This window comes from Orbicella franksi, chromosome 10 (assembly GCF_964199315.1).
Source record: "Orbicella franksi chromosome 10, jaOrbFran1.1, whole genome shotgun sequence".
NCBI classification, from domain to species: Eukaryota; Metazoa; Cnidaria; class Anthozoa; order Scleractinia; family Merulinidae; genus Orbicella; species Orbicella franksi.
Window position 1 is genome coordinate 24,986,181 of NC_138154.1, and position 61,708 is coordinate 25,047,888.

The 61,708-nt window shown below is 38.3% G+C and overlaps 1 protein-coding gene and 2 long non-coding RNA genes across 4 annotated transcripts; 2 read left to right on the forward strand and 1 right to left on the reverse strand.

The window, feature by feature from the left end:
- Nucleotides 1–20,179: 20,179 nt before the first annotated feature.
- On the reverse strand, nucleotides 20,180–24,382 carry LOC145501767 (uncharacterized). Its single transcript, XM_081481162.1, has 4 exons — nucleotides 24,356–24,382; nucleotides 21,180–21,519; nucleotides 20,859–21,056; nucleotides 20,180–20,425 (listed from the first exon to the last, which is right to left on the reverse strand). Exons 1-4 carry the CDS (start codon nucleotides 24,380–24,382, stop codon nucleotides 20,193–20,195), a joined length of 798 nt encoding a protein of 265 aa, XP_081337288.1. The 3' UTR covers nucleotides 20,180–20,192.
- Nucleotides 24,383–30,361: 5,979 nt separating this feature from the next.
- On the forward strand, nucleotides 30,362–32,211 carry LOC145499436 (uncharacterized). Of its 2 annotated transcripts, XR_014050932.1 has the most exons (4): nucleotides 30,362–30,499; nucleotides 31,363–31,427; nucleotides 31,732–31,837; nucleotides 32,155–32,211. It is a non-coding gene; the product is annotated as an uncharacterized LOC145499436 (long non-coding RNA). The 2 variants fall into 2 exon arrangements; XR_014050931.1 differs by lacking the exon at nucleotides 32,155–32,211 and having other exon boundaries at nucleotides 31,732–31,928.
- Nucleotides 32,212–32,652: 441 nt separating this feature from the next.
- On the forward strand, nucleotides 32,653–40,492 carry LOC145499861 (uncharacterized). Its single transcript, XR_014050998.1, has 3 exons — nucleotides 32,653–33,471; nucleotides 33,792–33,879; nucleotides 40,005–40,492. It is a non-coding gene; the product is annotated as an uncharacterized LOC145499861 (long non-coding RNA).
- Nucleotides 40,493–61,708: the final 21,216 nt, after the last annotated feature.

The following is a 61,708-nucleotide window of genomic DNA, read 5'->3' on the forward strand; positions in this document are numbered from 1 at the left end:
TGCAACGGCGACCGACGCTAAAATGGGTGTGTCATTCTACACTTCTTTATATATACCCACATTAAAATTCATTACAGCCACGAGAAATATGCTTTGAACAAAAGAAATGCATCCCACGTTAAGATTGTGTGCTTTGAATTGTGGAAAATGAGCAACTTGGGGGAAAAACACGCACCTGAAAGGAATTGTGATCCGAATATGCTATGTTTGTAGTTAATAGGCCAATTTTGATATATTAAAATTCTAACTTGGCTCCGCGAGGCTTAACGGAATAATAAAAAAAGAAGTTAATTATTCATCCCTTAGACCCGAGGCGGTCTCTTTCGTTTTATTCCCCTAAGCCTCGGAGCTAAGTAAGACATTTAATAAATCGAAATTGGCTTCTAACTGTCGAAGATCTCACAGACAAGAACACCGCGGTGAAGCGTCGTAAAACGTACTTTTGGTCCAGCTAAGTAATTACGGTTGCGTCATAATTCAACTTTAATAATGATGAAATTTATGCGCACGCAAATTATGACGCATACTCAGTTTTCTTACCTCTTTTTCACGTCTTTGGAAAATATCTTTGGAAGAAAAACTTTTCTCTGACAATGAATAAGCTGACGCAATCGCACGAAGATCTAACCATCGACACAACCAACATTTTTAATTTGACCGTAAAAATTCCTGTGGACGAAGTTCGCTGGAAAGAACGTGCTGCACTACGGTATTTTAATTTAGCGCTTCTACATCTAGAATTCAGTTTCTTTGTAGAATTTAAATCTAGCCATTTGTTCGGTTTCTTTTTAACATTTTCTTTAGTTCTCATAATTTTTCGTACTTTTTTTTTACGGAAATAGCCAAATTTAAGCTTATTTAAAGGAGCTCAGTCACGGTTTGCGCATATTGAAAAGTTTAGCCTCAATTTTTCAAATTCGTCGTTTGCAATCCGTGTTAATCTTCTCCATCCTTCGCCATCCTTGTTCCTTGATGGTTTATCATTGTGTCTTTGGTGTTTTTCTTTCTTATTAAACTGTTATTTTTCAGGTTTCCTGTACCTTCCGTATCTGAAGGTTTATCCTGTCCATTTGACGCGATGAACCAGCTTTTTCACTGCAAAAGTACACAAAGGAAAGGTTAACAAAGATTGCCAGAGATAAAGTTCGATAGACTGTAAACAACAATTCTATTGTCTTTCAGTCAATCATAATCCAAAATCACGATGTGTAATTTGCACTGGTGTCACACTTTTGCACTGATGTTACACTTTTCGCACTAGTGTTACACTTGAACTGCACTGCTCTCAGCTAATCAGAATCATTTAATTTTTTCATGTATATTATTAACTTTGTAAGTACACTCAATCCTGGACATAAACTGTTATTTTTCAGGTTTCCTGACATGAACGAATCTGTTTCCGTCTCTTCCCTCCGCCTCTACGCGGATGATACAACCGAATATACGGCGGACGAAAGTCCTCTTGTGCTTCAACACGTCTTAAATCAAGACATGGAAAAACTATCTACCTGGCTTAACTACAACTATCTTCAAGCCAACGGGGACAAGACACAAGCAATGATTCTTGGGAATTCAACATACAATTACGATTTGGAGTTTGATGGCACCTTAATCGATATCAAAGAACATTTAAAGATCCTTGGAGTATGTCTGGACAATAAGTTATCTTTCAAAGAACACACAAATGTAATGCTGAAAAGAGTATACGCTAAGATTGCCGCACTTCGTCGCCTCAAGCGCTTAGTACCCATAGATACTTTATTACTTTTATACAGGAGCTTTATAATACCGCATTTTGAGTATTGTAATTCTTTACTGATTGGTATAGGTAAAACGCTCAACAAAAAAGTGGAAGACGCTAACTACTACGGTCTACGAACAGTAATGAACACGGGGAAAACTTCTAATTATGAGTCATTACTCAAACTGTTAGGCATGAGAACGCTAGAACATAGACGTTTTGAACAATCTCTGATAATATTTTTTAAGTGTTTTAAAGAAAATGGCCCACGTTATATCACCAACTTATTCAAGCCCCGGGTCACGCCATACAATCTTAGAAGCAGCGGGCTAAACGTAGAACAACGCTCTTACAATAGTAGATTCTTCCACGGCTCGTATTCTTATATCATCTCTAGAATTTGGAATCAGTTACCGCCGGCAGCAAAAAATGCAGCAAACGTTCCAGCTTTTATTAATCATCTTAATACAACAAACTTTGGTGGCTGCCAATGCAGTTCTTGTCTTAAATGATTCCTTTATAGACATGTTGTCTTTTTATTGTTTTTTAATATTGTATTTTTAACGCATATTTTTTAAGATATTAATAGTATGATAATGTTGTATTTTTTAATATATAGTTTTTAAATCTTTTTTTTAACATGTATGTCAAACACTTTTATCATGAGCCCCTGGCTCGGGAGACTTGGGCAACCACTCCCCGTGTTCTTGACGTAAAATAAATTACCTTAACTTACCTTATAAGTGCGTTTGTTCGCGATACAGCTGGCCTTCTTACAGGTGTGGGTGACTTAGCTCAATATGTAGTTCTCATAAAACATTCCCACTGCATGTAATTCTCTTGGGCTACAGTGTAAACGTTACAGAAGTTTGCAAATGTATTACAACATTCTTTGCATTAATGTACTTGAGAGTGAATGAGGGTGAATGAAGGTGAATGAGGGTGAATGATGGTGTATGAAGGTGAATGACGGTGAATGAGAGTGAATGATGGTGCATGAGGGTAAATGATAGTGAATGATAGTGAATGAAGGTGTATGAAGGTGTATGAAGGCGAATGGGGGTGAATGAAGATGAATGAGGGTGTATGAAGGTGCATGAGGGTGAATGATGGTGAATAAAGGTGTATGAAGGTGAATGATGGTAAATGAAAGTGAATGAGGGTGAACAATGGTGTATGAAGGTGCATGACGGTGAATGAGGTTGAATGATGGTGACCGAAGGTGTATGAAGGTGAATGAGGGTGAATAGTGGTGTAGGAAGGTGCATGAGGGTGAATGATTGTGAATGATGGTAAATGAAGGTGAATGAGGGTGAATGATGGTGAATGAAGGTGTATGAAGGTGAATGAGGGTGAACGAGGGTGAATGAAGGTGAATGGGGGGTAAATGAGGGTGATGGCGTATGAAGGTGAATGATGGTAAATTAAGGTGATTGAGGATGAATGAGGGTGAATGATGGTGTATGAAGGTAAATGAAGGTGAATGATGGTGTATAAAGGTGTATGAAGGTGGATGAAGGTGAATGGAGGTGAATGATGGTGAATGAAGGTGAATGAGGATGAATGATAGTGAATGAAGGTGTATCAAGGTGAATGAAGGTGAATGGGGGTAAATGAGGGTGATGGCGTATGAAGGTGAATGATGGTGAATTAAGGTGATTGAGGATGAATGAGGGTGAATGATGGTGTATGAAGGTAAATGAAGGTGAATGATGGTGTATAAAGGTGTATGAAGGTGGATGAAGGTGAATGGAGGTGAATGATGGTGAATGAAGGTGAATGAGGATGAATGATAGTGAATGAAGGTGTATCAAGGTGAATGAAGGTGAATAGTGGTGTATGAAGGTGAATGAGGGTGAATAAAGGTGAATGAGGATGAATGATGGTGAATGGAGGTGTATGAGAGTGAATGAGGGTGAATGATGGTGAAAGAGGGTGAATGAAGGTGAATGAGGGTGAATGATGGTGTATGAAGGTGAATGATGGTGTATGAAAGTGTATGAAGATGAATAGAGGTGTAGATAGGTGAATGGAGGTGTATGAAGGTGAATGAAGGTGTATGAAAGTGAACGAGAGTGAATGAGGCTCAATGAGGGTCAATGAGGGTGAATGGGGGTAAATGATGTTGTATGAAGATGAATGAGGATGAATGATGGTGTATGAAGGTTAATGAAGGTGAATGCGGGTGTATGAAGGTGAATGAAGGTGAATGAGGGTGAATGAAGGTGAATGAGGGTAAATGATGGTGTATGAGGGTGAATGAGGGTGAATGAGAATGAATGATGGTAAATGATGGTGAATGAGGGTGAATGAGTGTGAATGATGGTGAATGAAGGTTTATGAGGGCGAATGAGGGTGAATAAAAATGAATGAGGGTGTATGAAGGCAAATGAGGGTGAATGAAGATGAATGAGGGTGAATGAAGGTAAATAAGGGTAAATCAAAGTGAATGAGGGTGAATGAAGGTGTATGAACGTGTATGAAGGCGAATGAGGGTGAATGAAGATAAATGAGGGTATATGAAGGTGCATGAGGGTGAATGAGAGTGAATGATGGTGAATGAAGGGGAATGAGGGTAAATGAAAGTGAATGAGGGTGACTGAACGTGAATGAGGGTGTATGAAGGTGCATGAAGGTAAATAAATGTGAATAGGGGGGAATGCAAGTGACCGAACGTGAATGAGGGTGTATGAAGGTGTATGCGGGTGAATGAACGTGAATAAGGGTGAATGCAAGTGACGGAACGTGAATGAGGGTATATGAATGATCGTGGATGAGGCTAAATGAAGGTGAATAAGGGGAATGAATGGAAACAATGGGTGAACTAGGTATTAACAGCGGTATTGGGTATGGTCAGCGGTTTATTATCAATACTGGGAAGAAGTTCTCGGGCATGATGATAAAGAAGATTAGCGTCAAGGGAAAAGCATTAAGAGAGGAGGTTGTACTTGAAAGAGTTTCTGGTGCGTTGGCAGAAACATTCAAGGTTTAACTGGACTCTTGTGCCAGCGAGTTCGGATCGGTAAAACATTGTAGCAGTCTGTCCGTAGTATAAATAAACAACAACAAAAACCTTTATTAACGTGTCTGGGGTATTTAGAATTTGAGAGGGTTTTTGAGTTATTTAGTGAACAGGCGAAGTTCTTTCGCTACAAATACGCGGTACTTAGGTTAGGTGGTACGAATATGTAAGGGACGTATGAAAAAGTGAGGAAGTTAGGAAGATTTTTCAGGACAGTTGCAAAGATGGTGATATTGTACAGTCGATCGTTTTGTGTTATCTGGAATGTAACAAGCGCTACAGTTTGAAGTATGTCATGGAATTTCAGAGCAATGGCAAAGCAAAATGTCGGAGGTTAAGTATCATCCATATACGCCAGAGGATAAGGTTTTCTTTGTTAAAGTTCGGGTCTGCTGCGGCTCTTAGTCTTCGGAAACGGCTTCGTAAAGTTCTAGATCTCCATATGTAGTCGAACGTCCAGCCACCTGTTGGATTGCGAAGCAGATCGCAGCCATCGATGTTACGGAGGACAAGAAAAAAAAAAAAGGATGCCTGGTTATAAGTAGTAAAAATAAATGTGTTTGAAGGAGGAGAACTTGTTCGTGTTAAAGTAAGATTTAATTCCCTTTCTCGCCGAGTAATTCTCGAAGGTTTTTTCAGAGCTAGGTGGTAAACCAAGTGGGCTACAACTTGTTTGGTAACAAGCCATCATGTCGTCAAGGTCAGTTTAAAACCTTTCATTTATCACATTTACGTCATTTTCTGGCTTTATAGTCGTACGGTTTACTTGACGTACTTACTTGTTCAGAGTTGTTCCTTTATGTTTCAAGTTGGCAAATTATTGTATCCAGGGTAACAGCAGATCCTGCTTTTGGCAAAATGTCACAATTCTTTTTTTCACCTTAAAGGTTATGGCTATTCCGTTAAGTGTCTACTAGGGTGGCAAAGAGACGATCACGATTGTGTTAAGGAAAGATATAAGCCAATCAAACTGAATGAAAAGCTTTTTCGGTGTGTGTGCGCAATTTACATTGTGTGACTTGTGTAAATTAAATGCAAAACGTAGCAATTCAAGGTGCTGAGAATAATTGCCAATCTGAATAGCAACTTGAACTTTGTGTTGTGACTCCAAAAATAACACAAGTCTTGGAAATGACTGAGATTTTAATTCATTTGTAAGTATTTTTACAATTTATGCACCTTCCTGTGGGGCTGGAAATTACATCCTTCTTTTGCTCAAACAGTGGGAGTGGAGAACAAAAACATCAAAAAGGGGAACGCAGAGAAGTGGTAACCAGAAAGATTATGGCATTGGTTGCTAAATATAGCTCAACTTACACAAATAACTTCCTTTTGATAAAACAGAGGAAATGTCAGCTTTTGTGTCTTTTAACTTGAATACAGGTCTAGTTGAACCTCCTAGCGTGACCTACTCTCCTCGTCAAACAGTTCTCCAGATTACAAAAAGTTTCAAATTCAAAGCACTATATTTGGAACCTCTTGTAAGCAACCACCTCTTAAGTGGCCGCGACCACTTCACAAATAATAGAGCCTAAATTTCATAATCTGATGTTGTATCATTATTGCATTCCTGTGTAGTACAAGAGACTGAAATTTGTCATTGGAAAGTACCAGATTCTTTCTCAAAATTGACTTTTGACATGAATAAAACATTTAAAATATGGGGTAAGTCTCTGCAGTTACCATATGCTAATGAGGCAAAATTCTGACCCAATATGGTCTAAGCTCTCATAAGCAACCACCTCCCGTAAGCAACCACTTAGGCTTGACATTTTGGGTGGTTGCTTACGGGAGGTTCGACTGTATTTAATTTTGTTCCGTCGTACAGGTATTTCATGATAGCATCTATCTAGTGCAACATTTATGCCAGAATACCTAAATAGCATTCCTCGGGTTCTGAACAGGGTTTGTACAGGTCCTGGAAAACCTGGAAAGTCCTGGAATTTTATTGTGGCATAATTTTTCCAGGGCTGGAAAGTCCTGGAAAAAGGCTACTGGTCCTGGAAAGTTCTGGAAATCTGTTAAACTCAAGTAAAAAATATGAAATGTATGGCAGACAGTAAGAAGAATTAACATTGAGATCTCGGGAGTGAAAGGGATAATGTGAATTTTAGAGTCCTGGAAAAATCAATCTGAGTCCTGGAAAAGTCCTGGAAATTTTTTTCTGGAAAGGATATGAACCCTGTCTGAAGCTTTAAAATCCTCCCAACCCCCCCCCCCCCCTCCTGCTATGAAAGGTACCCTACAGTAGGAATTAAACTCCTTGTAAGAATTTGGTTGCTAAATATAGCTGAACCTCCTTGAGTAACTTAAAAAGAGGCAATGTCAGCTTTTTTCAGGCTTTGTTTATTTCTAATTGAATGTGGGTGTTGTGACGACAGCATCTATAAGTGCAAAAGGCCTGTTAGAATGCCTGAAATAAAATTCCTGAAGTCCTGAACATTCAATTTTTTATGTGGGAGTATGCCCTCAGATCCCCTTCTTTGAACCCTGTAAATACGCTCAAACCTTCACTAATGACCATACAACTCCTTTTCGTGAAACAGTCAAGGCAATTCAGCTATGATTTAGGGGCTCTGATCCTTGTATATTTTTATGACTTAACTGGTGCAGTGTCAAAACTGCTTATACTGGCTTAAAATCATCTATGTTTTTCAGACTGCAATGATTTTACTTTTTAATTTTCATGGGGGGTCATCACAGACATTTAGGGGTACACGGTGGGTAGGAAAAAATTTCTGATGAAGAGGTACTTTTTATCAAATCCCACCAGCTGTCCCCCTCCCCACCCCATAAAAAATGAACAGTCCCTAATGAGCGATGCTTCTTTCAAAATAACAAACATAAATTGCAGTGACTGGAATAAATCAATAAATCAATAAATAATGGCAAATTGATAATAATATTGTGGAAGTAGGGTATGGTTTGCTTCAACAATCACTAAGTTAAGGGCAACCAATGTAAGTGGCAAAAAATAACATTACAAATCCAAGATTAATGTGCTGCGTGTATTTATTTTGTAGACAAGTGTGATAAAGATGATTTTGGTCTTGCTAAACTTGCTTGAATGTGTTTAAAGTAAAAGGCCTACTAATGAGTTTGCCTCAGTCATTGTCATTGACAATATCAATGTTAAAACTGATGAGAGTTAGAGATTTCTCTTCACCTAGTGTTTAGTTGTTGTATGTAACTTTTATTTGCTCGGTGTGTCCATTCCTGGGTTCTCAGTACATGTGAGGGGCCCTCATGTGAGGCCATGTAAAGGGAAATTGGGCTCAATGGAAAGGCCTGGTTGAATTACATGAAAAGAATGTTTTGGACAAATAATAGACCTCATACTATTTACAGTGGTTGTAACTTAAATTGCAGATTGGGGATGAAAAAAAAAAAAAAAACACTGACTTGCATCTACTTGAAAATAATAATTTAATTACAAAGTATGTTTTTTAAACTCAACACCAGGTGGGTTGACAGTCATGTGTAAATTCACATAAAACACTTATTATTTATTGATTTAAGCTTATGTGTAGTCTCCCACTACCGCCAACATTCAAAGGAAAACAAGTGCACAGAAGTGGGAGATCAAACATGATTGAACAATAACATCCAAGAGTAGTAAATTTTTAATTGAGATAACAATTCAAGACAGGCAGTAACATGGTAATGAATATGTAGATGCAGGGTAAATGAGATGATGTCTCAGTTTAGTAGAGCAGTTAGTATCCAAAGCAGGATCCAAAACCCTTGAACATCGGCCAAACAAACGGATGGCATACGTACTACAACAAGAAAACAAGAAAACATTCTTTAAAAAACGTTTAAAACAGATCTAAAAAAGTAAAATTGTCTCTAAATTTTCGACCGCCTTCTGCGGTCTTCTTCAGAGAATGATGATTTCGCGCGATTCACAGAATTTTTAATAAGCTGCATGGGACGTTATTGCTCGTTGCCCCCTAGGGAGGCAACCAGTGACGCGTAAACCCTTGGGAAGGGTGCTCTTTCATTTACGGAGTTTTTGTCTAAGAAAGAGTGCAAGGATTTTCAGAAACAGTCTTTTGTTCTTGCCGCTCACACCTGTTTCAAGAATGTTGGCGTAACTAGGATGTATATCGTGGCCGGATTCCGCATGTTGTTTAATTGCGGAATTGACATTTCCATTTTGAGCCGCGAAAACATCAGGACAGCTTTCAAACCAATACAAACATTGGGAAATGTTTTTCAAAAAGCCCAAGGACCGGCCGACAAAAGAGCAATTAAAAGGCATTGTGTACAAAGTGACCTGTCGGACATGTTCTTTCACGTATGTCGGGGAAAGCAGAAGAAATTGGAAATCTCGGGGGACCGAACACAAGCCCGGAACCAATGGAAATGTCAATTCCGCAATCAAACAACATGCTGAATCCGCCCACGATATACATCATAGTTACGCCAACATTCTTGAAACAGGTGTGAGCGGTAAGAACAAAAGACTGTTTTTGGAATCCTTGCACTCTTTCTTAGACAAAAACTCCGTAAATGAAAGAGCACCCTTCCCAAGGGTTTATGCGCCACTGGTTGCCTCCCTAGGGGGCAACGAGCAATAACGTCCCAGCTTATTAAAAAATTCTGTGAGTCGCGCGAAATCATCATTCTCTGAAGAAGACCGCAGAAGGCAGTCGAAAATTTAGCGACAGTTTTACTTTTTTAGATCTGTTGTAAACGTTTTTTAAAGAACTATGAGCACAGATCGCTCCAACAGTTTTATTTATAAGAAAGCATTCGTTAAGATATAAAGGGAACAAGCCGAGCCACAAAATTTTTCACTTATCGTGATATAACAAGGGTATAAATCACACAATCATGGCGCGAATATCTGACAAATCAAGAGAAAAGCCACAATTTTAAGTCCGATTTTCTTAAAGTTCAACTATCACGCAAAAATAATCCACAATACTGTTCATTGTTATCCAGCAAACGAAAGCGCGCGTGCTAAACAAACGTTTTCAGCATAGCATGATTTCCATTGACTAGTTTTGATGCAAAAAAAGCTTACATGCAATTGAGACCTGGCAAATAACTGGCCTATGTATGACACTGGCAGCTCCTAGAAAAGGTTCGTTTGATTCTCATGATGAGAGCAGAAATCGGCCCAGAAACACCAACCTTCTCTCAACTCGCAACGACTGAATGTGTCCTTCATCGCTGTCCGCGTGTAGTCCGCGCGTTTATGACATATCCACGCGAGAGCCCTTTCTTCATATTAGGAAGTTAAATTTGATTGGTTCGGAATAATCGGCAGCATTGAACCAGAGTTAAACGCTTCTAGGTGATATGCTTCTGATGTAAACCAAAAAAAAAAAAAATTTGCATAGCGCGAAAAGGCCTAGGTACGAGTTTATCGCTACAGTGTGACGCAGGACTTGTAAGTACGTGTAGCGATTTTTTCCGTAAGGTCGCGTAAGAAATAACAACAGGAGACAAAGGTAAACTATTCGTTCTTTTCATTCCTTTATTTACTCTCTTTCTATTCAACAAGATTGTGTGCTCCCTGTGAGTCAACCAAAATTAAGTACCTTTCAGTTCGACCAAGTCAAACTTCGGTGAACAGTTCACAGTAGTCGCACATACTACTGAAAAAAACCTGTAATTATTTCTGCTTCGACCTGTTTTTCGATAAGGTTTGACCAAAGAAGATCAAGGTATAAAGTACCTTGATCGTCTCTTGGTTCGACTCATTGTCTACGGCGTTTGCAAAAACGCGAGAGGACTGGGATGAGTTTCGTATATTGATTACATTGAAAATCTAAACATTTCAAATGAAATGTTACTAAATGAAAAGCTACCCAGTCAAGTTTGAGAGTTTTCAGCGGAAAATTGTCCAAATGGGAGCCTTGCAATAGTGGCAAAATTCCATACAAACCCTTACAATGTTGTGGCCTGTCTACCCAGTCCATACAAACTCTCTATTTTAGGTGATATTTGAAGAGCTATCATTTTGCCATTTTCCTCCTCTAAATGCCTCTATTCTTCCTTAAGACTCTCAAATTTAGTTTATCTTTCATTTGAATATCATAGTTTTTCAAACAAACGGAAAACAACCATACTCTTTCCCAGTCCTCTCACGTTTTTTGCAATGGGCTATTGAGTGTCGGAAAACCAGAACCAAAACAATTACTTACCTACTAGGCTACTCAGCAAATCTCAAACCGTAGTTAAACCAACTGCAGGACCAAAGTACAGTGGAAGCTCTCTTAAGGTTACAGTATACCTTCGGGTCGGCAATTTTCTTCAAATTTGGATTTTTGGGTCAAAATAGTGGTCGAAGAATAATCTCTAATTTCTGAAAAAAAAAATTGGAAAAGGCTAAATATTGGCGGAGAAATGGCGGTTTTACGTTTTCACCGGAAGTAAAAGTTTACCTCTTGATTGACAGCCCTATAGCGCGTATGCGATCAACCGAGACGATTTTCGCGGGAATTACCTATATGGATGTCACGAGTTGACTACTCAGTTGATCAGCATTGTTGTTCTGACTACCCAGCATCTTTGGTATTAGGCGTGTCTCTATTAAGTTATAAGTAAACATAGACCACGTTTAAACCATGGACTAGTTCGAAAAAGCGAAAACAGCGAAGAACGAATGAAAATACATCAATGAGTGAAGAAGCGAAAGTTCGCCACGCGGATGAAGCTATAGTTATCGTATAAGGCGGGCAAATATTCGTGGTAAGAGAAAAGAAAGGTTCTGTAAAAATTTCGGAACTTGACAGCAATAACAGGGATGCTGACAGAGACTCTTCTGATGAGACCGATATCGACGAATCGTCGGACTCATTGAGACCATTTGAAATATTATCCATGCACAGCTGCCCACACACAGTTGCTCTCCGCGCTTTCTTTTGTTTGTTTCCTTAGCTCAGCCACTCTAGCGTTCGTATCCTGTTTAGTCTTCTCCATTTTGCCAGACCAGCTTCAAGAAAAACCGAGCTACAGAAAAATTATCTCTCTACCTTCGGTTCCTTGAGCGCATTGCGAAACACAAGAGTTTTTTAGAGATTCGCGCGTAAATTTCACCACGAGGTTAACGGTAGTAAACTTTCCCTGCACTGATTGGCTTAGTTATCTGAGGACCCAGTTGAAGGCGTTTGTGGGCGGAGTTTGTTTACGAAGCAGAAAATGTTTCTTAGCGCTGTTTTCTCGAATAAATTTTTTCACTTGAAGCAGACACTTGAAAGAGTTATAACTCAAAGGGAATTTGCACAATTGCTCTTAAATTTGGACAGTGGCTAGTTTAACATATAAACTACAAAAGCGTGTCTGGGAATTGTTAATTTCGAAATACTTTTTCTTCGAGAGCGATTTTTGTACGATCACTCCACATTTTTTTAAATCCTATTTCGAAAATGTTCTGTAACTTTTTACTGCAATTGAATATGCCAAAACGCAGACACGTTTTTTAAGCGCTTTGGGCCCTGAAACCGAGGAAAAAATTAAATTGGCGAAAAACGAAATTCGCTTTGACTTGTAGCTTTCGAAAGGTGATTCGGGCGCTCGCATTTAGTGGTCGTGAAAAATTCGACAATTCATTTTCTTTCAAAATTCTTGGTATAGTTTGATAGCCAGCCCCATAAGCTTTAATTTGATATAGGGGTTTAGGTATCTACAGCTTAAACTGCACGCGCTACATCGCTTGCGCGCGAGACACCCCTGAAGGTATACTGTAACCTTAACGGACACTTCACAAAACCCCGTTAGAACTCCCGAAAAAACTCTGTATTTACTCATTTACGTGAGCGGCCGCGGAGACTTTGAGGGCTTTGAGACTTTGAGAGGCGGTGCCCTACTGTGCCGCAAGGATACACCGCCCGTGCTTGATGGATTTGGTGTGGGAAGGGCAAGCAACACGATGTTGTTGTCGTAATTCCCCCTTTTTATGCCCGATTCATCAGGCTCCTCCTGGTGGCCCGGTTGGCCCTACTTCCCGACATGCAGGCCTCTATTGTGAACGAAGGTAAGTAGTATTTTTTGTTTCAAAATCCATACGTTAAGATAAACACAGTCCAACGACATTTTCATTTTCTTTTCTTTTTTTTCGTTTTGTTTTTGTTTTTGTTTGTTTTTTTTTTTGTTCGAATGAGCGTCTAGAGGCCATGGCCTGGGGTTACCGTGTTGAAATTCGTCACCTACAGGATTAGATGCCTTAGCCCTGCTTGTTGTTGGTGCTCCTTGAGGAGCGATTTCTTTCACGGTTCCTGGAATGGGTGTATCCGTTGAACTTATCGAACAGGATAACTGTTAAACATTAAAAGTGGGATTTAATTTTTTTAAAAAATTTCCACAACTAGGAATCTTGGCATGTCCCAAACAAGAAACCCATGATATTTGTTTAATTATTCAATGCAAGTCTTGTTAGGTTTATACCACTCTTATTCCCAGTAATACTTGTTTTAAATACTTTTTCGCTGACCATGTGACGAAAAGAAACAAAGGCGCTGAAGATGAGATATACATTTCTCCATCATGTTTTATTGTTGCACCTTTGGCGCTTTTTTTTTTTTTTACCTTAGTTTGTGAACTTTGTTCATCAAAAAAGATCACTAAAGTATACTGTGGCACAGGGACTTTAGGGTGGAAGGCTTGTAGAGCTGTAGCCCTACCACTTTTTTTGTTATATTTATTGGGGTTGTAACCATAATGGTGTGATAAATAGTGTAACAGTGACCTGTAACGCTTGGTTGTCTTGGCCAGATTTGATACCCCTACCACAGGGCTTCAAAGTGATGCCTGCGGTCCCTGTCAGGCAAGCTACTTCGACATAGTGAGCTATTACAATATATATTTTGATATTCTTTCTAGTTTATACTTTTATATACATGCATGTATATAATGAAGGTTTACTGAGATCACACTGTAAAGAACTGGTTGTAATACTATTCACTTCAAATTTAAACCTGCCATGTAAACCACTTGTTTACTTTTCCGAGCATATTCCTGTGTTTGAAAGGTCTTTTTATTGCTGAACGGTGTAGTGATTCAGAAACTGAGATTTGTTAGATAAAAGATTACCACCAAAAACCAGAAAAACAGAGGTTATCATTATACTATTTTAGAAAACAGCCCTAAGAAAATAGTCGCGCTGATTTGTTAAAAATCTTGTTTCTATTTAACTCGATAGAAACACGGTACATGTTTTCTATTTCTTAAATATTGCCAATTTAATGTGAGCGCTGTGTATACAGTCAGAAGCATGTTGGGGCTATATGCTTCTGATACAATGGAATCCCGATTTATCAAACCCACGATTTTTTAAACCTCCCAATAACTCGGACCAAAAGTCGTTTAAGTTGGTTTTGTTTTCCTGTAATTTTATCCCCAATATCTTGAATCTCGAACGCATGTCTAATTTACCAATATTCCCCTAGAGAGGGTCTTTCATACTCTGACTGTTTGGCGGTTCAAGCCAATTTTGAGTGCCGGTTTGCGGGTACATTCACATTTATCTTGCGGTTTACGGTTAAGAAATTATGACGCAGTAGCAAGAAATCATAAACTTTACTCGTGGTTTTCGTTGCTTGTTTTTGTGGCGACCATTGAAACATAGCGCCCAAAAAGACAACCCCAAAAACGTTTACATTTACGCTTCGTTATAAACATCTCGAGCTATCATTGTGTCTGTGAATAGTCCATTAGAAGTCAAAACTTTTTGTTCGCTGGTTCCCGAATGGAGTTAGAAACAATATTAATTCATTCTGTCATTACGATCTTGTGGTCTTTAAGTTGAATTGCGAGTAGAAATACGATTATTTAGCTAACATCTCGTAAAAAATTTGTTAACTGTTAAAAGATCGATCGTGCTGACACTAGCAATTTGCTTTTGCTTCTCAATGACTGGATTTGTACTTTCACAGATTGGGATTGTAACAGGTTTAACTATTATATCATGACTTTTATTTGTACATTTTAACAATCAAATGTCACTGTTAATTATATCTGATAATAGTTTTAATTTAATATCCAACAGGACGCATTTGCATTTAAACGAGCTTTTGGTCATAATATCCGATATGTGGAGAAATAAAGTTTTGTTAACCTACAGTGTTCTACTAGTAATCTATCTTTTAGTTAACTTTTAGGAAAGAGTCCATTAGGTGATGTTGTTTACCATTGTAATGTTAAACGATAAGTATTGTGCGTGATCCTTATATAAGATTGAAGCCTCGTTAAGCTCATCTTTACTTCCGTAGGGTAGATTTTGCAATGTTGGCATTGTACGGTTAGTTGTATAATCAGGTAAGTTATTTTAACGTTTATTTTTGAACTACGTCTGTGAAATTAAGTAAGGGTCGAGAGAATCCCTCTTCATTTATACTAATGATTTATTTGTAAAATTGTTGAGGCAGTTGTATTCTCGGTCAATTCTTGATATTAGGTATGAAAATCCTTGAGAATCAATTATCCCTGATGCTTTTTTAAGGTGGCTGACAACAGTTTCCACTCTTTACATCAGTTATATCTTGATGGATCAATTCTACCACTCTTTGTCAGATGCTGCTGCAACAGTGGTATCACACATATGCCCTATCATTGGTAAACAAGTTGTAGTCTTTTTTCAAATAAAGCATGTTAACACAGCAACAGTGTGAAATAAAAAAAATTCTTTATTTTCGCTTTAAGGATGTAATTAAAAAACGAGCTCCGTGTATTGTAGAAATGTTATTAGCATGACAAGATACAACGTTTTGCAAAATTCATAAAACATTTCGCCCTCCACACGATTTTTTTAAACTTTGTAAAAAGATTGTATCTTAAGGCATTTTTATCACATTGCAATAAGAAATAGTTGATGTCGCTAGTCTATAGTTTTAAGTTATAAGCACTTAAGGTAAAATTAAACGTGCTATAGGTTTATACTGTTGATTTAGTACCCTATTGTGACCCAAAGATGACCAAAAATTGTTCACAAGCGATTGGGCATTTGCTTCAAACAATATTGTAAAATCACTCGGGAAAAAGTGGTAGTATTGATCTGTCAAACGATAACTGCTTTTAAAAGGGACGAAAACTCTTGCCAGCCATCTTATGAAAGTCAAGTTGGGTTCGTTGCTGACTCTCTCGAAGGGTAACAACTTTTCGGGTTATGTTACTTCGAATCCGTCTATCATTTTTGTGTCGGGATCGCCATCTGAAATGGTTTCAATTAACATGTTAAATCCAGGTTATTCAAGACATATCCGTGAGGCCGAGACCTATTTAACGCTTCTACGACAAATTGGCAGATCTGGGCATTTCGTACCAGCTTATTGCTGAATTGGATACCAGCCTTAAACTGGAAGCGGATAGCGTTGACCAACATCTGCGCATCTAATTCCGACGGTTTCACATCCCCCGCTGGGATGATTAAGTATGGCTGTCGCCATGACCTGTCATATACACGGCTAGGTCGGTTTTGCTCTTTGAAGTAAATCCAAAGCAAATTCTTGCCATTGCCGTACGTGTAATATAAATCAATTATCGCATCTTCTTTGTTGAATGGCAAGTCCAGTTTGAGCTGCCTGTCTGAACCGTGCGAGACGATGATAGGGTACTCCCTCGACGAGGGAAAGAGTTTGTCGTCTAGGTATCGCCCACAATTCATAATGATCTGAGTTTGTTGTGACTTCTTGAAGATCAGCTTTTTACAGTAAAAAGTGGACCATCCTTCCATCAACTTGCGTTGTTGGGAATCTTTTAGACAAGTTCTGCCGCCATCACACAAGAAGAAGCGTACTTCGTTCCGTAGAGCACCAGTGATGATGACATCATGTGGCCCCAGGCGAATGTCGGCCACTCCACCTGATCCAACTCCAAGAACCACTGCATTGAGACTCTTCCAGTCACCTCCACCTATAATGGTGACTTTTCCTGTGCCTTGGGTGAACTTGTTAGCTACGATAATGCTTCCAGAAGATTTTCCGCCAAGTTTGTAAGTTTTTCCTCTTGTTTTCGCAAGGACAATATTCTGACCATTTCCAACATCAATTTCGGCGCCCACGTCAGAAGGGAGAGATGTCGAATCAAGGATTGTGTCGAACTCTTGTCCAAGAGCAGTCTCAAGATATTTCAAATGCTCGTACAGGATTCTTATTGTATCTTTTGTTGTCGTGCGGCTAAATTCTTGATCGTTTTTTCGAAAGAGCATTAACGGGAAACGTTGGGCAAAGTCTAAAATGAGGTCAAATAAATTTGATGATATTCCTCTCTTAAGCTTGTTGCCCCATTCGTGGTCAATAAGTACAGTTCGTGGAGGGCTTGATTTATCCTTGAATACCAGTTTATCGTCTTCAATGCTTGCTGTCAAATACTAGTTATGGACTCAAAACGTAACTGATTTCCATTGTCGTCTTCCTTAATTGTAGCCATGCTCCCTGTTGTTGTATATTTAATTCTAAGTACTTTAGCTTGATTTCTCTTCATGGAATTAAAATTGGAACCAGGTCTATAGATTAACTTTCTGTCAGCGGTATCCTTTGAAATGGTCCCCAATTTTTTTTCTTTGTCGCCTTCTGCTGGAACAATCTCAACAGTATTCAAAAGAACGTCTGCATGATCATCTTGTAGAACGTCGATGTGAAGTTCTTTTTCGGCCTCTTTCCAGTCTCCATAAATGGTTGTTTTGCATCGGACGGTTCTTCCGTCATCTCCCATAATGACGGAAATCGTCAAATAATCCACCACAACAGGACCATGGAGTACATAGGTGTCTGCACCCGGACCACCAATCAACCGGTGTCTTCCACGAGTACTGACGAGGGTGTCATCTCCACCTTTGGCTTCAATAGTTGTTTGTCCACCGACAGCCATAAGAAGGTTCTCTTTGTCACTTCCAACGATTTTTTTGCACGACGAGAAGCTGATCACATTCATCGCATTTACCAACCTCAAACTTCCTTTAGGTGGTTGGAAAGTTATAAACCCTTCATCGTGTTTATACTTTTGGTATATATTAATAGTGTCAATCTTGTATCCCTCGTCTTCATAATACTTAAAGGAAATGGTACTTTTAGTATCTTTGCCAAGACTGATAGAATAGCTGCGATGTCTGTTAACGAGTCTTCTCGGCAATACCGTTACACCTTTCTCAGTTGAAATCGGGCCACTGAAAAAATCCGAATGGCTGAGAATGTACCTACTTGCGCCATCATAGTATTTAGCATCTATGTTAATATCTTGATCGTAATTCCGACCGGGTTCAGGAGGTCGCACCTCAACAGTTTGAATGTTTTTCAAGTAAACAACATGAGTAGAAAAGCGGGAAAACGACCCAGTATTGACTATGTTATCAATATTTCTTAAATCCCATTGGCCGTAATAATTATTTTCAGTGTGTAATTCTGTAGGGAAAGTCATATATTGGATAACAAGAGTGTTGTCACCTCCACCACCAACAATGTATTTCGCCCAGTTGTAAAGGCCACCATGTCTAATTCCGGGTGGTGCGTTCTCTTCCGTCTTCTTTGTGTAATGATACCAGTTTATTGTCGATCCGATGGAAACAACATTGTTTCCTTCGCCAGTGTACACCACATCACCAAGGCCGTACGAAAGATCGATAACATTGTGGTCATCACTACCAATGACAGTTGTTGGAACGTAGTTAGACAAGAGTGCTAAATTGCCTGGTCGTTCAGCAGAGATTTTCTCAAATTCATCGAATAAGAAACTTCTACGAAAAGCACATACTAATAGTGCTTCCACTTTCCTCCTTCCGGAGTAACGTAGACGTCCATTACTGTAGGACACCAAACTTCTAGGAATACTACTAACGGCATTTCTGGCAACTCGCACCGATGATGTAGAGACTGCATAAAAAGATATCCCATCGCAAAAATACTTCACACCAGTTTTCTCTGCTAAAAACCACAACATTTTACTTTTTAATTCGTTAGCGTTGCCCAGCGATACAGTGTTTTTCCGGTTGAAAAGGTCTACAAATTTCTGTTTAAGATTGCCGTTCGAAGAAAGGAAAGCTGGCTTGTGAATGAGTTCATTGAAGCCGTCCGGCCACCCAGGAAAACAGGATCCCAGATTAATTCCTGGTCGTCCTTTTTGGGAGCCTGAGGTATATCCAATATCCAAATATATTCCTTTTACTGGTGATATCCTTGAAGGATTGCGGCTGTTATAAGCTTCCCATTCTGGCCCCAATGTGACATAATTTCCATTCCAAAGGTCTTCGTTATAGATCAAAGGTCTACCAGATAGTTCTAAAGTATCTTCTCCCTCTTGACCTTCGCAACGTGAGTCGACAGCAGGCTCACAGTCACTGATAATATCGTCACCTTTCCCGCCCAAAAGAGTGTCCCTTCCTGTTCCGCCATTAAGATAATCATTACCCGGTCCACCAAATATGGTGTCGCTTCCCCCTCGTCCAAACAATATGTCATCTCCCTCTTCACCATAAATTTGATCTGGACCAAAACCAGCTACAATCTCATCATCATTTGCTCGACCCCGCAAAGTTTTACCCAAAGATGTTGCATCAACTAAAGCTACTCGATTGTTCTTGTTGTTAAAATCTGCTCTCGCTCTGGCACTTAAACACCTTGTAACGGTTTTCATCTCAGCTTGGAGTGTTTCCTTGTCAGCTTCTATGCCTGCAACATCTGCATCTACATAGTAAGTGAAGATGTCAAATCCCCTTTGCTGATATTCGTCTGCCATGTTATTCAGATATGTTTGAAATGCATCCGATTTTACGTAGGTATCAAATTCATCGTGTACTCGTTGTGCAGTTGTTCTGAAGTCGACCAAATCAGCAAAGAAACCAAGAATTATATTAACAACTTACAAAATCGTACTAATCAAACCTACGACTGGCCCCAAGGGTGGAAATACAATATCTAAAGCTACACCTATTCCGTCCAGAATAGCCGTAATTCCATCAAAAGCAGCCATGACTCCATAGATTACCGCTTTACCCACCAGGCCTTGTTTAGCAGCATGACTTGCAGCAATAGCATTCTTTGCCATTGCCACAACACTCGTACCAACTGATATGGCACCTCCAATAAAAGACCCAAAGCGCTTAGTCTGTTCCAGTAACTTTACACTGGCTTGGGTTACTTTTTCCAAAATCTTGTTTTCAACCCTCTTCCCAACAAATGTCACAACATTTTTCATTCCACTGGCAAGACCAAAGCTCCCTTGAGCAACTCGAAGTCGACCGTTTCTCGTCATTTCATTATATTCACCCTCTGTAATTGAACCCTGTGCTCTTAAATCGCGAGCTCTCTTTATCATATCACTTCCAGCTGCAGTATCAATCCCTCCCTGAGCCAGACTAAAAGCAGTGGTAGACGTCTCAACACCGATGCCAACCTTACGTAAAATTCTACCAGCTACTTTTTTTGATGAAATCCTTTCATTTTGCTGAGCTAATTTCTTTTGGGTATTGAAGTTCTGTTGAGTCAATCACTGCTCGTCACCAACACCTGGAAGTTCTTTGATCTTGTCAAATGATTCTGACACAACCATTTCTTGGATGTTACTTACTCCGCTTCTCTTTGCACGAAGTTCTAATTCAGGCTCTATGTTATTTTTGACAATTTTTTGAAAGTTTTCATCTCTGAGTTCATCGACTGTAATTCCTTTCTGTAACTTGTATTCTAGAGCATCGTGTTTGTAATTTAAGCTTTTCATCGTTCCTAGAAGCAAAATATAAACGAGGAATTTATGATACTTTTAGTGCTAGAGTAAAGACAGCCAAAAGCTCTTCTTCAAACCAAACTATATGAAGTTTTTATGTTTCTAACTTGTCATAAATAATTACTCTTAGCTTATTCTATTCTCTTAGGGCCTCACACAATACCATTTTTTAGTGAAGTGCGCCCCCTGTATAAATACTGTTATTAATGTATTCCTATTTTGAATGGAATTCTTGATTGACCTGTATGATTCTAAACAAAGTGGCAGCCTAAAGTGAAGGAGGAAGGAGATGATGACGATGATGATGATGATGATTTTGGCGTACGTTTGGTTTCAGTCGTATTAAGTTAAGTGAATTTAAAAACTACTTACTTAAACATTTGCTCCTTGCCGATGTTATGCTATGACTAAATGCATTGATACGTTGATTACCTTTCGTTAACTCTTTGACATCTTGAGGGAGACCAGCCATAAAACCACCAAAGGTGGATCCTGCTCCTGACATGTAGTTACTGTATCTTATCAAGTCGTTCTCTGTTTCACTCCCTTCTCCAGTTAGCACCAGACCTTTGAGGCCCACGTCCTTTATTGGATCTGATTGTTCTTCTTGAAGTTCTGGCAGATCAGTACCTTAAACAAAATGAGTATTCCCACAAATCGTGACAAAATCACATGGGCCAATGGGCGCACACACCGAAATAAGCTTGAAACAAAGAACAGAAACGTAAGCAAGTAACAAACCAATCAGCTTACCTATGGTCATCATATTTCTCTTTCCATTTAGTGCATCATCAAACTGCGTCAATATTGTGTTGAAGTCAGGGTCAGTCTGCAACTCTTCCAAACTTTGAAAAAAGGAATCGTCTACTTGCTTTCCCTGAGTAGCACTTTCTTCTCTCAATAAAGCAGTCAGGCTTTGAACAACGACTTTTGGGTCAAAAGAACCCCTTCTGTTTTTCCAGGAAGTTGAGACTTCGTTGCACAGGGTGTTAGACAAGTTGTTGAACCATTTAACTTGCAATGATTTGGTGAACAAATCGTCATTTCCTTGTTCATCATGTTTAGCGGAACTATGTTTGGCAGCCTCAATAAACTGGAAGATGTTAAACAGAAATTGTCAAGTGCATCAATCTCTTATCAGTCTTAATCCCCAAGACCTTTTAACGCATCAACCCTCTTACAGATAAAATAATAAATTACAAACAGAATGCACCGGGGAATTGCAAACAGCATATGTGTCATTCAGTAGCTAAGCATGGGTCTGGTTATTTTGTTATAAATATGGGTTATTAGCCAAGCTTGTTCAGTGAGGTTGGCTGGATACTGCCGAATCCTTTTTGTATGTGTTTATGTAAGACGCAGTCGAAGCTCACAAACACGAGAGAAAAACGAGCCTTTTTCACCGAATAAGCTTGGTCTTATATGGTATGCCCTATGTACCACTGGGCATTCCGGGATTGAATGTGAGTGAGTGTTATATGGTATTAACGACACACTTTTCCTGCTGGAAACAGCTTGTAATCCCGAGTGGGAAAGATGGCACGATCTTACCCGCTAGGGTAGACATTTACAACACAGTATTTGGTTCATCTTGCCCGCTTCTGGAACTACCCATGCACTAACAACTGTTACTACAGTTGAGGCTTCAGTCTTATAATTTTATTTTAGTTTTAATGGGCATACAAGGAGAGAAAATATCAAAGTTTATCAACACAAAGCAAAATTGACCTTTTCGCTTCGTTTCTATGTCAAACTAATAATAACTGCTGTAACAGCTATTCCTAGAATGAAGGGAATTCATGCCTGTGCTTTCTTACAGAAAAATCATTTCTTAGGAAGAGCAAGTAGTTTCAGCAATGGGTATTAGTAACAGTTCGAGTCAAGTCCCTCCGACCAAAATCAAAGGGTTGATATATGTACTTTTTGTTCTTGTTTTTTAGACGGAGCATATTGAAATTAGTTCTTAATGATTGTTCCAAGACACAGCGACAGAATTTGAATAATGTGCTTCACATTTTCAATTTGAGTTCAAAGCCTTGTAATCGAACGATCTATTGTAACAGCTCAATTACTGCATGCTTCAGTTTATTGGCATAATAGGTTTTAATTCAACAAGGCTAGACCACTAAATTTTAGGTTTCCATCGATGCAAATTTTGGATTTGATTTGTGGAATAATAAATCGCAGGGCTTTATTGACGAAAAAGCTCAGAACTAAATGACTTGAACACTAAAGGCGTGAACACATCTGAGGAATTCTATCAGGTTTAAATTAGACACGGTTGTCCTTACGAATTTGCGTTCGCATTTTCTTTATAGCATAGTGATATCTATTTTTTGTATGGCCTGAGTTCAATTGCTTTACACAGCAAACAAGAAAGGTAAAGAAAAAGTCCTTTGAATTGGGTCTTACATTTAAATGCAACAGTCACTGAATAGAGGCAGGGAAACAAGGACCTCCCGACAGAATGGATATGTTACATGAGCTTGGCAAGAACATAACATGAGTGTCAAAAGAGTATGAAACTGGCCTTATAACAGCACAGTAATTTAGAAGTGAAACGCTGTAAAAGGAAAACAAAACAAGTAAACTAAACTGCAAAAATGTAAGAAACTTCATGTTTCAATAACACTGTGAGGAAATTAAGATGACAGCGTTAGAAAGAATGACATGAATTTATCGTGATAACCGTGAAAATAATAATGCAATTCACTGGGAGTATTATACAGAGAACAACGAACAAAATGTTTTCGAGCATTTGCAAAATGCGACACCTCCCTTACTTTGTTCCTTTGGAACGAAATTATGAATCTAAAATGAATCTACAAGAAGCAACCGACGTTTTGGTTCACCACAAAAGTATGCAAGACAGGTGTTAAACTGTCTCCTTATCGAGGTTTTAGCTTGGTACCTGGTTTCAAGTATCCTCCTCTAACAAATCAAACTCTCAATGCGGAGGTTCTTCAAAAACACGGCAGCTCTGTATCGATGCATAATTTTTTTCGCTTTCAAAATACTTTGATTCAAAGGCAGTCTTCACACTATGCCAGACTGAGAAATTTGAAAACGCAGCTTCATTTCTACGATTAGGCCTACCATCCACACTAATCTGTCACGAAAACGGAGCTTTTCGAAAACGTTCTTCAAACTAGGGGAATTTGAAAACGCGAGCTTTTCGTTTTCGTTTTCGTGTGGACAGAAAAAATTTTGAAAAAGGAACTTTTCGAAAACGATGGCGTCACGTTTATCATGTGATTTCTTTGACCGAGTTTTTCTGAACCACAACTCCAAAATGACCGGCGATATATTGTTGCGTTTTAAAATTCCTCCGGCGCAGTGTGGGCGGAAAACATGTGATTCGATTTTAGAGTGAAACCTCCGTTTTCACATTCCTAGGCATAGTTTGGACGAGTCCTTAAGATACGGAAAACGTTTGCATCAAGGTTAAATACACGTGGAAACACGAAGAATGAACTTTCAGGAGAACAAAATAACCGACTAATTGAATCTAGTCATCCTGCGGCGAAAGATTGAACTCTTACACTTTTTTCTTTTCCAAACTGCTATTTTCTTTCCTTCCACTGCTTACTGAAAAATATCTTACAGCACCTTCATTATTTTGTCTTTCTTGGATTTCTAACTCCCAGGAGTTGCTTGAAAAGGGAAAAACTGAAATTCAAGAAGCGTTAACAATTTCGTTATTATGATATTGGATATCCAAGGCAGCGTTAACTCCATAGATGATCAATTTTCAGAAAAATTTCATTAGATGTGTTTAGACGAGGCGATGAGGACATGCCTTTAACGTGCTTATGATGAAATTTTAGGATGCACTATGCAGTTCTTGAAATATATCATACCACCAAAGAGCTATCTTGAGTTTCTTTATCTCCAAATTCTGGCTTTTAAACGCGTGTTGGAAAATATACTTTCTTGTCCAGTCTTGTTTGATCCATAATCACTGACGGTTGAGAATCACTTTGATTTTTCAGTTTAAGACACGACACGCTACTTGAAAGATGATGACATTGTTTTGTGATAAGTTACTTATGATATTTTGTATAAACTGTTCCTGTACAAGGTAAAACCGAAGAAAACACTTTTCAATGTTACAGATTTTTTTGATCCTTTCCGGTAATGACGCTAACGCTCAAAGTGTTTTTAACAATTTTAACGCTATTTTCAAGGCTTGTCATGTATCACACTGTGGTCACAAAACAAAGAAGACATGCATTTTTAGAACAAGGACTATATTTGTAAATACCAAAACTCTAATACCACATGTCTAACGAATATAGAACACATATAACCAAAACAAACAGTGCAGTAATATAAATAAAGACTTGCTAACTTATCAATTACAAGGTAACAAAAAGCCGGTGACATTGTGTGAAAATACGCATCAAATTAGTTTTACCCTAAATGAAAACAATAGTAACAAGAGATCACTGAACTTACCGTAAGTGTAATAAAGAGGGCTATTAACCACCGAAATATTTTCAAAAGTGTCGCAAATTGCGACATCTTCCGCACTCTATTTTGCTCACTGGGAACAAATTTAAGAATGTATATACGTACCGTAAGATTCACCCTTAGATAATTCTTAGAATTACACGTAACTACGGCTCATCGCATTCGATGATGGTATTCCTGCAGGTGTCATATTGTTCGACGTTTGGTACCGGCTGTTTATAAGTGGTAGTCTCCCACTGTTAAATCTTTTAATGCAGCCTAACGCAAATAATATTTCTCTATAGCTAGCGTAACACGGTAAAATTTTCCAGGTGTAACTGAGTTCCTCTCCGCTCTAGGAATCACAGTTCACTATTCAAACGTTAGAAATCCCTCGCTTCAGGATCATTTGGCATACTCCAAGAAGTACAGAAATTCAATATGCGAGAAAAATGAAAAACAGGGGGGGAACCACTTTCAGTTTTCTTTGCAATGCCGGTAATTCAGGATTTTAGCAATTACCAGGAATTACAAAAAAAAGCCTGAAAATGCCTCAAGGGCCGCCTTCTAAATAGATAGTATGTATAAACACGTTGATTTATTTGAACAGTGGTGTGAGTTCTTAATAAAAGAAAAAAGCCTCTAAACGTTTAAATTAAGATTACTTCAGAACATGTTAAAGACTTGAAACTGCAAGCATGCTGCCATTTCATGATTCTTAAGTCATAATGAAAAGATTGTGGTCTTGGTTTGAAAATTTTAAACCGTGTGTTGAAAAATACCCTGCGTAACTATCGTAGTATTTTATTTCGATTATGATTACATCCTATTAGTTGCAATATCTTAATTGTCCAAGATTATCCTTTGTTGGGGTCCTGATTACCATCAATTGTTCACCAGCTTGGGGATAGTCTCTGACGGTTGTAAATAACACTGTGGTTTATCAGGTTAATGGAGCTCAGTCACGGTTTGCGCATATTGAAAAGTTTAGCCTCAATTTTTCAAATTCGTCGTTTGTCATCTGTGTTAATCTTCTCCATCCTTAGCCATCCTTGTTCCTTTTTGGTTTATCATTATCTCTTTGGTGTTTTTCTATCTTATTAAACTGTTATTTTCAGGTTTCCTACCATTTAAAGATAATTTTGTATGTGGCCAAAATAACTCAAAATACCGTGACTGCACAGCCCATACTTCATGAATCAGATTCACATTGTTTGATAAAAAAGCTTCGTTTGGTATGACGGTGTTTCTCTACACAGAAAACAGAGGAAACAAGTGCTCTAACTTTACAGATTTGGTTGATTCAGTCCGAACCTTGTATGAACACTGAAAGAGGTTTTTAATTGATTTCAGTTAATGCCATTTTCAAAGCATATCGTTTCTCAGAGTGAGAGAAAAGGCAGAGCTGAAAGTATGAGATAATTATAGATAAGATCTATCTAGAAACAAGCGAAAAAACAGTGGAATTCTGAAATAATCGCACTGGCTTTCGTTCAGTTTGATTGTTAACTTTAAACAAGCCTTGAAATCTGATTGGCTGTTTTGTTTTAGTGTTTCATTCTTATTGGCTTAAAAAAAGATACCATCTATAGAAAAAAAATACTGGGATTCGTGAATAAATTGCACTGTTGAGAACCAATCAGATTGCGAAATCACAAGTGATTTCAAAATGAATGTAGTAAAAGAAAAAATAATGCACTGCATATTGGTGTAATAAAATAAATGACAGACAAACTTTGAAAGTGGCATCAAATTACATGAACATGACAAGAAATAACTTCCCGTTTGCAAGGAAAGGAAAAGATGTAACCATCGATATAGTTTCCACTGGATAATTAAAATGCGAGATCCCAGAGCCGTATCCAGAAAAAAAAAAAATGACCGCATGAGGCAATGTCCATGAAGAAATTATGAGTGAGGCAATATCCATGGTTAAATTCTCTTTCCAGGTATTTGGAATGTTTATGATGACTATAAACAACAAAAACGAAAGAAAATGACTGAGGCCTAGATCTACCCAACTAGTTAAGGAACAGATACAAATTAAAGGATTTAATGCATGGAATCACATTAGTCATATAAGAAAGAGCAAAAGAGCTATTGGTCAGTATTTACCTTCTTTGACAACCCAGGTGTTTTACTGTTTTATATGTGGTACCTGGCTATGGTAATTTATGTTTGTCACTTTAAGGTTATAACGTAAAGAAGGGTTTTGTTTTTCTTTCCTAAAATATGGTTGCTCAAGAGCGGACAAGCCGCACTTGAAGTAAACTTTCGCCGGAACATTTCGCCCGCCCGAAAATATCGCATCGTCCCGGCTAGCAGCCCCTGGGTCTTCGAGGATGGTTTCTATCGAATTTAAGTACGAACGGCTTTTAGAGCGCTCCTTCTAATAGGGTGTTTAATAAACATAAACTCAATCTACCCCTAACCCTAACGAAACAGCTTGACTAAATCTTAGCCCTGTATGAAATTGGCTTCCAAAACCGTGATGAGGTCTATTCAGATGTAGCGGACAGTGCTGGTTAAAGGCATTCATGTCTGGTATTTACTTTCGGCAAGTGCTCCATGATAATGCTCTAAAGTTCCGAAAATAGCCACATTCGGAAAGTAGTAGATCCAACAAGCTGAAACAAATCTGATATTTGTGTTAGATGGCCCTTATTAGGTCTTATCACAAAGTTTATATTACTGAAGAGGGACAACTGATTTTCGACAAAATTTGTCCCTTCTTCTCTCTATCTATTTGAAAGCAAGTTATTTAAAAATGAATCGTCCGACAAGTGGTAGCTGTTAAGCTGCCCAAAAATGGCGACAAACGGAAGTTTAATTTCCAACCTCAGAAAGTACGCGATAAGAAGCAGTTGCTAAAATCGGAAAGTAGGTAAAAAGGTGAAGTCTGCATACGAGCCAAGTGGCCCATCTGGCCGGGACTTATCCCGTTTTTTGTAGCATGAAGCGACTAGGAGTATTTCTACTCCCCCTGGATGGGATGCTAGTCCATCGCAGAGTTACCCCTAGTATTAAGCTCGCCGGTACCCATTTATGCACCTGGGTGAAGAAAGGCACTGTGAGAGTAAAATGTTTTGCCCAAGAACACGAGGCAATATCCCCGGCCAGAGCTCGAACCATGACTGCTCGATCCGGAGACAAAGCGCACTAACCATGAGGCCACCGCACCTCCGACAAAATCGGAAAATAACGAGGGTTATTACTCAATTTTTGTCTGTGCTTAGTTTCATGCAAAATATGGACCATTTGGTTTTAAACGTTAAAAGGCGTCGCAAGAGGAAGAATGGGAGGTTGATTGTATTTTCAGAGGACTTGCCATTGTATCCTGGATGTCTCTCTTGTCTTCCTCCTCGGATCACACCAGAAGCCGTATGTTACCACAAGCACTAAGGAGGCTGTAACGGAAGTAAACATAGGACTAAACCAGGACAAGTTATCGTTGAACTCTTAACTTGATCTACCAAGTACCGTTGTGCAGACTTGGTAGAATTCAGCAAAACGCCTCCCGCACGGTTCGCGTGATCAAAGACTGAGGCAGCCTTGTAAACCGGATCAGAACCAATCAAGGTGGTCGATTGCTGGCCAATGTGGGGACAACAATATGTTAACGTTGAAAGTGAAACAATTTTACCATTCCAGTCTGGGAGCTGGTTGGCTGTTCACTTCTAAATCCTCATCGTCAAGAATCATGCCATCGGCGCAAATCTGAAATAAAAGCTCTTTCCGCAAGATTCGGTTAGTTGTTAACATAAATTGAATACATCCGCTGGCTAACTGAAGTTCTTGATCACATTTTCTGACAGTGCTCCAAATGGGTTTGCCATTCTTATTTTGTGACAACCCATGAAGTTATCACTAGAAAAATTGCACACCTTGGATTTTCATAGGAAAATCCGGGTTGTACATTTGAAATTATACAACTAAGATTTTTGTCGTAAAAAATCAGAGTTGTACAGTCATTTTGAAAACAAACAAGAATCCAAGTTGTTACTTTGAAATTATACAACTTGGAGTTCTGCAATATAGAAATCTGAGGGTAGGCTAGAAACCGTTACTATGTCTGTTGTTTATTTGGTTAGAGAAATTTTATTTTTATCAAGGGAAAGTGAGAGAAAAGCATTGTTCTGGACCTCTAGTTTTGACTCTAACTCAAATCCTTGCATTGTGGGTAACAAATCATGTTTGGAATTCAAGACAGAATTGATGTTAAATACATTTATCAAAATTATTTTTAATATGTTTATGTTTTTTGCTTTTACACAATTTTACAGTCCCAGTGTTGTCACCGAATAGTCCGAGCACGCCTTCCGTGCCTATCATGGTAAACACCTGACACGTTTAGTTTTCAGGGCTTGGCTCTATAAAATGCCAACACAACTGAGAATAAGACACGTGCATTTAAAACGCGGCGATGAATTTCAAGCTCCCGAAGACACATGTTCAGTCTTTCCTTGAGGTTTTAAGTGATATCACAAAGGACTTCAAGAGTCAACTTCTTGAAAACTATTCAACGAATTTCATTTGAAATACCTATACTTTTTTAGAAGAAAATAACTGGCGACTGAGTGCGTGCTTTATTCGATATTTTTTTATTGATATCATTGTATGCTCTATTGTTTGACGCACAGAAATCTCAATAAAATATTCTGATGCAGCAAACACTTTTCTAGTGGGTGGAATGAATTTTAATCGTGTATGTAAGGAAGTCTCGAAGGACATCCCGTTCATTTTAGTGTCAGAAAGCGTCGTGTGTTGTGAAGGTGAACCAGTATCTTCGTCGATGTGCTCCCCTTCGCAGATAAGTATACGCTTTCGTTTTTTCATTTCATGATCTTGTTCGCTTTTCGCCTCGTTTCGCTACGCTTGCCTTTTTCCGCAGTTTAGTGGTTTAGTATAACCAGTTCGTTGAGCAATTTTTTACGTCCACACAGTGAAGAAATTGTTGAATACTGGGAGGGTGTGAAACTTTCGGAATAAAGAATTACCAAGTTCGTTTAGACAAGCACATCGGAATAGCAGGTTTGAAAGTTTCTTACTGAATACCACATTTCAGAAATACTAGCTCTCTTGTTCGTCGTATTTGTAACTGTTTAATGTTGTCCTTGGCGGGTCTGAACTGCAGGTCACATTCCACAGGTCAGAGTACAGAGTCACTGCACTACAGATAAATAAACAGCACCAAGATTCAGTCTCCTAGCCCTAATTAGCCCTAGCACTCTGCGAAAATGTTGTTTTAGATCGAGGGGAAACTTTTGGCATAGTTATTCATCAGTAGAGTAAGGATTTCTACTCTTGACCTGTGGAATGTGACCTGTGTTTTATACCCGGCTTGTTATCCATTGCTCCGATGCTCTGAGTTACTCAGGGTATGAAGATCTGACTGACTTAATATCAACAGTTTTAAAGTTACGTCAATAGTATTCCCTGAGAATTTAAATTCTTTTCTCATGCAGGAACAATTTGTTTCCATACAATCGCTGAACTTACTGCTCGTGAATGTTTTAATTGGAGTTTAATTTAGTCGGTTTTACTTTGAGACCGACTTTGTTGAGATGTTATACAGCCATCCTTGTCCTTCGCCTCACGATTGATTTCTGATACATTTTCGGGTAAGTAATATCAAAATATTTGGTTAGAATTTCAGAAATGAAGGCAGATTTGAGTTATAATTACATTGTGGCTTTTGTTCATTTATCCTCATGTTTTCATAATTGTTCACATTTTCGTGAAATCAGAAATTACTTGACGAATGGAACCAATTTCGAGCAAACTTGCGTTGAATTCTGGCGAGAAAATAATTTTAAGAGAACATTAAGAAATTTGTTAATGCAGGCGATATTGTCCGATGTTATATGGCCGGTTTCTAACTACCAAACTGATTGACCGACTGATAAGACCTCAAACTCAAAGGTGATATATTTTTGACAGTTTCCTCTCTCCTTCTGGCATTAGACGAACAGAGGGAACCCAAAGGAAATATAACCATTATGAGCTAGACCACGAGTAGTCCCTCTTTCGCTTAGTCCGTCGTGCGTGACGCGAAAGAAAACCGCGAGAAAAGAAATGGCCGCGCGAAATCCTGGAGGCGAAGAGCCCCGAGGATTTCGCGCGGCCATTTTTTTCTCGCGAATTTCTTTCGCGTCACGCACGACGGACTAAGCGAAAGAGGGACTACTCGTAGTCTATTATGAGCAGCCGTGTTCAGCTTTGAAGCTCCGTTCTCTCCTTATCAGTCTCTTCATGTTGCGATCAACTCCAATATCCGGTAAATTCTAGGTTTTACTTTATCTTTATTTTACAAGTATGATCTGACCTTGTTGCAAAGTCTGATTTAAAAATTCTGACTAAGATAGCTATCACGATAAATTGATTGCCATGGTTCAGTTTGACCCTTGCTACAATTTTATGAATTTTTTGTTCTAGTGTATGGTAATTTCAATTAAAATGCAACAGAAACCTTTTTGGATTGCAGGTTGTAGTTCTTGGGCTCTAGCGCAACCTGGTAGTTGACTACAGGAAATGACTGATTTCAGATAAGTACTTGGTAGTTTTGTCATTTGTTCGTCGTTTTCCTGGTAAACGATTTAATTCAGAGCAAGATTGATCGAAATACAATATACCACCAGAATCCCAGACCTAGCACGTTTGTACTCAGTAAATTTTCTAAGCGAAAAGAAAGCCAGTCACCACTATAAAATGCATTTCTCTAGTCTCTTGATTTCAGGCTAGCGAATACAATGTAATATGCCTGAAAATAGCAACATTGAACAACTACAAGACTGTTCTATTGAATAAAAGGAGATTTACTTCATTTCTTGACATTTGCTCTCTTTTTTCCAAGGTTGAACACAGAGTGCACGTGCATTGAAAGAAAATGCAGCCATCTTGGATTGCAGTGTTTTACCCTTCGCTTCGATGCAAGCAGACGACATCTGAAAGATTTTATAGTCAGATAAGCTCGTTGTCATTTTCTTAACTCTTCTGTCTTATACCATTTGCAGTATCAGTCCAAGAAAGAAAATAATTGATTTTCTTTTATCATGTTGAGTACATCCTGAAGGAAATAACCAAATGAACTGTCTTCAGGCATGTAACAAAAAAAAAATGTATACTGCTCTGTGCGTTCAAACGCAGCCTGAATAGTATTTATGCTTTAAATGTCTCTGTGAAACGCTAGCTCTGCATTGTTTTGACCAAATTCCTAAGCCTAACGCAATTTTTAAAAGTCAGTGTATCAAAGCTTCCTCTTTTCTTTTTCATGGAGGTTTTAAAAAAGATATGCTGAGAGAAAACAAGTCCATTTTGTACGACAGTGCCTGGCTCTAATGTTCTTTGGTACAAAGTAAGTATTGCAAACATCTTGGTTCAGATAGACCAGATATTATCTTTGCAGCTTTCTATTCATTAACTGAGAAATGTTGTTTAAATGTACGACCAAAGCTCAGCAGTAACGTTCATAAATATTTATTGCCGGTGTTAGAAATTTATCTGCAACTTGCCTCACTTGGTTTCTGGAAAATTTATGACACGAAGGACTGAAAATTTGCCAATGTAAGAAAAGCAACTTCGTTAGCTCTTGGACTCAGTGGTTTCAATTAGTAGTTCACTGCTTGCTAATGGCTGGAAACGCTTTTTCCCTACAATAAGTCCAGCACCTCAAATTTTCCGTTTTTTTCGGTTTCAGTCCCAAGTTAATAAAATCTCCTTCCATGTCAATACATTTCAAAGTATCTTGCTGAGAAAATCTTTAACTATTTTAATGTCCTCGGCAGAACCAGGAAGTTTGTTTCAGATTTGCCAGCCAACAAAAATTTAGTGTTTTCTTAAATAATTTTACCATACAGTATTGATACCTGCTTTAAGAAGTCACTGCAGAATTGTCTGTTATTAAATTTATAAACACGTCTCGAATTTGCTGATGAAAAAAATAGTTTGTTTTATGTTTAATCTCCCTTTTTGCCAGGTGAACTCGGATATTGAAGAGAAAGTGTGGCCATTTTGGATTGCAGTGTGTAATTCTTGAACGCTGGTGCACTATAACATATTGGAAAAATCTTAATTCAGATAAGTTCACCCTTTCCTTATTTTACTTGAATTTGTCGTCGACCACTTTAATAACTGTGTCATTCCAAGTATCCTGTAGAGAAATCTAATCGAGAGTAGTGAAAGATGAAATTTTGATCCTGTGGTGAGCGTGGGACAAAGAATTGAACATCTCAATTCGTGACGGGATTCGAACCCATAAACTCTTAGATACCGGTTGGGCAACGAGGAATTGTTCTGATGCCCGAACGAATTCTTAAAAGTAACAAGATTGCGAGAGATTTGTTCATCAATTTCAATAAAGTAATGCTTTAGAAAAGCACTGTAAATGTGTATTTAGGGGCAAATATTCGAAATTAACACAACTGGAGATCCGATAATCGTTGAAAAGTAATTTAACTTGTTGTCTTTTGCTCTTCTTATCACCAGGTTGAATGCAAACATCGTTTCAGTGGAAAGTGTAGCCATGCTGGATCAAAGTGTGTAAGCTTTCGAAGCCTGGTTTAAGTTGACAGCCATTGAAAACACCTTTTTTCAGGTAAGTCGTTTTCTTCTCTGTTTACCATTGAACGGTTTCAGTCCAAAGGGTGACCATATAAATGCCTTCCTGACCCTTGTTATAAGTATCTCAGTTGGAGAGAAAATATTGCAATCAGGATATATTGTAACTAGTAAGAAGAATTTTACTTGAAGATTGGAGACTTGTGCAGTGACATAATGGAATCAAAGTTAACAGAATAAAACAACATGCTGGTGTTAATAATTATAACTTTCGTAAGAACATTGTGAAAACAGTGAGTGTTAAGTGATACAATCAATATTAACCAGCTATTTTGCTGATGTTTCCTTTCTTTCTAGGTTAAATGCAATTTCAAAGAAATATGTAGTCATTTTGGATTGCAGTGTACTGGCTCTTGGACCCTGGCCTGTAAATATCTTACTTCAGGTAAGTCGTTTTCTTGTTTCTCTAGTCGTTTACCATTAACGGATTCAGTCCACGAGTGATCAAAATATAACCTCATCGTACCTCGTTGCGTTGTCAAGTATGTTACAAAGGCAATGTTACCAAATTCATAAACTAAGAACAAAAGAAATGTATGACAATCAATTGGTAGAATTAATATTTTGAGTACGAGACTGAAGTGAAAGGTTGAACATCGCAATTTATTATTTTAAAGGACAACTTGAAACGGACCAATATTCTCCGCAATGCAAAATTGAAGTGCTTTTTCCTGACATTTTGAATTCAAATTTAACAGAATAAAAACGTGGTGGTGGTACTAGCAATTGTTACAAATTTATTTTGATATAAACATTGTGAAAAACAAAGATTCTAAAGTGGCATTTCAGCTTACTCTCGGCTTGGCTTTGCGAACGAAGACTGTTTAAGGAAGTGATCCTCTCATGTTGCAGACAGAGAACCATGTACGACAATTTACGAGAACAATTCCAGTTTAATAGTACAATGATAATTTGCAGTGCGAACAATGCTTTCCTTATACGAGGCCGCAAATGAACTTTAAAGGTGATTCATTTAGAGAGCGAATTGCTCAAAATCAATTTTTTTTTAGAATAGTATTGTCAGGCATTCAAGAACGAACAGCAACTTAATTTATAACGACTAATAGAGCTCATGACTTTATCGGCATGACAATTCTAATTGCGCTTTGGCAAACACGATCATTTTTTGGTCATCAATGTTTGAAGCTTGACCAAAATCTATATAAACATGCCCTACTTTTTCGTCTGTGTAACTGATATAAGTACAGTGTTAAACATGGAGGTGAATGAAAAAATATCATCGCCTAGGGCAAATTAGTGTCTTGCTACACCATTTAATATGGAAAATTAACGTTTAGAACAGAGAAAACAGAATTAATTTTTCAGGTGGCTGAAAATATTTACGAGCGTTGTTTGGTTTCGATACGTACTTGCATGTGTCCGGGCACAAGTGGGCTCAAGCCTTGAGAGAAATGTCATGTTTTCGATGTAGCGATGTTTCACCGACATAGATTTCAAAGTGTAGTTTGAGTATTTTCTTTTTCTCAAGAAAACAACAGTTTGTTGCATGTGAATAAAGTTTTTGTGTCAGTATTCAAGCAAACAATAAACAAATAACATTCCAGCTAGAATAAATATGTGACGCTAGTCTCGCAGGGTAGCTGAAATGATAAATTGAAGTAATGGTCGATACATTTTGAAACAAACAGCAAAAAGAAAAAAATGGACCCAGAGAAAAATAGATAAATAAAACAAGTACATAGGTCAAAAGGTGTCAAAACTACTGTTTACACATATGAGATGTAATAATGAAATGGAAAATAGATAAAATAGAATCGAAAACTGTAGAAAGCTTTGAATTTACATAGTATGTTAATTGCTACACGCGCAGTCTCCTGCTTCCTTGGAATGTCGTTTTCCGTAATAAATAACCAATCTTTAATCTAAGCGGGAGCCATAACCGGGGACAGAGACCGTAAGTCTCGGGATCTGCGCGCACCTAATGATATGGGGCACTTTTGCTATTTTTAGAACAAATTGCGCCACCCTGACGACATACATCCGCGCGGATCCACGCACATGCCGTGGGTTCTCGCGTGGATGTTGTCTAAAGAATAAAGTTCATGTAAGAAATCTCTCTACTCTGGTATCGAGGTAATTTGTGAATTTCTCAAACAGTGCTTAATCATAACCAAAACCTGTTTTTGATAGTTTCTTATTATTTCTGCTCGTTTGGCAAGTTTGCAAAAATTTTTGGAAGGAAAGTCTGACACGTACAAGTAGCTCCAGGGCGTGCACTTTAAAGTCCGAGTCGGTGTTGTAGCTAATGGGCAACAAATCTTGACAAAGATTTCTTTCGTTATCTTTTGTGCTGAGATTCTGCAACAATTTTCACCAACGCCAAAAGGCTACTATCGTGTGTGTTTCTTCAACGTAGTGAAATTTTACACAGCTGCGAAAATAAAATAGACAAGGAGTTTTGATAACTCAGCCAACAAAATCGAAATCGTTATTCGAGTTGATTAAAGAAAGCGTCATCGTAATTTTGCTGATTATTCCTGCTGTATTCACATATTTTCAGCTAAGCAGTTTAATGTGTTCTCAAACATTTATCAACCTTGAACATATTTAAAAGCTAGAGATATTATTGCGGAAGTCCAATTTGTCATGTTTACTGACTGTACAAAACACGCATCGGCGGGCGCTCTTATTCATCGACAACAGACAATTTATTGAATTTTACACAAACAAAGCCTCGCCGTATCTACAGACGTAAACTTATTGGGCCTTGATGAAATATCAAGTGTTGCTTACAATTCAGGCGAAATGCAAACTTGCAATTTTTTACTACTTTTCGGTGGCGATAGACTCTGGCGAAATCCCCGCAAGCGTGTGGCAAGAGGAGGGAAACTTTGAAGTCCTAAGACGCTGCAATAGCCAAATTTTTCCAACTAGTTTTTTTGCTGTGTTACGGAAAAGCTGTTAATCTTCAGCGTATCTGAAATTTACAGTGGAGTAAAGTGGAACTCTTGTAAAAGAAGCAGCGGTACGCAACTTGGTCTGAGTGATATAAAACGGGACATACCTAAATTCGACACTGTCTTACTTCAGTCGAATTGGAGCAGCTTACGACAATAATAATTAAGCAAAATTCCAACAGACATAAACGTATTGAGTTGTGGGCCAAAAGCATAAAACATATCGGGGATTTCGGATGCCATTTTCCCCGCGCTACAACCGCAAAAATCCTCGCAGCATGTACGCGCGCTTTCCTTACACGATGGCGCAATTTGTTCTAAAAATAGAAAAATTGTCCCATATCATAGGGACAGCCCCAATACTAGAAATGGCGCGTGCTTACGGTCTCCGTCGTCCCCGATTATGACTCCTGATCTAAACTCATTTTAGCAACTCAGTGTATAATTTTCACATCGATTCGACATAGGGAAGATTAGTACAAAGTTATTACATTGAAAAACGTTATTATCATAAGTTGGAAACTAGTCTCAGTGCAGGAACCGTGATTTTACAAGAAGTGTTTACAATCAGTATTGCTGAGGAAAGGTTTCAAGACATAATTATCATTAAGGTTGAATTTTTGCTTTGGAACTTTTGAACAAACCTTTTGAATATTAATCATATTCGTCTATCCTTTTCATCTTTTATATGGAGTTCTTAAAATGAAACAAATTTTAGAACATGCAAAGGGTGAAGGTTAACTGAGTGTCTCTTTCCATGTTCATCAAATTATAAATGCGGTATAGTAATAAAAGATATATGCAGTATGCGGTGATTAATCATCTAGGAATGTTAATTTTCGTGCAATAACTTGTCAGGTAAAAATGATATCGTGCTTTTGAAAAGGACCTCCATCTTGGATTTCAAAATTTTGCAAATATGTCAAAAAGTTTGAAAATACTAAAAAATATGGTGATTCAAATTTTTTTTTAAATAAGACTTTGTAAAAACCAAAAAAATCTCTAAAACATAGACTTGAGCTTAGAAAGGTACACCTAAATTCATAAACACCTTTGAGTGTGCTTGTTTACCACAGGAACGTCAAGAAAAGCAGTGAACTAATTGACACAACAAAACGTTCCCTGATTGTTTAAACAAGGAGTTACCAAGTTTAGTTATTTATATTGACCTGCGTCAGTTTCCATTGTTATCACTTTATCAAGATACTGGAAAGAGCATTGACCTAAATACTGTTTCGAGACGCATTGGCAATAATTAAAGTGAGATAAGAAAGTACTTAAACACAATACATTTGAACATGGTTAATAAAGGGAAATAGTTATGAATCATGGCAAATTTCTTTGTTGTATGTTTTTGTTGGCTGTTTGGGGCGGGGGAGGGGGGGGGGGAGGTTGACCCTGCGCAAAATCTGGAAAAATACAAAAAGTGGTTATGTTTGCTCATACAACTAACCAATAAAAACATTGCGATTACGTAATTCATGCACAGTCTAGGAGCATAAAACAAAAAGATGTACAGGGTCAAAGACCTTCCAACATAACTCTTAGCCTGTTTGTTTGCTTTTTTGATGTTTGGTGGGATTCTTAACCATTCCCTCTATTAACTATGATTTGAACAAATGCAACTGTCTTAAGGATATGCTTGAAATTGTATCGATGACCTATAAGAAACTGGAACCGAGAATCAAACACGTAACCGTGAGGAAATTTAGTCGTGGACATGTTAACAGGTCGTTAATAATTTGCAGCAGGAAATCATTTCACATCATTGCTGATAAAGGCTGTATTTTTACCCCGCATTTGTAAGTCTATTTCTTAGCTGGTCGGTAATAGCAGATCGAGTTTTGATGTTGTTTCCGAAGCAATATTTGTTTTTCAACTCCTTGGCCGGCGAGTGTACTATGGTTTCTGATAGTTGAATAAGCGACGCTTTGGTAAGCAGTGAAAACACAAGGTCAATTTGCAAGGACCGACGTAACCTAATAAAAAAAGAAGTACCGGATCCTGTCCCTGTAAAGGATGTAATTGGACTTGGTGATGTCGGACTACTGACAAAGACACTAGGCTGATAAAAAGGTTTGAGAACCACATAATCAATTCATATATTTCGAAAAGCTTAAAAAAAACGTCCAGTGCCTTGAAAAGATTGCAGAGGCTTTGTTTTTGATTTTTCGGTTTTACGTTCTTTGATCAATAATATCAATACTTTTGAAGCATGAATCAGTGGTACTCTATTAAAAGTTAAAGGGACACAGTCAGCTGGAGCACATGCGCATTAGATACCATTTGATTTCATAGTTAATTTGCATATCACAGAGACACGATCCATACAAATATGATACACTTTTTCAAAGTGACAAAACTAGTGTCCAGGTCAGCGCGGTCCCAAAGACGACTGTGTCCCTTTAAGGATACCAAAAACATAAAAAAGCCATCTTTGACAAGAGGTGCTGTTTTCTGTAAGCGATAATCCAACCAAGTATTAACACAGCGGAGAAGGGCTTAAGTTTTGTATCACTCGACTTCAGTTTGCAGAGAAATATTGGGCCACGGCCCATCCAAGGATGCGAATAAGACAAGTGGAAATGAGTATGTCAGTTTCTTTCTTAAGATTTGTTAAGTGCAGTTCAGAAAACCTGAAAAAAGACATTAAATGCAAGTCATTTCTTCCCTTCTGGTTCAGATCGAGGCAGAGCGTGTTGTTGATCATAAGTAAGGAAACAAGGTCGTGTCAACATGCCAGCAGAAGTAAATAGTTGCTGCAAAGTTAAAGTTTTAACTTTGAAAATGAAATTTACAATTTTAACATTAAAATTTCTAGGTCCAGAAATGTTTTCTAACAAAAGAATTCACAAAGTCAATCATTCTTCATAATGATTTCAGGAAAACGTTTTATTGCGATCACTCTTGATCATTAGGTAAGAATTAATAACCAACAGTTATTGTGCTTGACAACGGTACAGTAATCTGTTTATCATTAGTACAAGTCTACCGGATTATACTAATGCAATACTACATTCTGATTGGCTAAGGTATATCTCTTACGATCACCATTACTATTAAGTGGTTGAAGATTGTCTGCAAAACAGGGACATTTTTTCTCGTCTCACCGAAGTTTCGGAAGAGGATTTAGAAATATTGAATGGATAATCAAATTCTGCAGAAGGCCCAGTGAAACAAGGCCATTTGCTGTCACAGCACTCGAAATTTTAGAAAAAAAAGCTGATAATCGTTCGGACAAAGCTGAAAGATGGACTCAAAAGACAGTTCATTCTGCGCTCGATAACACTATGGTGACGTTTTAAAGTGTAGAGATTTAATTGGCAATCATTTAGTAAGAGTTCTATACTTAAACGACTAGTTTATTTTGCTTAGTACTTGTTTATTTTTTTCTGAAGCCAAAAGCTAGCGTTACCTTGTGAACATTTCATTATGTATGTAAGTACCGTAAGTTTTATTTGGAAAGAAAATATAGAACAAGTAGGAGAGTATCGCAGCAGCACCCTCACTCCGACAGTTCATCGCATAATAATACATGTTGATTCTGCGTGACACATTCTGATGAACTGTTAATATTTGATTCGATCAACAGGTAGCCTGAGGAATAGTAAAGAAAGTGAACAATGATACACCACAGCGAACAACTGGCTAAAAGACAAATGCAGAAACACTTTCAATAAATTCTCTTTGAGCTTGGAAATAAACTTTAAGAAAAGCACCTGTACTCCGTTTATCGTAAATCTGTTGATCCTCAGAGTAAGTTACGATGGAAGAGTTGATTAACAAATGAAGCGGACGTGAATATATATAATATTAAGTCTGTAAGAGGGAAGAATAAAAAGATAGAGATTTTCGCAAATAACGAAAGTAAACTTAGCTGATGTAAGGAAGGTGCAAAAAGCAAATTAAAGACTAGAATCCAATAAGCTCTTACACCTTCCTGTGATAAAATATTATTTAGAAAATAACTGTAGAAAAAAATATGCCGCAGAACCAGAAAGGTGAGTGCGGTTAAACATGTGTCGTTGTCCTTTACTTTGCGTTTAAATTCAGTTTAATCCAATGAACATTACTCATTCCCAAAGCAGAGGGCAATGCCAGAAAAAAATCGTCAGATAAAAAAAAATCGTGAGATACCCCTACACAAGCCATTGTGCACAGTAGTTTATCTTCGGCCAAAAATCCCCCACCATCTTACAGGGGAAGATTGTTCGAAGAGTCCTAATTCCTGTCCCCCAAAACCCCCACTCCCCTGATTGAAACAATCGCGAAGGAGGATTAAACCTCGTCCATAATCCTTTACTTTCCTAGAGAGAATATTTGGAGAGGAAGTTTAACTCTCATCCATAATCTTCCACTCGTCCTTTAAAGTTCAAAAAGGGGTTGTAATATGAGGTAGACTTCCTCCCAAAGTACTTTTCTCTGAGAGGGTTAGAGGTTAAGAAGTAGCGGTAAGACTAAACTACACTGTGTCGACACTATGGGCATAAATAAGCCGTCTAGTCTTTCAGCCATTTCCTAAACCTTGACCATCTTAAAGAAAATTACTTTGGGAGGAAGTTTTACTGAAACTGTAACCACTTTTGACTTTTAAAGAAAAGATTAAGAGATTATGGTTAAGACATACACTTCCAACCAAATCTCCTTCCTAGGAAAGTAGAGGATTATAGAAAAAATTTATTCCTCACGCGCGATTGTTTCATTCAGTGGAGTGGAGGTTTGAGGAACAGAAATTATGCTCTTCAAACAGTATTCCCCGGTAAGATAGTGCGGAATTTTGGCCAAAAGATAAACCAATGTGCCCAAAATATCGTGTAGGGGTATCTCTCACTGACGATTTTCTAAAGGCATTCCGCTCCGCTTTGGGAAGAGAAAGTGTATCTCGGATTCAACTAAACTTAAATGCAAAGTAATTCTCCTTCCAAGCAAGGTAACGGATAATCACTGTTATTAATAAAAGCATTTCCACCTCGTTTTTTACGATTTCTAGAGTCATCACCTAAATTGAATATATGAATAAATTAACGATGGGAAGAGTCATCTTGCTCCCTGCTACCTCCTCTGGGGAGGAGCCAGGAGGGAAAAAGAGTCATCTTGCTCCCTGCTACCTCCTCTGGGGAGGAGCCAGGAGGGAAAAAGAGTCATCTTGCTCCCTGCTACCTCCTCTGGGGAGGAGCCAGGAGGGAAAAAGAGTCATCTTGCTCCCTGCTACCTCCTCTGGGGAGGAGCCAGGAGGGAAAAAGAGTCATCTTGCTCCCTGCTACCTCCTCTGGGGAGGAGCCAGGAGGGAAAAAGAGTCATCTTGCTCCCTGCTACCTCCTCTGGGGAGGAGCCAGGAGGGAAAAAGAGTCATCTTGCTCCCTGCTACCTCCTCTGGGGAGGAGCCAGGAGGGAAAAAGAGTCATCTTGCTCCCTGCTACCTCCTCTGGGGAGGAGCCAGGAGGGAAAAAGAGTCATCTTGCTCCCTGCTACCTCCTCTGGGGAGGAGCCAGGAGGGAAAAAGAGTCATCTTGCTCCCTGCTACCTCCTCTGGGGAGGAGCCAGGAGGGAAAAAGAGTCATCTTGCTCCCTGCTACCTCCTCTGGGGAGGAGCCAGGAGGGAAAAAGAGTCATCTTGCTCCCTGCTACCTCCTCTGGGGAGGAGCCAGGAGGGAAAAAGAGTCATCTTGCTCCCTGCTACCTCCTCTGGGGAGGAGCCAGGAGGGAAAAAGAGTCATCTTGCTCCCTGCTACCTCCTCTGGGGAGGAGCCAGGAGGGAAAAAGAGTCATCTTGCTCCCTGCTACCTCCTCTGGGGAGGAGCCAGGAGGGAAAAAGAGTCATCTTGCTCCCTGCTACCTCCTCTGGGGAGGAGCCAGGAGGGAAAAAGAGTCATCTTGCTCCCTGCTACCTCCTCTGGGGAGGAGCCAGGAGGGAAAAAGAGTCATCTTGCTCCCTGCTACCTCCTCTGGGGAGGAGCCAGGAGGGAAAAAGAGTCATCTTGCTCCCTGCTACCTCCTCTGGGGAGGAGCCAGGAGGGAAAAAGAGTCATCTTGCTCCCTGCTACCTCCTCTGGGGAGGAGCCAGGAGGGAAAAAGAGTCATCTTGCTCCCTGCTACCTCCTCTGGGGAGGAGCCAGGAGGGAAAAAGAGTCATCTTGCTCCCTGCTACCTCCTCTGGGGAGGAGCCAGGAGGGAAAAAGAGTCATCTTGCTCCCTGCTACCTCCTCTGGGGAGGAGCCAGGAGGGAAAAAGAGTCATCTTGCTCCCTGCTACCTCCTCTGGGGAGGAGCCAGGAGGGAAAAAGAGTCATCTTGCTCCCTGCTACCTCCTCTGGGGAGGAGCCAGGAGGGAAAAAGAGTCATCTTGCTCCCTGCTACCTCCTCTGGGGAGGAGCCAGGAGGGAAAAAGAGTCATCTTGCTCCCTGCTACCTCCTCTGGGGAGGAGCCAGGAGGGAAAAAGAGTCATCTTGCTCCCTGCTACCTCCTCTGGGGAGGAGCCAGGAGGGAAAAAGAGTCATCTTGCTCCCTGCTACCTCCTCTGGGGAGGAGCCAGGAGGGAAAAAGAGTCATCTTGCTCCCTGCTACCTCCTCTGGGGAGGAGCCAGGAGGGAAAAAGAGTCATCTTGCTCCCTGCTACCTCCTCTGGGGAGGAGCCAGGAGGGAAAAAGAGTCATCTTGCTCCCTGCTACCTCCTCTGGGGAGGAGCCAGGAGGGAAAAAGAGTCATCTTGCTCCCTGCTACCTCCTCTGGGGAGGAGCCAGGAGGGAAAAAGAGTCATCTTGCTCCCTGCTACCTCCTCTGGGGAGGAGCCAGGAGGGAAAAAGAGTCATCTTGCTCCCTGCTACCTCCTCTGGGGAGGAGCCAGGAGGGAAAAAGAGTCATCTTGCTCCCTGCTACCTCCTCTGGGGAGGAGCCAGGAGGGAAAAAGAGTCATCTTGCTCCCTGCTACCTCCTCATGTTGTGTGCGTTTGGCCACCCTGTCGCGACGTGTTTGGTGTTTTTGTCAACTTTGAACCATCAGTTCGTAATATATCTGAAGAGGTCTCAAGAGGGTGGCCAAGCGCGCGCAACATGTTGCGCAGAACAATGTTGTGATTTGTTGGATTGACCTGTTGAGATCATTGAGGGGGGGGGGGTGGGGGTTGGGGGTTAAGATCTTTATTTATCAACACACTTTGTTGAAGTTTTTAAGTAATGGACAAGGACAAGATTTGGCCGCAAACTTAGTTTGCGGCTTGTTTATACATCCTTTTTTTCGTTATTGAATATCTAATGTTGTAGAAGGTTTCAAGAGCTCTTTTTTGTGAGTCCTTTAATTGGCCCTTACACCTTCTTAACATAAGGAAAGGCTTTGCGAAATTTCACTTAAGTACTGTACTTTGATTCACATTGTTTTAAAGAAGAAAATGCTGATGAAAGCTACCTTGCAAGTCTTGTTTATTGCTTAAATAGTTTTCAAAAATTTAGTAATGTTTTTCCAAAAAGTCACATAACTCTTTTCGAAGACTTGCTCACCTCCTTTTTTAACATTTTATTTTAAGGTGGTTGAATTTAATATTGATCAGTGCTGCAGCCCATTTTCTTAACGGTTCCGTCTAATCTCTGTGATCCTGTTGACAAGAATTATCATTATTGATCAGTTAGAAGGCAAGTGTAAGTGCTATCTAGACAATTGAAAATACGTGCACTGAGACGTTATATGCTAATTTACCAACTGTACTGGGTTAACAAGAATGAGCGCAAAAATTTCAAATCTCTATGTCAAGTTTTTTCTTTCTTTAATTTCTTTTCATATACACAAGCTATTCGTATCGTTTAGGTTTGATAGGTTGCCATCAATATTTGGGTGCTACTTTATCACAAAATCCGTTAACCAGGATTCTATTATCATTCTATAGAAAGTCAAGTTAACAACGTGTTATGCTAAAATGAATACTACCTTCAAAACAGCAAGGAACACACATGGTATCCATGGATACACTGACTAAACTTATACTAGAAAATTCGGCAATGTTGTCAGATTTGATATCAAGACAACATCCTATACAGTTTCTTTATTTCTTTATTCTCATCACTTGACTTTTTGAGAATGTTTTAAGACAGCTAGGAGAAATTGTTTGTTGATTTCTAGTTCTTGAGAATTGAAAAGTTCATTCAGTTCTACCTTGCCGCTATTTTCTACGTGACGAGCACATTGCTTTTCCCCTGTCAATTTTAAACCTTTTTTATCCGTAAGACAAAGCATTGAACTTGACTCATTTACTATTCTATAAAGTGCCCATGAAATGATCTTTCGAGCTAAATCAAGCCATTCTTTAAGTGAACCTCAAATTACTGTTTATTTGTGTAACTGAAGTGTGAAGAAACATATTTTAAACTCAAAATTGGTAGACAAAAAGCTCTATTTCGTTTTGGAGACTGATGGCAAAATCAGATTTGTAAACTATCTCGCTTGTCAGTTTCCCACTGTCAGACATATTAAACAGAGTGCGTTTATTTTATCACTGAACTTGTCGTGTATAGTAAGTCCTTTTATATAGAGAACGGGTTTGTTGGGGAATTTGATGCCTCGCCGACACCTCTCTTAAGACCGTAGCTAGAAACGCTCCAAACATGTATGGAGTTACCACTTTTTATCGGTACTAACTGGAAAATTTAATATCCATTTACGACAAACAGAAATATTTTATTATTCTAGGCTATATTCTTTCCAGGAATCTTAAAGGTACTGAATAATTTTAAAATACCTTAAGCTATTCCGCAGCATTTTTAACAGAGTGTTGCCAAATTATTTCTGGTTACAATAAAATAATGGAAAATCGAAAACTAATCCCCATTATGGAATAATATAACTTTACTTCTTGTTTACTTTTGCAACAAAGTGGGCAGCACTATTGAACGCTGGAAATGGATAATTATAACTTAACTCACGTGTCTGCGTATTGAACATCTTATTTTTTAATGTCATTGTACAGAAAGAAATAAGGAAAAAATCAGAAATCGAGAGTGAAATTTGCCTTCCACCGCAAGAGTGGTTTTGCACGAGAACTCGTTTTCAAACAGAAGGACAAGGTAAACTCGAAAATGGCCTATTCACTGTTCCATCAAGACAATGATCCAAAGTTGATGACTTCCTTTTTTCTCATCATCTTGTTGAAATTAATATTATTGTAATTAACTGAAATTATTAATTGAAATTCTCATCATCTGCAGAAAGGAGAAATGAGCTGTCGATCACTATTTCTTGGAAATAATAGAGTTCATTTCTATAATCGACATAACACATTTCAGTGATGAACGACTTTTTTACTTGAATTTGTTATCGCTTTCTAGGAACAATACCTGAAAACTGGAGCGGAGCGAATGCTGGAAAATCACATCTTCGTTTGCTCCGAAATCGTAAAGATATCTTTCTCTTGAATTTATAAACAATCCACCTCTAAATTACAGTTCAACAAGTTTCTCACTTTTTCTTCTATAAATCACCAGTTAAGAACATCACAACCTTTTTTGTACAGGACGCTTAAAACAAAAGTACTGTTTTTCCTTATCATTTTTCATGTGACTGTACCATGCAAGGAATTAAATTCGCACTCCTGTTATTACTTTGGAATTTTTTTCCTATTTTTGTCGTTGAACTTCTTAGTCGTCATTTAGTTTTTTTTTTAATAAAAAATGCTAAGTCGAGCTGCCACAAATTGCAGCCGCTTCATTTAATGCTCTAAAAAAGGGACTGTATCGAGATGAAATCTACACAATATGCCACAAGAACAGTTCTTACAATTTGTCTGTGGGTAATTTACAAAGCCAGAATTCCTAAATCAAACGTAATGGTTATTTTGGGGGCATCGATTTCCCTTCTTGAACATGTACTGCAATTTTGGTGTCAAGATTGAACTTAAGCAAAGTTTTCAAACACGTGAATCCAATTCTTTTCTTTGACCTTTTCCAATAAGAACGCCGCAAAGAGCTTGCAAATTGTACATTTCTTCTACCCACCCTCCTCTTTAACAATGCATAGAGTCAGCTTTAGTCACGACTGAAAACAATCTGTTGCTGGTGTTTTGTGGCGCTATTTCAGCCCACAATCCGAGTGATTTGACAAAATAAATCTTACGTTTAATATTTTTTCCACTTAAAAGTATGAAACATTCAATACTTAGTTGCTACATTCTTTCTCGTATATTTTTATATGTGAAAGATGAAAATTTGGCAATAAATGTTGTAAATTTTGACATCAAGACAATATCTCATAGTGGATGTATTATTTATTCTGATCACCTGACTCTTTGGCAATGTCTTAATTCAGTCAAGAGATTTAATTGCTGATCCACTGTCAATTTTATAACTTTATTATCCGTTGGTTCATTTGCAATTTTTAAAGCGGTGCTCTTGAAATGAGCTTTCGAGCTGAGTCAAGTCACTTTTTTGTGCAAGTGATGTACGAAGAGTCAGTTTTTAATTCGAAATTGGCAAGAAAGCCGTCTATTTATTTCCCTTTGGGCTGGTATATACGTAGCCGAACAGTTTTGTAAACTCTCTCGCCTGTCACAATTTCCCTTTGTCAAACATAACCATAATACATTTATTTTTTAGTCATGTGATGCAGTGAACAACCGGGTTTGGTTTAGAATTGATGCCTCGCTGACATCTGTCTTCAGACCCTGTTAACGCCCAAACATTGAATTCACCACTCATGGAACACTTACTTTTCGTATCAGTTCTAGCTGGAAATTATACACTCGCGAAAATCAGAAACACTTATTGTCTGATGTCACCAAAGGAAAAAAAAACACAGGAAAATTGCGTTAACTACTCTCGGAATTACGCTAAAAGAGGCGGAGAAACAAATCATCCCACAAAGTTATCCCACAAAGGTGATATGATTATAAATTTGACTTTACGGAAACGTCTTACGAAACACCGCCCTACGCTCCCAGTTACCCGTGTGTTCTAACTTTCCGGACATTAGGGAGCTCAAGCAAACCACGACGGCAACGGCAACGAAAACTTTTGGACGGAAGGGCAGTCTCAGTCACGTAGAAATTTATTAATCTAAATATTGTGTTGATAATCATTGCTTATTTTTTTCCAATCTTCTTACATTGCGTAGCACAGTAAAGGCAAGCGCTAATGTGACTGACTATTGGTTTCCTATAAAACAAAAATTGGAAAAGCCAAGTAAATGGGTCAAACTAAAGAAAGAATTTAGCCTTGATGACAAGCAAGTTTCAAAGGCATTTCTTCTGCCAGTGAGGACTGCTAATGAACCGTATCTACGCTCCTTTCGGTACAAAGTGTTGAATTCTGTTCTCTTTACTAATGATCGCCTGTGTAAAATAGGATACGTTTCTAGTCCCAACTGCATCTGTAATCAGCAAACGGAAACAATATTCCATATTTTGTTTGGTTGTTCTTTCTCATATTCTTTTTGGCATGAGGTTAATGAAAAAGGTTTTGAACATAATCAAGAGTTGCAGAAGCCTCTCGCTTACATATTGCGATGTTATTGTTGGGTCTTTTGAGGAGGAATATGGATCTATTTAATTATATAGTAATTTTAGGAAAATCTTTCTTGTGGACTTGTCGATGTAGAGAAACATTACCTTCCTTGAGCCACTTCATAAGAATTTAGAAAATTAAATATGAAACTGAAAAACACATATTTCAAATCGAATAAAACGAATTTGTTTAAAGAATAATAGAAGATCTTTGAGGATGCAATTTTAAGGTTACTTCAAACCTTCGCGGAGCTACATTGGTCGATATTTTTTAGGTCAAGAAATTTAAAGTCCGCAAAGCTCAAGTTTGCATACTGTGAACGCTAGGGGCTCTGTTATTTCATTGGCTCGCGGCTTTTCAAGATGACACATCCCTCTGTGAAGGCGAGATATGTTTTTAAATCTTAAAAAGTAGAAAACTCGCACTCGTTTTTCGAGAGAACCCCTTCTCTTTAAATGAATTAATAGGGTATGCAGATTTGACAGTTTTCCATGAAATTCGGTCAGAGCATTCACTGATAGATATGGAACAAAAGTGTGTCGGCGAATTTCCTTATTTTAAATACTTTCCTCGTGGTGCCTTTAACGCAACAGGTTACGCGAATTTTTCGATAGTCGAACTTGACAGATCTATAAAAAGGTAACCAATAGCAATAAAAGAAAACGCTGACACGTTTTTGGAGATTGAGGCTTTGTGATAAACACTGCACAGTTATTTTGCATGAACGATCGCATTTGATACCCGATTAATTCGCTGGGGCGTCAGTCGGTCATTTTGGAGTTGACGGCCTCTGCCGCCTTCGGAAAGCAAAATCCAAAACAAATCATAATTTTACCCAATTTTACATTTTATAACCTTTCTGTTGATATATAGTTTGTGGGGGTTTCCTTGAAAACAGCGCGCATACGAATTTTTTTCTAGAATACACCTGCGAAGGTTTGAAGTAACCTTAAGTAATAATTATAGTAGACAACGCTATTGTTAAGGAAAATCGTTAAGTTAAATAAGTATGAAGATAAGAATTGACAAAATCTTTTTTCTTAATTAATTCAATGGGGTGTCATTGTTAACTTCTGTACGTAAACCAAACTTTATTCGTTCTTCTGTAAATTAATTGTTAAAAAAGGGATTGTAATTGATGTAATTGTGGAAATAAAAAATCCCAAATGAAGAAAAAAAAACATAAAACAGCAACGAAAACGTCACCAAACGAAAGGTTTATTGAGTAGAACAATGGCTGTGCGCGTACATTTTAAATCTTTGTGCATTTTGTAGCAGTAACGTGACATAAACAGGTTCTGTGAATTTTCAAGAACGTAGGTCGGGATGGCAAATTTTTTGTATTTCTTTTTGGAATGGATCGCTGGCATTACATATTTAGTTTGAGCAAGTTTTAAGTACTGATTGGCGGACGGAGCAGATATGCAGATTGTTACGAGATTAGAAATACCATTTTTCTTTCTAGGAGTCGTCCCTGGCGTAGGTATCGTCGTTGCTGAAGCTAGCTATTTCATTTCTTATCCACAACTCAAAATTCATTCTTTCATGTATCAAAAACAGAGGTTTTCGCAGGCAGTTTCCAATGAAATTGAAAACAAAGTAGGGAGTTTAAAACCAGTCAAGAAGTATGATCTTTTAAGTCGATTTAGATGAACGACAGAAATTCCATTTATTAATTACATAATCTGCGTTTTTTTCAAGGATTTCCAGTTCGACGTCTAGCTGACCCTTTATCATTTCTTTAATATCGTTGTGTTAACACAGTTTTAATTTTCGTTTTATGATCAGTTATAATAATTCATGAGACTTCTTTAAAATTTATATTTTCTGAATATTTTAGCACAAAGTTTCGTCCAATAGATAATACGGCCAGTCAACAATGCTCCTTTCCCCATCGGAATGTCATTCAAAACGTTTTTTCACATGAAACACACTAATAAGTACAATTTTGCTTTGTTAACTTTTTAAATGAACTTCAATTTTCTGTTAACATTGTATCACGAACATTTGATGAGGGAAAATTTGATAAAAGAGAACTCATCGCAAATTGCGAAAAAACGTTTTCTCCGCGAAATCCGTAGACCTAAATTAAGTCATAGCAATTTTTTTAAAAATTTTCTCTCTTTCTGATCTATCTACGAGTCCATGTAAGATTTAACCCCCCGAAGAAGACATTGTACAGTTTTTGAATGGTCAATGTGTAAATATATTCTGAAATCACCTAAATATATTCTGAAAGTCCCTATATATTTTAGCCGTTTTTCATTCTTTTGGAGGGGTGGGTCGGTTAAAATATTCAAAAAAGTATCCTTACGTGCCTTCATAAGCATGCCGTGATGAAAAAAAAAAAACTACTCAGGGCTCCATAAATGTAAACATTATGCAAGTAAAAAAACAAGTTGAGAATTAATTGCAAAGGCGCTTCAATAAGCTTGTATACTCTGGTATTGTTAGAAGTCATATTGCCAAATCCTGTGTTAAAAAATTCCAGTAACGGTACGGCTCACCAAGTTCATTCAATAATCTTCCTCCGAGTAATTAAGAAGGAATCTACAAAACGTTTGAGTAACAAGTGGAAAAAACTTTGTACCGAGATTATTCACATCGTATTGTAAACGGCTGTGCGACTGTTTTAAATATCTTCTCGAAGGAAATTATTTCTAACAACATCAAATGTCGACTGAAACAGATTTTGAAGTTCATATGAAATACTTGAAATTACTGGTGAAATGAAACTGATGATGAAAGTCTACCTTTGTTTGCACAATTTCTGTAAACTTTGAAACTTATTTTCCCACATTTCCATGGGAAATGGTTTTCGGTGTTATTTCAAGCCACTATTTATATCTTAACCTTTTAGAAAATGCAGAAAGGACTGCAAGATACTTAGAATTATTCTGGATGGAGGTTTTTGTCCAATAAAAACTGAAATTGCTCGATTTCCTCTCGGATTTTGTCTTAGTTATTATTGTAGAACTAATTAATGATTAGATCTGAATAAGGCGACTTTAATTATTCTATGCTCAATTCAGTGGAACGTTTTCACGTGACGTCATCAAGCTTTTAAATCCAAACGTAAAGAGCCACCAGAGTTTCTATCCTCATCAGGCATAAGAGGTGCGAAAATTATACATCTTGACAGCATTTCAGCACAATGGTGTCCTTCGTTTGGAAACAAGTGCATTTTGAATTTTAGAGTTATGGCAGTGCGGGACATCGCGTTTGTCAAAAAATATATACTTATCTCATGATTTTTAGACCTTCGTGAAATAAAAGTAGCAGTTAAGTGTTAATATGTTGGTTTGTGCAGAATAGGCAATCAATGGCCTAGATAACCAAGAAGATCCAGATTGCCACACTATTTTCCGGCTGCCATATTGGCGAATCATTGCTGAGGTCATTTTTTACATTTTTCCTCATTGACATACTACTTTGCATGGAGAAGGTGTCACGCTAGACACGAATTGACTACAACAATTTAAAGAGCTTGTGAAACTTAGTAATTGGTGAAACTTTTGGCTCTTTGGCTGAAATATTCGAGGAGAAATTGGCCTTCAAAAACTGCCAAATTTCTGGATGGCAAACGCCCTTATGAGCTTTTACATTCTTTGTTGAATTTTGAATTTTTAAACCCGCGTCGCTCAAAAATTATTCAATACATCGAGCCACGGAGGTACACCAATATGGCGGCACCATACTGAGCTCTGTAAATTTGTGCAAAACATTTAGGCAAATAACTGAAGTTTGGGATAGCGCATAGACCTAAAACTTGGAGAGAAGTCTTCTTTATTTATCTTCAATAAGATCGAATTTTCTTGTTTTTTTTTTTTCTATTGCACGACAGTGAAAACGATCTATTGTAGTCCAGCTATCTGACTAGCTGTGCCTTTCCAGGTTTTTTTCAAGATTTAAAATCCTTCTTTACTCGACAAAAACAAAAACAACAGCAACAACAACAAAAAAAACCGAAGAAGTCCTTTTTAGAGCAATCTTACTTTTAATTTGGCTCATTGTGATACCGTCAAGAGTTATACGGCTGTACAAACAGCACTCTTACATGAAGTTCACAATGTATGAGAAGTGACGAACTGGAAGATTAAAAACTTTCAATTGAGATACTTCACTTTATATTCTCGAGAATACTACTCAAATGCAAGGATGTATACATGCAAAACGACAGTTCGATGTATCATTCATCTCGACTTAATGGAAAACTGGTGAGCATTCACGAGATGATTTTATTGATAAGCCGCGGCCATGTATTAATTACTTACTACCCCTTCCTCTTCATTTAAATTTTTCTCGAAAAGAAACCACCATTGTTCTCACTTTAGCAAAATACTTTTTTCTGTTATCTAAATTTCCGCAACTTTTGGTTATGGTCTTCATCAATGCCTTGAGAAAAACAAGAATTACGAGAAATAATATTCGATAGTTTCAGGTAGACCTTCAGCATAACGAACAGAGTGGTAACTTTTAACACATCCCATGCTCAAAATGTATATTCTCATTACTGGTTTTCTCATTGTTTTAAATGCTAACTCTGAGAATTTAGTTTTTCAAAGTGGTAACTCTTAAGTACATCCCATGCTCAAAATGTGTGTTCTTGTTACTGATTTTCTCATATTGTTGTTAATATTAATTCTAAGAATTTGGTTCTTCATCAAGACAATATCTTCTAGTTAATCAGTTTCTGAGATTTTCATAATTCTTACACTGAAACTGTTAAACGTTAACGAGAGTAGAAATAATGTACTTATCTGAGATTTGATGTTTCCAATAGTCAACTTGTGCCAGAGTCCAACAGTACATTGCGATCCAAGATCGCTACCCTTTCTGTCAACAGTGATATATCAGCCGCCTGGAGCGAGAGAGACAGAGAAAAAAGAATATTTAATCCACACTACCTTGTCAACTAATAAATTTACAGCAGTGTTAGATACAGTTGAGAACTATGTAAATTTTCAGAAAACAGTAGTGTTTTGATGTGTTTTTGAATTTTAGCATTTTCTTCAAAAATGAAGTAGAATTCCCATGGAATCCAAGATGGGTTGTATTGTTCGCGCTTCCAAGAATCAAGGATAATACTTTCTAACTTGGTTATAATATAAGCTAGTTATTAAAATTGGATTTAATGATTATTAAAGAATCTTTGTTATGACTATTTACGTCGTGGTATTCTCCTCTTCACCTAAACGTTTTCAGACGCTTAATTCCAAGAACGTGAAATAAAAAGTGCAAGAAGTTCCTTCACATAATAACTCCACCTCCCACGCGAAAATGATCTGAGCCAACAAAAGTTCGACCCAAAGTCCTTCCAAACAAACGGTAGTCTCATTATAATAATTATTATCGAACATAATACAGTGCACGTGTATTGTACTGATATAAATTATGGCATTTTCTGGACAACAAGACAACCGTACGCTTATACGCAGCAATGGTACGAAACGATTTTTAACACTCTTGGAGTGTAAAGATAGGAAAACCATTATCTACTTATCTGAGCTAAGATGTTTTTCCAATAGTCATCGATCGTACGCCAGAAGTGAAGCTCTGCACACTGCCATCCAACATTCAGTTAACGTTGATGAAATTCAATTAATTAAGGTTGATGAATAAATCCAGAAACTCGTGAACTGTCCTTTAACACATCTTTGGTCATCCTGGAGATAGCAGAGCAAACGGCAGCAACTTTAGTTATTTAATCACCTAGGTTTACTTATGATTATCTTATGGACAGATAACTTGCTCACCCCAAAAACTTGTTCGCATGTTGTGGTCAGAAAGTTGAACCATAATAAATGGCCGTCACAAATTAAAACAATCGATTTGGAACAACTCTTCAACTTTCATGTATTTCTATTCAACTTGGTAGCGTAAGAATGAGTTGATAATGAAGGACAGCCGCCATTTACGATGAAAGACTTGCTGTAAGGTTGATAACGAGATTTACTTACTTTTTTAATTAATCTTCTTCGTTCTCTGTGGGACACAAGGCAGCCACAATCCATCTACATCTCTATTTTGTACGATATGTTGTTCCTCATTGAGCTCATGGCAGGCGCTAGGTGGTTTTTGGCCAACCAGGTTTGCTGTTGCCAGTTGGTGTCCATCTCTAGGCAACCTTGGGAAGTGTGTGGTCAATCCATCGGATTCATCTGCGTTTGATTTCCATGACAACATTCTGGCAATACGTTTTTCTGTCAACGGATCAGAGATAAAGAGCAATATTCACTGCTTGCAGACATTGACGTCAATTGTTTTGAATTCAATTTTTATACAACCAAACAGCTCTTTGTTTCAAAAGCCAATTGCTCTCATGTTGGCGAACAAATAACAATATAACTAGCCTAACGAACTTGCAAATCCTTTCTTGCGCTGAGAATTTTGGTATTTTTTGCTCGTTTTCCTCATTGAACTACGCCTATAGGCTCGTCAGTTAGCTTTGGCAGTGTAGTCAATAAGTTAGAAGTTCTTAGATTCTTGCTACGGATTTCAAAAGTCTTTTTTTAAACAGAAAAACACGATCGCAGGACGATAAACTGAAGCATTCTACGAATGGATTATGTAAAAAAAACAAAAAAACAGTAAAACTTTAGTGCCACCAAATCGTAAGATCTTAGACTCGGTACTCGATTTCCTGTATTTGCAACATAAATGAAAAATGTTTTCATTTAATAGTACGAAATAAATAATACGTGTCACTTTTGTCTGTGGGTTAATTTTAAGCAAAAATACGTCCAAATTCATTATATTACATGAAAGCTAGCGACAACTGTGATTCACTTATCTGAACTTCAACGGAGTTGTCGTCAACATGAAACTTGCCAGGAGTCCATAGCTGGTCGTGCTACACTTCATTTGAATTGGTGAATGAGGCCTGTCACTCCAATTCAATTCCTTTAGATACAACTTTGCTGCCTCTGGTCAATTCTTGTGAAAAAACAGGAAACTCATGGTTAAGTTTTTCGCGTGTTAACTCAAGCAAAACTGACTTGATTGAGTATTAGTATCAGTTAACGGACATCTATCGGCCTTGCACTCAACAGAACTCCCTCAAAATGTGGAATAACACTTTTAAACGACTACCAACAAAGTGGTGCACTGCAGTGGGAACGAACTGAAGATTACTTATAGGTTTTGATATAACTACATAACTGTTCTTTGCGTATCAGAGCAAAGGCAATGGCGATTGGAATTTTCTGTTTTTATAACAGTTAAAAAGAGTGTATATGGTAGCGCTTCGAGGTGACGAATCAAATTGCGAATGACAAAGTCAAACGGCAAACCAAGCAGATTATCAAGCTGTAAACAAACATTTTATTAAAAATAATCATTCCGTTACTCACAAGAGAAATGTTTGCTATTCGATTTTCAACTTCGCTTAAATAGAGTCTTCGGTGTCAAGGAAAACACATGCACCTCGAAGCTTTCACAGCATTGAGGAAAGTTTTATTATACCATTAACTGATCAAATTGAAAGACGAGGGAAACAGCTAGGACACGTTACTAGCTAGAGAAAATGTGGACTTACCTGAAGGAAGCACATCGACTAAGATGTCTTCGCCCTTGCCTTCAATTCAACGGCGATAAATAAAGAAAATATGGACTTGCCTGAAGGGAGCAAAGCGACTAAGACGTCTTCGCCCTTGCCTTCAATGCAACGGCGACCGACGCTAAAATGGGTGTGTCATTCTACACTTCTTTATATATACCCACATTAAAATTCATTACAGCCACGAGAAATATGCTTTGAACAAAAGAAATGCATCCCACGTTAAGATTGTGTGCTTTGAATTGTGGAAAATGAGCAACTTGGGGGAAAAACACGCACCTGAAAGGAATTGTGATCCGAATATGCTATGTTTGTAGTTAATAGGCCAATTTTGATATATTAAAATTCTAACTTGGCTCCGCGAGGCTTAACGGAATAATAAAAAAAGAAGTTAATTATTCATCCCTTAGACCCGAGGCGGTCTCTTTTGTTTTATTCCCCTAAGCCTCGGAGCTAAGTAAGACATTTAATAAATCGAAATTGGCTTCTAACTGTCGAAGATCTCACAGACAAGAACACCGCGGTGAAGCGTCGTAAAACGTACTTTTGGTCCAGCTAAGTAATTACGGTTGCGTCATAATTCAACTTTAATAATGATGAAATTTATGCGCACGCAAATTATGACGCATACTCAGTTTTCTTACCTCTTTTTCACGTCTTTGGAAAATATCTTTGGAAGAAAAACTTTTCTCTGACAATGAATAAGCTGACGCAATCGCACGAAGATCTAACCATCGACACAACCAACATTTTTAATTTGACCGTAAAAATTCCTGTGGACGAAGTTCGCTGGAAAGAACGTGCTGCACTACGGTATTTTAATTTAGCGCTTCTATATCAAGAATTCAGTTTCTTTGTAGAATTTAAATCTAGCCATTTGTTCGGTTTCTTTTTAACATTTTCTTTAGTTCTCATAATTTTTCGTATTTTTTTTTTACGGAAATAGTCAAATTTAAGCTTATTTAAAGGAGCTCAGTCACGGTTTGCGCATATTGAAAAGTTTAGCCTCAATTTTTCAAATTCGTCGTTTGCAATCCGTGTTAATCTTCTCCATCCTTCGCCATCCTTGTTCCTTTATGGTTTATCATTGTGTCTTTGGTGTTTTTCTTTCTTATTAAACTGTTATTTTTCAGGTTTCCTGTACCTTCCGTATCTGAAGGTTTATCCTGTCCATTTGACGCGGTGAACCAGCTTTTTCACTGCAAAAGTACACAAAGGAAAGGTTAACAAAGATTGCCAGAGATAAAGTTCGATAGACTGTAAACAACAATTCTATTGTCTTTCAGTCAATCATAATCCAAAATCACGATGTGTAATTTGCACTGGTGTCACACTTTTGCACTGATGTTACACTTTTCGCACTAGTGTTACACTTGAACTGCACTGCTCTCAGCTAATCAGAATCATTTAATTTTTTCATGTATATTATTAACTTTGTAAGTAGACTCAATCCTGGACATAAGTGCGTTTGTTCGCGATACAGCTGGCCTTCTTACAGGTGTGGGTGACTTAGCTCAATATGTAGTTCTCATAAAACATTCCCACTGCATGTAATTCTCTTGGGCTACAGTGTAAACGTTACAGAAGTTTGCAAATGTATTACAACATTCTTTGCATTAATGTACTTGAGAGTGAATGAGGGTGAATGAAGGTGAATGAGGGTGAATGATGGTGTATGAAGGTGAATGACGGTGAATGAGAGTGAATGATGGTGCATGAGGGTAAATGATAGTGAATGATAGTGAATGAAGGTGTATGAAGGTGTATGAAGGCGAATGGGGGTGAATGAAGATGAATGAGGGTGTATGAAGGTGCATGAGGGTGAATGATGGTGAATAAAGGTGTATGAAGGTGAATGATGGTAAATGAAAGTGAATGAGGGTGAACAATGGTGTATGAAGGTGCATGACGGTGAATGAGGTTGAATGATGGTGACCGAAGGTGTATGAAGGTGAATGAGGGTGAATAGTGGTGTAGGAAGGTGCATGAGGGTGAATGATTGTGAATGATGGTAAATGAAGGTGAATGAGGGTGAATGATGGTGAATGAAGGTGTATGAAGGTGTATGAAGGTGAATGAGGGTGAACGAGGGTGAATGAAGGTGAATGAGGGTAAATGAGGGTGATGGCGTATGAAGGTGAATGATGGTGAATTAAGGTGATTGAGGATGAATGAGGGTGAATGATGGTGTATGAAGGTAAATGAAGGTGAATGATGGTGTATAAAGGTGGATGAAGGTGGATGAAGGTGAATGGAGGTGAATGATGGTAAATGAAGGTGAATGAGGATGAATGATAGTGAATGAAGGTGTATCAAGGTGAATGAAGGTGAATAGTGGTGTATGAAGGTGAATGAGGGTGAATAAAGGTGAATGAGGATGAATGATGGTGAATGAAGGTGTATGAGAGTGAATGAGGGTGAATGATGGTGAAAGAGGGTGAATGAAGGTGAATGAGGGTGAATGATGGTGTATGAAGGTGAATGATGGTGTATGAAAGTGTATGAAGATGAATAGAGGTGTAGATAGGTGAATGGAGGTGTATGAAGGTGAATGAAGGTGTATGAAGGTGAACGAGAGTGAATGAGGCTCAATGAGGGTCAATGAGGGTGAATGGGGGTAAATGATGTTGTATGAAGATGAATGAGGATGAATGATGGTGTATGAAGGTTAATGAAGGTGAATGCGGGTGTATGAAGGTGAATGAAGGTGAATGAGGGTGAATGAAGGTGAATGAGGGTAAATGATGGTGTATGAGGGTGAATGAGGGTGAATGAGGGTGAATGAGAATGAATGATGGTAAATGATGGTGAATGAGGGTGAATGAGTGTGAATGATGGTGAATGAAGGTTTATGAGAGCGAATGAGGGTGAATAAAAATGAATGAGGGTGTATGAAGGCAAATGAGGGTGAATGAAGGTAAATAAGGGTAAATCAAAGTGAATGAGGGTGAATGAAGGTGTATGAACGTGTATGAAGGCGAATGAGGGTGAATGAAGATAAATGAGGGTATATGAAGGTGCATGAGGGTGAATGAGAGTGAATGATGGTGAATGAAGGGGAATGAGGGTAAATGAAAGTGAATGAGGGTGACTGAACGTGAATGAGGGTGTATGAAGGTGCATGAAGGTAAATAAATGTGAATAGGGGGGAATGCAAGTGACTGAACGTGAATGAGGGTGTATGAAGGTGTATGCGGGTGAATGAACGTGAATAAGGGTGAATGCAAGTGACGGAACGTGAATGAGGGTATATGAATGATCGTGGATGAGGCTAAATGAAGGTGAATAAGGGGAATGAATGGAAACAATGGGTGAACTAGGTATTAACAGCGGTATTGGGTATGGTCAGCGGTTTATTATCAATACTGGGAAGAAGTTCTCGGGCATGATGATAAAGAAGATTAGCGTCAAGGGAAAAGCATTAAGAGAGGAGGTTGTACTTTAAAGAGTTTGTGGTGAGTTGGCAGAAACATTCAAGGTTTAACTGGACTCTTGTGCCAGTGAGTTCGGATCGGTAAAACATTGTAGCAGTCTGTCCATAGTATAAATAAACAACAACAAAAACCTTTATTAACGTGTCTGGGGTATTTAGAATTTGAGAGGGTTTTTGATTTATTTAGTGAACAGGCGAAGTTCTTTCGCTACAAATACGCGGTACTTAGGTTAGGTGGTATGAATATGTAAGGGACGTATGAAAAAGTGAGGAAGTTAGGAAGATTTTTCAGGACAGTTGCAAAGATGGTGATATTGTACAGTCGATCGTTTTGTGTTATCTGGAATGTAACAAGCGGTACAGTTTGAAGTATGTCATGGAATTTCAGAGCAATGGCAAAGCAAAATGTCGGAGGTTAAGTATCATCCATATACGCCAGAGGATAAGGTTTTCTTTGTTAAAGTTTGGGTCTGCTGCGGCTCTTAGTCTTCGGAAACGGCTTCGTAAAGTTCTAGATCTCCATATGTAGTCGAACGTCCAGCCACCTGTTGGATTGCGAAGCAGATCGCAGCGATCGATGTTACGGAGGACAAGAAAAAAAAAAAGGATGCCTGGTTATAAGTAGTAAAAATAAATGTGTTTGAAGGAAGAGAACTTGTTCGTGTTAAAATAAGATTTAATTCCCTTTCTCGCCGAGTTATTCTCGAAGGTTTTTTCAGAGCTAGGTGGTAAACCAAGTTGCCTACAACTTGTTTGGTAACAAGCCATCATGTCGTCAAGGTCAGTTTAAAACCTTTCATTTATCACATTTACGTCATTTTCTGGCTTTATAGTCGTACGGTTTACTTGATGTACTTACTTGTTCAGAGTTGTTCCTTTATGTTTCAAGTTGGCAAATTATTGTATCCAGGGTAACAGCAGATCCTGCTTTTGGCAAAATGTCACAATTCTTTTTTTCACCTTAAAGGTTATGGCTATTCCGTTAAGTGTCTACTAGGGTGGCAAAGAGACGATGACGATTGTGTTAAGGAAAGATATAAGCCAATCAAACTGAATGAAAAGCTTTTTCGGTGTGTGTGCGCAATTTACATTGTGTGACTTGTGTAAATTAAATGCAAAACGTAGCAATTCAAGGTGCTGAGAATAATTGCCAATCTGAATAGCAACTTGAACTTTGTGTTGTGACTCCAAAAATAACACAAGTCTTGGAAATGACTGAGATTTTAATTCATTTGTAAGTATTTTTACAATTTATGCACCTTCCTGTGGGGCTGGAAATTACATCCTTCTTTTGCTCAAACAGTGGGAGTGGAGAACAAAAACATCAAAAAGGGGAACGCAGAGAAGTGGTAACCAGAAAGATTATGGCATTGGTTGCTAAATATAGCTCAACTTACACAAATAACTTCCTTTTGATAAAACAGAGGAAATGTCAGCTTTTGTCTCTTTTAACTTGAATACAGGTCTAGTTGAACCTCCTAGCGTGACCTACTCTCCTCGTCAAACAGTTCTCCAGATTACAAAAAGTTTCAAATTCAAAGCACTATATTTGGAACCTCTTGTAAGCAACCACCTCTTAAGTGGCCGCGACCACTTCACAAATAATAGAGCCTAAATTTCATAATCTGATGTTGTATCATTATTGCATTCCTGTGTAGTACAAGAGACTGAAATTTGTCATTGGAAAGTACCAGATTCTTTCTCAAAATTGACTTTTGACATGAATAAAACATTTAAAATATGGGGTAAGTCTCTGCAGTTACCATATGCTAATGAGGCAAAATTCTGACCCAATATGGTCTAAGCTCTCATAAGCAACCACCTCCCGTAAGCAACCACTTAGGCTTGACATTTTGGGTGGTTGCTTACGGGAGGTTCGACTGTATTTAATTTTGTTCCGTCGTACAGGTATTTCATGATAGCATCTATCTAGTGCAACATTTATGCCAGAATACCTAAATAGCATTCCTCGGGTTCTGAACAGGGTTTGTACAGGTCCTGGAAAACCTGGAAAGTCCTGGAATTTTATTGTGGAATAATTTTTCCAGGGCTGGAAAGTCCTGGAAAAAGGCTACTGGTCCTGGAAAGTTCTGGAAATCTGTTAAACTCAAGTAAAAAATATGAAATGTATGGCAGACAGTAAGAAGAATTAACATTGAGATCTCGGGAGTGAAAGGGATAATGTGAATTTTAGAGTCCTGGAAAAATCAATCTGAGTCCTGGAAAAGTCCTGGAAATTTTTTTCTGGAAAGGATATGAACCCTGTCTGAAGCTTTAAAATCCTCCCAAACCCCCCCCCCCCCCCCCTGCTATGAAAGGTACCCTACAGTAGGAATTAAACTCCTTGTAAGAATTTGGTTGCTAAATATAGCTGAACCTCCTTGAGTAACTTAAAAAGAGGCAATGTCAGCTTTTTTCAGGCTTTGTTTATTTCTAATTGAATGTGGGTGTTGTGACGACAGCATCTATAAGTGCAAAAGGCCTGTTAGAATGCCTGAAATAAAATTCCTGAAGTCCTGAACATTCAATTCTTTTATGTGGGAGTGTGCCCTCAGATCCCCTTCTTTGAACCCTGTAAATACGCTCAAACCTTCACTAATGACCATACAACTCCTTTTCGTGAAACAGTCAAGGCAATTCAGCTATGATTTAGGGGCTCTGATCCTTGTCTATTTTTATGACTTAACTGGTGCAGTGTCAAAACTGCTTATACTGGCTTAAAATCATCTATGTTTTTCAGACTGCAATGATTTTACTTTTTAATTTTCATGGGGGGTCATCACAGACATTTAGGGGTACACGGTGGGTAGGAAAAAAATTTCTG

Bases quoted from the DNA above. Each gene is read 5' to 3' on its own strand.
- LOC145501767 (XM_081481162.1), bottom strand. From the start codon at position 24,382: ATGGATCAAACAAGACTGGACAAGAAA. The intron at 21,520-24,355 runs GTATATTTTCCA...AACATCTTCCAG, and splicing joins AAACAAGACTGGACAAGAAA to TTTATTGAGGCTGCCAAACA. The intron at 20,426-20,858 runs GTAATCAACGTA...TTTTGCTTCTAG, and splicing joins TGTCAAAGAGTTAACGAAAG to GAACGATGAAAAGCTTAAAT.